Genomic DNA, 72,089 nt, shown 5'->3' on the forward strand with positions numbered 1-72,089 from the left:
ATCATATGGATTTTTAGGTTCAAAATTGAAAGAGTTAGTTTTTTATAGGTAAACGAAAATGCAAAAACTGAAAAACCCTGGGTCCTTAAGGGGTTAAGAAGAAGTTCTAGCTTAAATCTGCCCTTTTGCCAAGTACAATATTGAAGGGGAAAAAAAATGAAAAGCCCACAATAAAAATTAAAAGCACAAAATATGAAAATATTCAGCTATTTATCCTGCATAGTGACTACAAGTCACAATGCAGAAATTGTTTTTGTTTATATAATTGTAAAAAAACAGCACCCTTTTTTCAACCAGCTTTAATCTACCCTTCACCCTATGCAATGTCATATAAGTGCACTTACCAGAACTATAGGTCAGACCACCATATGTTGCTATGGAGAGAAGGCACGACTTAGCATTCCTCACCAGCTTCCATTTCTTTCATCCAGCTTAGCATACAGCCGAGCAGTGCACATACACTGCTCAAAAAAATAAAGGGAACACTTAAACAACACAATGTAACTCCATGTCAGTCACACTTCTGTGAAATCACACTGTACACTCAGGAAGCAACACTGATTGACAATCAATTTCACATGTTGTTGTGCAATTAAACAGACAACAGGTGGAAATTATAGGCAATTAGCAAGACACCCTCGATAAAGGAGTGGTTCTGCAGGTGGTGACCACAAACCACTTCTCAGTTCTTATGCTTCCTGGCTGATGTTTTGGTCACTTTTGAATGCTGGCGGTGCTTTCACTCTAGTGGTAGCATAAGATTATAAGATTGAGTCTACAACCCACACAAGTGGCTCAGGTAGTGCAGCTCATCCAGGATGGCACATCAATCTGTCAGCATAGTGTCCAAAGCATGGAGGCGCTACCAGGAGACAGACCAGTACATCAGGAGACCTGGAAGGGGTCGTAGGAGGGCAACAACCTAGCAGCAGGACCGCTACATCAACCTTTGGGCAAGGAGGAGCACTGCCAGAGCCCTGTAAAATAACCTCCAGCAGGCCACAAATGTGCATGTGTCCACTCAAATGGTCAGAAACAGACTCCTTGAGGGCCTGACGTCCTGCAGGACGTTTGGTATTTGCCAGCGAACACCGAAATTGGAAAATTCGCCACTGGCGCAGATGAAAGCCGGTTCACACTAAGCACAAGTGAGTGAGTCTGGAGACGCAGTGGAGAATGTTCTGCTGCCTGCAACATCCGCCAGCATGACCGGTTTGGCGGTGGGTAAGTAATCGTTTGGGGTGGCAAAATGGGGGGGGTCCGCAGCGATTAGATCACCTTTTATTAGACACTTATTCCCTATCCTGTGGATATTGGATAAGTTGTCTTTCACTGGACAACCTCTTCAAGAACTACAAATGTAGAAGTATAGTGAATACAGAAGAGATGCAATCTATGGCTGTCTGCTTACTATCATTCAGTACATTTCATTGTATACTTCTGTGTTGGATTAAATTGGTTGTCTTGTATTGGGCCTCAACTCTTAAAGGGGTACTCCAGTGAAAAACAAGTTTTTTTAAATCAACTGGTGCCAGAACGTGAAACAGATTTGTAAATCACTTCTATTTAAAAATCTTAACCTTTCCATTATTTATCAGCTGCTGTATGCTCCACAGGAAGTTCTTTTCTTTTTAAATGTATTTTCTGTCTGACCACGGAACCCCCAGGAACCCCCACGATCAGACATATTATCCCCTATACTTTGCACAAACAAATAAAAGCTTTCTGAATCCCAGAATGGTCCTGTAAGAGTCATCTCACCTCCTAAATCTTCTACCATAATCTTTGAGTGATATTATTGAGAATTTGAAGTGTTTAGGAGCCACAGCTACTCGGCCACAAGGTGAAGATCATGTAAAGTTACAAAGCGGGGTCACCGAATGCTGAGTTGCATAGTTCATTAGGTTGCCTATCTGCAGAGACCAAACCGAATGTGACATTAAAATACGCACACAATCTGTGCCCAGCTGGGAGCTTCATGGCATGCCTTTCCACTGCTGATCTGCTGCATACAAGCCTTATGTCACAATGCCTAGTGCCCGAATGGAATGGTTTAACCCCTTAAGGACCATGGATGTACCGGTACGTCCTTAGTCCTCTCCCTTACTATAACGCAGGGGCCACGGTGTGGCCCCGTGTCATAGAGGGTTGGGCCAGGCACCTAGCAATGGCCGGGACCCGTGGCTAATAGTGCACAGCACTGATCGCGGTGCCGCGTGCTATTAAACCTTTAGATGCACCGTTCAAAGTTGATTGCCGCATCTAAAGTGAAACTAAACTGCTGCCGGTTAACTCAGGGGGCTGTTTGGGATCGCTGCGGCAAAATCGCGGCATCCCGAACAGCTGTAGGACACGAGGAGGGTCCCCTTACCTGCCTCCTGGTGTCCGATCGCTGAATGACTGCTCAGTGCCTGAGATCCAGGCATGAGAAGTCAAGCGGCAGAATCATTGATCTATGTTATCCTATGGGATAATAAAGATCAATGTTAAGATCAGTGTGTGCAGTGTTATTGCCCCCTATGGAAGCTATAACACTGCAAAAACAAAAGTGAAAAAAAAAAGTTTGGGCATGCTGGGAGTTGTAGTTTTGCAACAGCTGGAGGTACCCTGGTTGGGAAACACTGCTGCAGAGGGAGAGCAGCATACAGGAAGACTGGCAGAAGCAGAGCCCCAGCCAGGCTTCATGTGACATCATGCCTCCTTCCACCCCTCAGAAAGACAGTGCTCCTGAGCTAATGAAGAGGGATTAAAAAAAAGGTATTTCCACAGCGTTTTAAACCTCAATAAGCACAGGGATAGGCATAGTTAGAGTAAGGGACAGATGGGGAGGGGGATCAGGGAAAGTTTAGTTTATGACAGGTACTCTTTAACTAACCCCCACTTATCTTTACCGGCTTTGCTGGCCACTATTAAAGAATATTCTTTCTATAGCAATTACAAACTCAATATATCAAAAAGTGAGGCCCTTGATGTGGGGTTATCGAAAGATGAAGTAGCTAGGATCTGCTCTAACTTTCACAAGTCCCTTCAACACTCTCAGACACTCTCTCAACTTCCCTCGTATAGCTCAAATCCGTATGGATCAACTCAAATGGGAAAAAAAAAAAACAGTGATCTTGCACGCCGCACCCCGTTTAAAATCAGTCCCAGAAGCGTGTTCGCTCCGGGTCTGATTACGGCCGATCACGGGGCCGGAGCATTTTGACGTCAAGGCTCCATCCCGTGTGACTTCACGCTCCGCCCCCTCAATGCAAGCCTATGGGAGGGGGCGTGGCAGCTTTATCTTAATTTCGGTAAGATCATGAGCCGCAATAAATAGGGACGCTAAATTGACATCTTTCCCCTCTAAGATATCGTTGTGTATATTGGCACGAATGAAATGAGTCGAGGCTATCCGGGGTGCCTCCAACATCCTACCTGCGGAGGAAGCTTGGGATGTCGATGCCACCGATACTACTTGTGTACTGAACACAGGCTGGGAGGCTACCAGAACCACACCTGAACTCTGCGCAGCCTGCCATTGCTCCTCTCCACTGCCTCCAACCTGGCCTGAAAACCCATCATAGAAGTCATCATCGAGTTCATCATATCATGTAATTGTCCCAATGACCTGGTGATAGAGATCATGGCACCCAATTCCTCACTGGTTTCGACATGAGTAGCTTATAAAGTGCCGCTTTACTGGCAGAGGCTGGATAAGGAACGCCCTTCTTATGCAACTCTTCCATCAGCTTGGGAATTGTCCATGTACGGTAGGATGGAACACCATCTCAGATCTCTAGCCAGAGTCTCAGGCAATGTCATCAACTCCTATATATCAAAACCATGCAACATGATTGCCCAACACCTGTCCTAGCCAAGGAAATGGGTGGTGGAACAAGAAAATTGTAATGAGAACTAAAACCATGGAATAACGGACATACTTTCTAAGAGATGCCTCTCTAAGAGAGGGGTTGCGGACAAGTTGGCTCTCTATACCACACCCTTTGGTCATGTCCGCTGCTATCCTCTTTCTGGTCAAATTGTGAACTATTAGTGGAAAGCATACTGCTCTCTCCCTTAGACTGGTCCCCTGCGTTAGCTCTTTTGTTTATAGGAGTAAATCACTTGCCTATAATATTTAGAGATCTCTTCTGTATCATTTGTACTATTGCCAAAATATCTATCACTAGTTGTTGGAAAACCTCAAACGTACTGACTCATGAAACTATTATTCATAAATTGAACAATACTTACTCCTATGAGAAGATTCTAGCTATGGACCTCTTCCCCCTACTGTAAAGAGATATAACACTTATGACCACCACATTCCATTCATATAAAGTCATTACACTAATTAATAGCGTCTTCAAGCCATAACACAAATAGTCACATGGTGACTTCACTCCTTGGTTATGTCCTTTCTTATTAGACACGCATAGGCAATGCTAATAATTTACATCCCTGTAATGTTACACGCAACCCTTTCCCTCTCCATTCAATCGCATTGATATGCTAACAGTTTACAGGTGGACTGTTGTTTTGTTAACTTTGATTTCTGTTTAATCTTCATAAAGACCGCTTAGTGACAGCTGCATCTATCAATACATTGCTTTTGTTATTTGTATGTTAAAACACAAAACTTCAATAAAAAACTATTGAACGTAAAAAAAAATGTAACTCCATATCGGCATGGCTTTATGAGGGATTGGTCCTGTCAAACTAACCTGATCAGCTTTTATGAGGAGGTGAGCTCCAGACTGGACCAGGGGGAATCGATGGATGTCGTATATCTGGATTTTTCCAAAGCATTTGATACGGTTCCACATAAAAGGTTGGTGCATAAAAGGAGAGGGATTGGGCTGGGGGAGAATGTGTGTAAGTGGGTAAGTAACTGGTTCAGTGATAGGAAACAGAGGGTGGTTATTAATAGTACTTGGTAATCTTGGGTCCTGTCCTATTTAATATATTCATTAATGACCTTGTAGAGGGGTTAAAAAGTAAAGTAGCAATCTTTGCAGATGATACTTGCAGATGTAAAGCGGTAAACACTATAGAGGACAGTGCACTGTTACAAATGGATCTGGAGAGGTTGGAGGTTTGGGCTGGGAAGTGGCATATGAGGTTCAACACTGATAAATGTAAGGTAGTGCACATGGGGAAGAAATATCCGGGCTGGGATTATGTGTTAAATGGGAGAACACTTGGGATGACTGATGTGGAAAAGGACTTGGGAGTCTTAGTCAACAGTAAATTTAGCTGTAGTGACCAGTGTCGGGCAGCTGCTGCCAAGGCAAATAAAATCATGGGGTGCATCAATAGGGGCATAGATGCCCACGACAAGGAAATAATTCTACCGCTGTACAAATCACTAGTCAGACCACACATAGAATACTGTGTTCAGTACTGAGCACCAGTGTACAAGAAAGATATAGTGGAGCTGGAGAGGGTTCTAAGACGGGCAACATAGTAATACAGAGAATGGGAGGACTACAGTACCCAGAAAGATTATCAGAATTGGGGTTATTTAGTTTAGAAAAAAGAAGGCTTAGGGGAGACCTAATAACTATGTATAAATATATCAGGGGACAGTACAGAGCTCTCTCCCATGATCTACTTATACCCAGGACTGTATCTATAAGAAGGGGGCATCCTCTACATCTTGAGGAAAGAAGGTTTCTACACCAGCACAGACGGGGGTTCTTTACTGTAAGAGCAGTAAGACTGTGGAATTCTCTGCCTGAAGAGGTGGTCATGGTGAATTCTGTAAAATAGTTCAAAAAGGGGCTGGATGGATTTATAGAGAACAATAACATCGTTGGTTATATATACTAGATTTATAGGGACAGAACGTTGATTTATTCTGACTGCTATATTTAGAGTCGGGAAGGAATTTTTACCTCTAGTATGAGGGTTTTTTGCCTTCCTCTGGATCAACTCAACTCAGTAGGGACTCATTAGGGTTATGGGTTTAACTTGATGGACTTTGGTCTTTTTTCAACCTTATGAACTATGTTACTATGCTACCGATACCCACCTGCTGCCGAAAATAATGCAGCTATCAACGAAGCTGCAGCAAACCCTTGTCCTGCGAGAACAACTCTAAATCAAGCGCAGAAGTGACGACAGCAGGCTACCACCGATAATGCCTACAACACGCGTAACTACATCGCTACAAGACATCTGGTGATAACTATACGTAACTCAAAGCCTGACTGAAGTTACTTAATATACCCGGGTGAACAGGACTATTGTACCATGGTACCCCCTAATCTTCTAATAATGAAACAGCTTAATATGAAGGTGAATCACTGTTATTGTACTGAAGGATGTGGCAGACACAATAACAATCACCCAGTGCACCCATCAAAAAATGTGCCAGGTACCGAGGGAACACCTATATTGCTTATCCGTAATATTGCTTTGAAGACGTGTCAGAAGCAATAATAACCCAACTGATATATGAGCTACAAACGTGACAGGCAATTAGAGTGCGAGAGGAAACTACTGAAGACATGTCAGTAACCACCTAACCCGTGAACGGCATAACCAAATTGCTCTGAAGCCGTGACAGTGACAATACCAATCAAACAATAAACACCTGATGTGTCAGGTATCAAAGGTACTGAAATAACATTAAACCGTAAGTTGCTCTGAAGACGTGTCAGTAACAATTATAAGACTATGTCCTGACACGTCTATAAAGACGTGTCAGGTATCAAGGTTACCGAATCAGCATGGGACCGCAAATTGCTCTAAAGACATGTCAGTAGCAATTTAGGAAACTTATTGCACCTAAAGACGTGTCAGGTATAGAGAGTTAAGGTTGGTACTGACACTGATGACAACAGTACTCACCTTGTTCCATTTCGAGGTGGGAATCTCCGGTAATCTTGGCCATTAGCTCCAGCTATGGGCACCCGACTTTGGGCATGGGCCGAGGTTAGTGACGTCACCGCTGCTGCGAGACCCAGCAGAATGCGGTTGGGGCATGTGTGGAACTTAGTGACATCACCGCTGCTGCTCCCTGCTGGGAGAACAGCAGCAGTAATGTCACTAAGCTCCGCCCATGCCCCAAGCCGGAGCTGGAGCTAATGGCCAAGATTACTGTAGATCCCCGCCACTGAATGGGACAAGGTGAGTACCGTTGTTATCAGTGTCACCTGCACTGTCTGTACTGACAGGTTAGTGCAGGTGACACTGGTGACAGATTTCCTTTAACATTACACCATAATTACTCTGAAGATGTGTCAGTAACAAACAAACAGCTATACCCACATGAAAATGTGTGTGGTATCAAGGGTACTGAAACAACATAGAACTGTAAATTGCTCTAAAGCCATGTTAGTAGCAAGTAGGAAACTGTCCCACCTGAAGACGTGTCAGGTACTGAAACACTGAAACTACAAAAACCGTAATTGTTCTGAAGATGTGTCAGTAAAATTAGAAAACTCAACGAGTATGGTGTCAAGGATATTGATACTTCATAAGAAGTGTCAGTACCCATAACCAACCCAACAACTGCAGATTATACTCACAGAAAATATCCATACCACAAAACGCAATAACCAACCAAATACACTATCACATCATCAGTATCTCCACACCCGAGTATTACTTGCCACTAATATCCCCCTGTATAAAGTAATTATATATTACACCACCAGCTCATATGTATATCCATTAAACAGAACAGAAATCAATCGAGTAAAAAAAGAAAACTTTCTTCAAGCGGAAAGGAATTCAGCGTCGGAATTCCGCTAGCAGAATTTCCGATGTGTGAACAGGACAGCAGAAAAAACATTAAAGTCAATGGGCAGAGAAGATGTGCATTAATTTGGAGCGGAGAATTCAAGAGGAATTAGTCGAGTAAATTCCTCTTGAATTACTCAGTGTGAACGCACCCTTATTCTACCAGCCCCGATGACTGTGGCCCGAGCCGGCACGACTTCCAGAACATGAACACTAACACAGATGCACGGAGAACCATGACAGAGTTGCGCCAGAAAACGGCACTAACCTACTCCAGATGCCTCCTCCAGATGCCAGAAATTAAACCGAAACTCCACACCTACACCAGCTGGGGATGTATGAGTTATCAGCAGTGTTTCTGCAAACAGAGAACACTGCTAAATGCACTCATGAGAAGACGTAGAAATGACTTTGCACTCACGAGAGTCTTGCAGCTTTGTTTCTTTAATGCTTTATGTTGCAAAACATCACAATCTAGATGCAGGTAAAGACAGACGGGACAGGGCAGTTGTGTGCAGGGTAAAGTCCTTAGGGCAAAGGACCATGTCGCTCACCTGAGCTTCATCAGGCCCCTGATGAAGCTCAAGCAAGCAACAAAGTTCATTGCCCTAAGGACTCCCCCCCCCCCCCCCCCCCGCATGCCACTGCCCTGTCCCGTCTGTCTTTACCTGCATCTAGAGTGTGATATTTTGCTACATAAAGCATTAAAGAAACAAAGCTGCAAGACTCTGGTGAGTGCAAAGGCTTTTCTACGTCTTTTCATGATTGCATTCGTGTAATGCTGGACAGTCACGCTCCATTGATATCAGCTTTACTTTTACCTGCAGACTAAGTCCTAGTGAATGATTATATGTTCTATTGAAATAGTCAGCAGTGCACCGCATTCTCCTTCTTCTTTCAATACTGATAGATGCACCATACATCCCGACCATATGCATAAGGGGGTTTTAATAGAGCCAATGTCCCTCCGACAAATACAGCTGGGCTTATCACTTTTGATCAAATGTAGAGTGCTACTGCAACCTTCTTTTGTGTGTATATATATATATATATATATATATATATATACACACACACACAGTGGGGGATATTTATCAAAGGATTTAGACATTTTTTTCCTGTCTAAATTTGTCGCACAGAAAGTTGCAGTCTAAATATGTGCGACTTTTTTGCGACTTTTGCTCTAGAGGATTTTTAGAACATGATGCATTCTAATCTATTTTAGACGGAAATGCATTGGTGCTGAAATTATCAAAAGCCACTTTTCAGCGACAAGTCACATCTGCTGAAAGTACGCTGAGATGTCAGACCATCTTGGAGCAGGTTTAAATACAGTCTAAAGCATAGATCTCGAAGTCTGTACGCAGAATTTATCAAGAGCCGCGCACCTTTTGATAAATTAGGCACACAATAGACCGGCCCAACCCTCTGTAGTTTGCTCTATATTGATGCGGGACATAGACAGCTTTGATAAATATCCCCCATTGTGTGTGTGTGTGTCTATGTTATTAAGGCTGATGTTTTAGTCTATTTGTGAAGGGGCAAATGCCACCTATATGCCATCACCTAAACGCCACAGGACTTCACTCACATGTGAGGTTGTTGCAGTGTGTGTGTGGGCTGAAAAGCTTCTGAGCTCCGGGCAATGCTGAGAACGAGTGGGACCTTTGAATTTCTCCCAGGCAAAGTGCTCCCTGTTGCCAGTCACTTTTTCATCTGTATGGCCACCTGGCCCTTGACTGTTTCGTCTCCCATACTGGCTTCTGAAAAATTGTCCTGGCTGCCCTTGTGGCTGATGCAGCAGTTCCTCCATGGCCCTAAAGGGAATGCTTTGTCTTAGTAGAGGAGAGTGTGGTGGTCGATATGTCGTGCCTGTGAGGCCTGGTATTGGAAAGTGAACCAGTTAGGTCTGGGGGGATTGTGATGTGCTGGAAGTTAGTGCAGGATTAAACATCAGCAGTTCTGGTAAAAAGAAGTCTGTGAGAGGTTGTGCTGGAGGCCAGAGACATACAAAACAACCCCTGGAATGGGTTAGGGTCAATCTAAATCAGTGGTCTCCAAACTGCGGCCCTCCAGATGTTGCAAAACTACAACTACCAGCATGCCCGGACAGCCAATGGCTGTCCGGGCATGCTGGGAGTTGTAGTTATGCAACATCTGGAGGGCCACAGTTTGGAGACCACTGATCTAAATCATGAATCCTTTGACCCTGGGTCACTAATACCCTTATTTTCTTTCCACCCTTAAAACTTAACTTTTATTATAGTATCCAAAAGTGCAAACATAAATGGTAAGTTAAAATCACAGGCCCTGAATATCGTATAACAGTTAACCCCTTAACAACCAAGGACGTACATTTACGTCCTGGTGTTGCAGTACTTAGCTCACCAGGATGTATATTTATGTCCTGTACATGACCACGAGCATCGGATCATGCTCTGATCGTGCGCGGTTGGTCCCAGCTGCTGATCGCAGACAGGGACCCGCCGGTAATGGCCGACATCCGCGATCACGCGGATGTCTGCCATTAACCCCTCAGATGCCGTGATCTGCGACAGTGCGGTCGGAAATATGGATGATCGGATCGCCCGCAACGCTGCCGCGGTGATCCGATCATCCAGAACGGCGCACAGTGCCCCTTACCTGCCTCCGCCACCTTCCACAGGTCTTCTGCTCTGGTCTGAGATCGAGCAGACAAGAGCAGAAGATGACCGATAACACTGATCAGTGCTATGCCCTATGCATAGCACTGAACAGTATTACCAAAGGATTGCTATAAACAGTCCCCTATGGGGGACTATTAAAGTGTAAAAATAAGAGTAAAAAAAAATTTTTTCATGTGAAAAATCCCCTCCCCAAATAACAATGTAAAATGTCCTTTTTTCCCATTTTACCCCATAAAGTGTAAAAGTAAATTTTTAATACACATATTTGGTATTGCCACGTGCGTAAATGTCCAAACTATTAACATAGGTTATTGATCCCGTACGGTGAAAGGCGAGAACGTGAAAAAAAAAAGGGCAAAATTGCTGCTTTTTTGTCACATTTTATTCCCAAAAAATGCATTCATAAAAGTTTTATATACACAAATGTGGTATCAATAAAAAGTACAGATCATGGCGCAAAAAATGAACCCTCATACCGCCGCTTATACGGAAAAATGAAAAAGTCATCAAAATAGAAGGATTACTAATTTGGTTAAAAAATTTGCGATTTTTTTTAACCCCTTAAGGACACAGCCCATTTTCACCTCTAGGACGCAGCCCTTTTTTGCACATCTGACCACTGTCACTTTAACCCCTTAACGACGCAGGACGTATATTTACGTCCTGCGCCGGCTCCCGCGATATGAAGCGGCCGGGACCCGCGGCTAATACCACACATTGCCGATCGCGGCGATGTGCGGTATTAACCCTTTAGAAGCGGCGGTCAAAGCTGACCGCCGCTTCTAAAGTGAAACTGAAAGTATCCCGGCTGCTCAGTCGGGCTGTTCGGGACCGCCGCGGTGAAATCGCGGCGTCCCGAACAGCTGATCGGACACCGGGAGGGCTCTTACCTGCCTCCTCGGTGTCCGATCGACGAATGACTGCTCCGTGCCTGAGATCCAGGCAGGAGCAGTCAAGCGTCGATAATGCTGATCACAGGCGTGTTAATACACGCCTGTGATCAGGATGAGAGATCAGTGTGTGCAGTGTTATAGGTCCCTATGGGACCTATAACACTGCAAAAAAAAAGTAAAAAAAAAGTGGTAATAAAGGTCATTTAACCCCTTCCCTAATAAAAGTTTGAATCACCCCCCTTTTCCCATAAGAAAAATAAAACAGTGTAAAAAAAAATAAAAATAAACATATGTGGTATCGCCGCGTGCGTAAATGTCCGAACTATAAAAATATATCATTAATTAAGCCGTACGGTCAATGGCGTACGCGCAAAAAAATTCCAAAGTCCAAAAAAGCATATTTTGGTAACTTTTTATAACATTAAAAAATGAATAAAAAGTGATCAAAAAGTCAGATCAAAACAAAAATCATACCAATAAAAACTTCAGATCACGGCGCAAAAAATGAGTCCTCATACCGCCCCGTACGTGGAAAAATAAAAAAGTTATAGGGGTCAGAAGATGACATTTTTAAACGTATAAATTTTCCTGCATGTAGTTATGATTTTTTCCAGAAGTGCGACAAAATCAAACCTATATAAGTAGGGTATCATTTTAACCGTATGGACCTACAGAATAATGATAAGGTGTAATTTTTACCGAAATATGCACTGCGTAGAAACGGAAGCCCCCAAAAGTTACAAAATGGCGTTTTTTTTTCGATTTTGTCGCACAATGATTTTTTTTTCCGTTTCGCCGTGCATTTTTGGGTAAAATGACTAATGTCACTGCAAAGTAGAAGTGGCGACGCAAAAAATAAGCCATAATATGGATTTTTAGGTGGAAAATTGAAAGGGTTATGATTTTTTAAAGGTAAGGAGGAAAAAACAAAAGTGCAAAAACGGAAAAACCCTGAGTCCTTAAGGGGTTAAACATTAATAACTCTGGAATGCTTTTACTTATCAATCTGATTCCGAGATTGTTTTTTTCGTGACATATTCTACTTTGACATAGTTGTACATTTTTGTGGTAACTTGCATCCTTTCTTGGTGAAAAATCCCCAAATTTGATGAAAAAATTTAAAATTTTGCATTTTTCTAACTTTGAAGCTCTCTGCTTGTAAGGAAAATGGATATTCCAAATATTTTTTGGGGGGATTCACATATACAATATGTCTACTTTATGTCTGCATCATGAAATTGACATTTTTTTTACTTTTGGAAGACATCAGAGGGCTTCAAAGTTCAGCAGCAATTTTACAATTTTTCACAAAATTTTCAAACTCGCTATTTTTCATGGACCAGTTCAGGTTTGAAGTGGATTTGAAGGGTCTTCATATTAGAAATACCCCATAAATGACCCCATTACAAAAACTGCACCCCCCAAAGTATTCAAAATAACATTCAGTAAGTGTTTTAACCCTTTAGGTGTTTCACAGGAAAAGCAGCAAAGTGAAGGAGAAAATTCAAAATCTTAATTTTTTACACTTGCATGTTCTTGTAGACCCAATTTTTGAATTTTTACAAGGGGTAAAAGGATAAAATTTATACTTGAATTTGTAGCCCAATTTCTCTCGAGAAAGCACATACCTCATATGTCTATGTAAATTGTTCGGCGGGCACAGTAGAGGGCTCAGAAGCGAAGGAGCGACACAGGGATTTTGGAGAGTACGTTTTTCTGAAATGGTTTTTGGGGGGCATGTTGCATTTAGGAAGCCCCTATGGTGCCAAAACAGCAAAAAAAAAAAACACATGGCATACCATTTTGGAAACTAGACCCCTTGGGGAACGTAACAAGGAATTAAGTGAGCCTTAATACCCCACAGGTGTTTCATGACTTTTGCATATGTAAAAAAAAAAAAAATGTTTCACTAAAATGTGTGTTTCCCCCCAAATTTCACATTTTTGCAAGGGTTAATAGGAGAAAATACCCCCCAAAATTCCCAAACAGGGTGCCTCCAGCTGTTGCTAAACTCCCAGCATGCTTGGACAGTCAATGGCTGTCCGGAAATGCTGGGAGTTTTTGTTTTGCAACAGCTGGAGGCTCCGTTTTGGAAACACTGCTGTAGGATACGTTTTTCATTTTTATTGGGGGGGGGGAAGGGGGTGGTGGTGGTGGTGGTGGGGGGGCAGTGTACGTGTGTATATGTAGTGTTTTACTCTTTATTTTATGTTAGTGTAGTGTACTGTTTTTAGGTTACATTCACACTGACGGCGGATTACACTGAGTCTCCCGCTAGGAGTTTGAGCTGCGGCTGCAGCTCAAACTTGAAGCAGGGAACTCACTGTAATCCGCCGCCAGTGTGAATGTAACCTGTACATTCACATGGGAGGGGGGGGCAAAACTACAACTCCCAGCTTGCACTGACAGAACGTGCATGCTGGGAGTTGTAGTTTTGCAACAGCTGGAGGCACACTGGTTGGAAAATACTGAGTTAGGTAATAGAACCTATTTCCCAACCTATTTCCCAACCAGTGTGCCTCCAGCTGTTGCAGAACTACAACTCTCAGCATGTACTGATTGCCAAAGGGAATGCTGGGAGATGTAGTTATGCAACAGCTGGAGGCACGCAAGTACAACTCCCAGCATGCCGAGACAGCCATTTGCTGTTCCTGAATGCTGGGAGTTGTAGTTTTGCAAGATTTAGAGGGGTTCAGGCTAGAGATCACTGACAGTGGTCTCTAAACTGTGGCCCTCCAGATGTTGCAAAACTACAAATCTCAGCATGCTAAGACAGCAAACTGCTGTCTGGGCATGCTGAGAGTTGTAGTTTTGTAACATCTGGAGGGCTACAGTTTAGAGACCACTGTCAGTGATCTCTAGCCTGAACCCCTCTAAATCTTGCAAAACTACAACTCCCAGCATGCCAACACAGCAAACAGCTGTCAAGGCATGGTGGGAGTTGTAGTTTTGCAACATCTGGAGGGCCACAGTTTAGAGACCACTCTCTAAACTGTCGCCCTGCAGATGTTGCTAGGCAACAGACTCCTGGACACGCGGCGCCAAACTCACCTCCACCGCCGCCATGATTATAGCCGCCGCCGGGTAAGTGACCGCCGCTGCCGCCGCCGCCGCTATTACACGGTTCCCCCCGCTGTGCCCGGACACCGATGGGTGGGCATAGCGGGGGGGGGAACCGAACTTTAACCCCCCCCCCCCCCCCCGCCTGCTATTGGTCGGCCGCTCCGCCGATCAATAGCAGGGATAGGAGGGGTGGCAACCCTGCCACCTCACTCCTATCTCTTCAAGGGGATCCAAGACACCCTCAATCCCCCTTATTTTATCGCGGCGTCGCCGTTGATGGGCAGGGGGAGAGCGCTCCCCCTGCAAACACCGTAGATGCCGTGATCAGAACTGATCACGGCATCTATGGGGTTAATGCTGCCGGGACCGGCGCGATCGGGGCCCTGGCAGCTGCGGTGGGACTCCGGCTGTGATTGACAGCTGAGTCCCACCCGCGATCTCCTGCGCTGCCCGCGGCAGAGCAGGAGATCGCTTGGACGTATGCATACGTCCATTTGCGCGAACGTGTAGTTCGCCTGGATGTATGCATACGTCCAATAGCGGGAAGGGGTTAAAACTCAACAATAATAGAAAAGTTTGTTATCATGGGTATCATTTTAATCGTATTGACCCACAGAATAAAGAACACCTAATTTTTACCGTAAATTGTACGGTGTGAAAATTAAACTATTTTCCCAACACAAATAGTATTTTTTTTTGTTGTGCCATACATTTTATGGTAAAATGAGTGATGTCATTATGCAGGACAACTGGTCACGCTAAAAAAAAGCCCTCACACTAGTCTGTGGATGAAAATATAAAAGAGTTACGATTTTTAGAAGACAAGGAGGAAAAAACGAAAATACTAAAAAAAAATTGGCCTGGTCCTTAAAGGGATACTCCGGCACTAAGACATCTTATCCCCTATCCAAAGGATAGGGGATAAGATGCTTGATCGGGGCCGGAGCATTGTGACGTCATGGCCCCGCCCCCGTGTGATGTCACGCTCCACCCATTCAATGCAAGCCTATGTGAGGGGGCGTGACAGTAGCGGGACCCCCTGCGATCAGACATCTTATCCCCTATCCTTTGGATAGGGGATAAGATGTCTTGGCGCCGGAGTACCCCTTTAAGGTCCACATGGGCTTGGTCCTTAAGGGGTTAATCAGAACAGTGTGAGGAGATACGGTCTATGACCAATAACAAGCAATTCTGATCTGCCTCCAGCTGTTGCAAAACTACAACTCCCAGCATGCCCGGACAGCCAACGGCTGATGCAAAATTCGGTAAGATGTTTGGTAGCATACCCCGTTTTACATATAAAAAAGGAAAATCATTAGCTAAAAGCCTGGTGAGGGCTGATGTTAAAAAGACTAAATTTTGTTGTTAATTTGTTTTCCCTTAGTCTCCTCAGCAGCACAAACGGGGTTTCCCGCCCCTTCGTGAGCCAATAGGACACAGGAATTTTTTAATGAAAAGTAATAAGGCACCTCCCCAAGTGCCTATATAATGTCCGTCTGCCTACAGGACAGTGAGTAAATTATAAAGTAGAGAAAGAAAAAAATAAAATAAGGGAGGGATGCTTGGACTGCTGAGGAGACTAAGGGAAAACAAATTAACAACAAAATGTAGTCTTCCCTGTCGTCCCTCAGCAGCACAAACGGGGACTTAGCAAGTATAACCCCTAGGGAGGACTCTCATGCCTTGCAGAACTAAGTACAGATCTAGCAAACGATGTATCGCTAGAGAGGAATGATGTTACTCTATAATGTTTAAGAAACGTAATAGGGGTGCTCCATGTTGCGGACTGGCAAATCTGCTCTAAGGGAACAGAACCTCGTTCTGCCCAAGAAGTAGAAACCGATCTAGTAGAGTGCGCCTTGGTAAACTGTGGAGCTGTTAACGCCTTGGAAGTGTAGCATAAGTGAATGCGATCACAAATCCATCGATGGTTTAGAAGCCTTAGACCCCTTCTTTGATCCATGGAACAGAACAAGAAGGTTCTCTACTGTGCGAAAAGTCCTAGTTCTTTCAATATAGATCTTAAGGCATCTTACCAGATCTAGGGTTGTTAGGTTTTCGTGTAACGAATCAGGCTCCGGAGAAAACTGAGGAAGAGAATCCATAAGAAAATCCACTCTGCTCTTCAAACACCACGTGAACACCTGCTGCTATACAGAGAGAAACAAACCTCATCACGCATACCACTGGTAACCACATACAATCCCACCCTTGAGGAAATACGCAAAATCATCAAGGACCTGCAGCCAATACTAGCAGAAGATGAGGTGTTAAAGCAAATCTTTCCTGAACCACCCATCTTGGCTTTCAGACAACCACCCAACTTAAAACAAAAGCTGGTCAATAGGAAACTACCCACAGACACATCAGATACAGACAATGGGACCAAACCCTGCACCAAACCGCGCTGTAAACTCTGTCAACACATCTGCACAAACTCTGAGGCCTCCCACAACAACAAGACATACAACTTCAAGGGACCACAGAGAATGTAGTCTACATGATACAATGCACCAAGTGTGACCTGGGATGTTACATTGGTGAGACCAGTCAGCCACTCAATACAAGGATGAACCTCCACAGATCGTCCATCAACAACCATAGAGAAAAGGACAATTGCACCCCAGTTGGACACCATTTCACCCAAACAGGTCACTCCCTACAGGACCTCAAAATCAAGATCCTGAAACGAAACTTCAAGGGACAATACTCCTGCACCACAGAGAATGTAGTCTACATGATACAATGCACCAAGTGTGACCTGGGATGTTACATTGGTGAGACCAGTCAGCCACTCAATACAAGGATGAACCTCCACAGATCGTCCATCAACAACCATAGAGAAAAGGACTATTGCACCCCAGTTGGACACCATTTCACCCAAACAGACTGTTGAGACCCAATTAGCTCCTAGCAGTCTATAACTACCCCTCCCCCTTTATACAATAATTAATTAAATAATAACTGACACAACAACAATTCAACTTTTTATGGGTGGGGATCGGCCACAGCTTTATTTATAAAATTACTTATATAAATAAAAATTTAACTGTAACAAAGACACCGATTGGCTTCTTGCCAACCCGAGAGGTGCTGCCACACTGTCCTGTGTGGAGGTCTACCCCGGGTTGACCCCGCTTTCACCGTCTTCTTACCGCCAAGCTGTGACTTACAATAAACAGAGATACAAAAAGGGAGGGAGGGAGGGCAAAACTCCAGGTCCTGGGCAGATTGAGGGGGGAAGGGAGGCACCACAGCTATAAATACCCAGGGGAGGGCCCCTGAAAGCCCGGGAAACTATTAAACCCCTGATTGGTGCACTCCTTCCCCCCCACCCATGGGACATACCACTATAGTTACCAACAAGTTTTTACAGATGGGGGAGGGGGCTAAAAACCTTGCCTGTATATTTCTTAACCCCTTAACTGCTCACCAGTCAGGGGGCAAGCTAGTTATGCACAGCTTGCCCCTCCAGGTCACTCCCTACAGGACCTCAAAATCAAGATCCTGAAAGGAAACTTCAAGAACACCCAGGAAAGAAAGACATTTGAAGCCAAAATGATAGTTCTTTATGACTCCAAGAACAGAGGACTTAATGTGGATTTAAGCTTCTTATCCCATTATAAAAATTTCCTATAACCCTTGCTTAACTGTCTTCCCTCTCCCTGCTCTAACACCATTACACCCCTGCTCCCCCACCCCGTCTAAGTCTTATCTTCAGTCTATGGTTCTGTAGTAATATTGAGGGGCATTTACTAATCTTTTACTATGTAGTCTGGTTTTTACCCTGTTTTTTTCTACTTCATTTTTGACTATGTGCGACAAATTTACTAAATTGTTGCACGGCATTAATAATTTTGGCACACATAGGCAAAAGTGGGAAATTTACTTCATGTAGTAGAAAAAATAGTCTGTTCCTTTTTCCTGCTGTCTGAATAGGTTTGGCTGCTAGGTTTCCTTCTGGATCTTTTGTTTTTGAGTTTTTTTTTAGCTTTTTCACCACATCTAAATAATTCAATAACTACAGTGGTCCCTCAAGTTACAATATTAATTGGTTCCAGGACAACCATTGTAAGTTGAAACCATTGTATGTTGAGACCATAACTCTATGGAAACGTGGTAATTGGTTATAAAGGCACCAAAATGTCATCCAAAATAGGAAAAAGTGACAAAGTAAAATAAGTAGATAACTAATATAGATAAAGCAAATCCTTACATATAAAAGTAATAAAGATCTGCTGGGAGCTGTAAATTACTGTCTATTTCAGTGTTTCCCAAGCAGGGAGCCTCCAGCTGTTGCAAAACTATAACTCCCAGCATGCCTGGACAGCCAAAGGCTGTCCGGGCATGCTGGGAGTTGTAGTTTTGCAAAAGATGGGGCAACCCTGCTTGGGAAACACTGGTCTATGTAGAGGACAGGAGCTTCTTCAGGGGTCCTGTACAGTACAGGCAATGTCCCAAACAAGTAATGGAGTCGCCCTCACCTGGTGTCCAAAAGAGCAGCTAACCCTGATACAGGTAAAGTGTACAGAACATGTAATACCAGACACTAATCAGTGCATACACTTCAGTAATACAGGGGTTTTACCAGTGAATGCCCATTTTGATTGGTTGGTTCTTCCAGCCATTGACATGTTTCACAGATCTGGACTGTCTGTACATTGTATGTTGAAACTATTGTATGTTGAGGCCATTGTAAGTTGAGGGATCACTGTAAATTGTAGTCATGGCTCAGAAGTGGTAAACGGCGTTTAGTGTGTGTGCGTGTGTTACATTTTTTTAACACAGTTTTTTTCTCCCTAAATGTACTTACACTTTTTTTTTTTGGTTACTTCTTCTACAGATCTGTGTATCCTGTGGACTCCTTCGGATTCGGTGGACTACTTCGACGACCAGCGTTTTTCTTTGCTTGATGTTAATAAAATGGTTAACGAGGGCTTGTGGGGGAGTGTTTTTTTGTAATAATTTTTTTTTTAAACCTGTTGTTTTTTTTTATTTTACTTTACTAGACAGGCTTAGTAGTGGAAGCTGTCTTATAGACTGAGTCCATTACTAAGCCGGGCTTAGCGTTAGCCACAAAAACAGCTAGCGCTAACCCCCAATTATTACCCCGGTACCCAACACCACAGGGGTGCCGGGAAGAGCCGGTACCAACAGGCCCGGAGCGTCAAAAATGGCGCTCCTGGGCCTAGGCGGTAACAGGCTGGCGTTATTTAGATTGGGGAGGGCCAGTAACAATGGTCCTCGCCCACCCTGGTAACGTCAGGCTGTTACGGTTTGGATGGTATTTGGCTGAGAATAAAAATAGGGGGACCCTATGCGGTTTTTTAATATATTTAATTATTTAAAAAAAAAAAACGCATAGGGTCCCCCCTATTTTCCTTCTCAGCCAAATACCAACCAAACAGTAACAGCCTGACGTTCCCACGGTGTGCGGAGACCATTGTTACTGGCCCTCCCCAGCCTAAATAATGCCAGCCTGTTACTGCCTAGGCCCAGGAGCTCGATTTTTGACGCTCCAGGCCTGTTGGCACCGGCTCTTCCCGGCACCCCTGTGGTGTTGGGTACCGGGGTAATAATAGGGGGTTAGCGCTAGCTGTTTTTGTGGCTAACGCTAAGCCCAGGTTAGTAATGGACTCTGTCTATAAGACAGCTTCCACTACTAAGCCTGTCTAGTAAAGTAAGAAAAAAACACGACAGGTTTTAAAAATTTTTTATTACAAAAAAACACTCCCCCACAAGCCCTCGTTAACCATTTTATTAAAATCAAACAAAGAAAAACGCTGGTCATCGAAGCAGTCCACCGAATCCGAAGGAGTCCACAGGATACACGGATCTGAAATGAGAAGAAAACAAAACAAATGGGTTAGTACATTTATTATCACCTGCTCACACATCTCCCGCCCCGCACGACTACAACTGCCAGCATGCCCTTACAGTAAGGACATGCTGGGAGTTGTAGTTGTGTGGTGCAGGAGATGTGTGGGCAAGTGACAAGCTTGTCCCCTGCCCCCAGCTGCAGGACTACAACTCCCAGCATGCCCTTACAGTAAGGTGGGGCGGAGGCCAGGCACAGTGTTTCCCAACCTGGGACTTGTAGTTTTGCAACATCTGGAGGCACCCTGGTTGGGAAACACTGTTTTAGGCCAGTGTTTCCCAACCAGGGTGCCTCCAGATGTTGCAAAACTACAAGTCCCAGCATGCCTGGACAGTCAAAGGCTGTCTAGGCATGCTGGGAGTTGTAGTCTTGCAACATCTGGAGGCAACCTGGTTGGGAAACACTGGCCTAAAACAGTGTTTCCCAACCAAGGTGCCTCCAGATGTTGCAAAACTACAAGTCCCAGCATGCCTGGACAGTCAAAGGCTGTCTAGGCATGCTGGGAGTTGTAATCTTGCAACATCTGGAGGCAACCTGGTTGGGAAACACTGGCCTAAAACAGTGTTTCCCAACCAGGGTGCCTCCAGATGTTGCAAGACTACAACTCCCAGCATGCCTAGACAGCCTTTGACTGTTCAGGCATGCTGGGACTTGTAGTTTTGCAACATCTGGAGGCAACCTGGCTGGGAAACACTGGCCTAAAACAGTGTTTCCTAACCAGGGTGCCTCCAGATGTTGCAAGACTACAACTCCCAGCATGCGTAGACAGCCTCTGGCTGTTCAGGCATGCTGGGAGTTGTAGTCTTGCAACATCTGGAGGCACCCTGGTTGGGAAACACTGGCCTAAAACAGTGTTTCCCAACCAGGGTGCCTCCAGATGTTGCAAGACTACAACTCCCAGCATGCCTAGACAGCCTTTGGCTGTCCAGGCATGCTGGGAGTTGTACTCTTGCAACATCTGGAGGCACCCTGGTTGGGAAACACTGGCCTAAAACAGTGTTTCCCAACCAGGGTGCCTCCAGATGTTGCAAAACTACAACTCCCAGCATGCCTGGACAGCCAAAGGCTGTCCAGGCATGCTGGGAGTTGTAGTCTTGCAACATCTGGAGGCACCCTGGTTGGGAAGCTTGGGCAACTTACCGGCTTCCGTAGGATCCAGCGCTGCACGACACTGCCGCGCGACGATCTCCGACAGCGATCGACGCTGGAGCCTCGGAAGGGTAAGTGAACGTCTTCGCCGGTCCCCTTCAGCTGTTTAGTTTTGCAACAGCTGGAGGACTACAGTTTACAGACCACAAACCAGTGGTCTGCAAACTGTGGGCCTCCAGCTGTTGCAAAACTACAACTCCCAGCATGCCTGGACAGCCAATGGCTGTCCAGGCATGCTGGGAGTTGTATTCTTGCAACATCTGGAGGCACCCTGGTTGGGAAACACTGTTTTAGGCCAGTGTTTCCCAACAAGGGTGCCTCCAGCTGTTGCAAAACTACAACTCCCAGCATGCCTGGACAGCCATAGGGTGTCCAGGCATGCTGGGAGTTGTAGTCTTGCAACATTTGGAGGCACCCTGGTTGGGAAGCTTGGGCAACTTACCGGCTTCCGTAGGATCCAGCGCTGCACGACACTGCCGCGCAACGATCTCCGTCAGCGATCCTCGCTGGAGCCTCGGAAGGGTAAGTGAACGTTTTTGCCGGTCCCCTTCAGCTGTTTAGTTTTGCAACAGCTGGGGGACTACAGTTTACAGACCACAAACCAGTGGTCTGCAAACTGTGGCCCTCCAGCTGTTGCAAAACTACAACACCCAGCATGCCCTGATAGCCAAAGCCTTTGGCTCTCAGGGCAGGAGCCCGGGCTGAGATTACAGAGCAGCCGTCCGGGCTCCTCATACGGCCTCCCCACTACCCCCCTTGTCTCCCGCCCGGGCTCCTCATACGGCCTCCTTGCTACCCCCCCCCCCCTTGTCTCCCGCCCGCGCCGCTCAGCTCCCGCTGCTACAAGACTACAACTCCCAGCGTGTCCTCACTGTAAGGGCATGCTGGGACTTGTAGTCTTGCAACAGCAGACAGATGGGAGTTGTGTGGCGCTGGCAGGTGAGAGGGGGGGATGTAAATCACTGTAGTGTCCCGGTAGCGAAGTGAGGGTAGCGGGGAGAAAGTATGTCAGAGCCCGGGCGGCAGTAGCTTTTCCTGCTCCATGTTGGAGCTGGAGTAAATTTAGTCAATTTTTACGGCCGTTGCGACAGTTTATTGCGCAACTGCGACTGTCTCAGTTAATAAATTCCTGACCACTGCAAGTAAAAACTGAAAACTTGCGTAAATTAGGCGGGGAAAAAAAATTGACTTTCTAGCTCTTGCTAGGGAAAGTCGCACAATTTATAGGGTAGGTGCAATTGCGACAATTTTGCGCCAAAAATAGTCAGAAAAAAATGACTAAACCCCTTAGTAAATGCCCTTCCTTGTCCTTTCTCCTCTGTCCAGCATAACCACTATTCTCACCTCTGCTCTCCAGCCCCCCCCCCCATCCTTATCTGTATCTATTGTCCTATAGCTATACAATTTATGGCCCAACTTAAGTCCATTCTCCACATATGTTGTTTTAACCCCTGCATATTTTGTGAGATAGTTTGTGTTTTCTCCTTGTGAGCTCAGAAATGCTTATGACTTGATAAAGGGAGGAATCCCGAAAGCTTGTCTCTACAACATCTTGTTAGTCCAATAAAAAAGGTTATTACAAGATACTGCAACTACAGATGATTTTGCTTTATATATATATATATATATATATATATATATATATATATATATATATATACAGGGCTCAAGTCAAGGGACAGGGACATAATACTCCCCCTTTATAAAGCATTGGTACGGCCTCACCTGGAATATGCTGTTCAGTTTTGGGCACCTGTCCATAAAAGGGACACTGCGGAGTTGGAAAGGGTGCAGAGACGTGCGACTAAACTAATATGGGGCATGGAACATCTTAGCTATGAGGAGCGATTAAAGGAGTTACAATTGTTTAGTCTTGAGAAGAGACGTTTAAGGGGGGATATGATAAACGTATATAAGTATATTAATGGCCCATACAAAAAATATGGAGAAAAACTGTTCCAGGTTAAACCCCCCCAAAGGACGAGGGGGCACTCCCTCCGTCTGGAGAAGAAAAGGTTTAGTCTAAAGGGGCGACACACCTTCTTTACCGTGAGGACTGTGAATTTATGGAACGGTCTACCTCAGGAACTGGTCACAGCAGGAACAATTAACAGCTTTAAAACAGGATTAGATACATTCATGGAACAAAATAACATTAATGCTTATGAAGAAATTTAAAATCCCATCCCTTCCCCAATATCGCGCCACACCCCTACCCCTTAATTCCCTGGTTGAACTTGATGGACATATGTCTTTTTTCGACCGTACTAACTATGTAACTATGTAAGTCCTGCAGGAACTCGTGGCAACGGAGTTCCTGCACTTTTTCCACAGCAGGAACACAGTTCCCATTAGCAGGAGTCCTGCAGGACCAGCCCTTAAAGGAGTACTCTGCCCCTAGACATCTTATCCCCTATCCAAAGTATAGGGGATAAGATGTCTGATCGCGGGGTTCTGCTGCTGGGGACCCCCGCGATCTCGGCTGCAGCACCCCAGACATCCGATGCAAGGAGCGAAGCCCGTGACGTCACAATAATGCTCCCTCAATACAAGTCTATGGGAGGGGGCATGACGGCTGTCACGCCCCCTCTCATAGACTTGCATTGAGGGGTCGTGACGTCAGGAGTCTCGGGCGCTGCACCCAACGCTCTAAACAAACACAGGGAGCACAAGGGAGAACAAGGGGGTCCTCAGTGGCGGGACCAGCGGGAACAGACATCTTATCCCCTATCCTTTGGATAGAGAATAAGATGTCTAGTACCCCTTTAAGTTGAAATCTTGGGTGAGTTCCCACACTTTTTTTCCCAGGACTTGACCCCTGTATGTATATATATATATATATATATATATATATATATATATATATATGTATGTATTATAATATACCGCCCGACCACAGTGCCTACAGTTGTGGGCCGCCTACCTGCGCTGTCTGCTGTTATAGAATGGTACTGACGTCATTGTGACGTCACTGCACCCGCCCCGAGCTGCTATAGGTCGTCTGAACTGCGCAACCTGCTAATCAGCTGGTCTCCGCCTCTCCGACCAATCAGAAAATGGTTGCTGTGCTGCCCTGACCGCCGTCAGCCAATCAGAGGCGCCGCACCTGACAAGGGCCGTCAATCAGCTGGGTATCCTTCAGGCAGTTTCGTGCCCAGCGCTGGCAGCGGCTCCTCGGATGCGCACAGTGGAGGGGACCTCGGGCCGGGGGTTGGCGGGCAGCTGAGCCCGGCGGCCTCGGGGGTGACGGTAGGATGTGACGGGACCCGCTCCTCCTGCTTCTAGAAGTTGTCGCCTCATGATAAAGGTGACACACGGCGGAGGGGGGCAGAGCCGCAGACACCGAGGAGGAAGTGTCACCAGCCGCCGTGTGTGAGGTGAGTGCCGGCCCCTCCACACTGACTGATCCTAGGGGAGCTGCGCCCGGTCACTGCCGCCTCATAGGGTCCCGTGATCTCTGCTGGGGATAGAAAGCCTCACATGGCAGGAAGATCCCACATGTCGGAAGACATTCTTTAAAGGGATCTTCAGAGTATTTAGCATTATTAGGCAGCATGAAGCCTTCATCACATTTACCTCAGGGCTTTAGTAAAGAATTTTGGGTCAGGGTCTTCCAAGAACCCCCCTTCCCCTTAACACAAGCTCAAGGCGACGTGATCATGTGACTGCATGACCATAACCTGGTTTGGTGGCTGTCAGACATGATTGATTGCCAGGATAGTTTAGTCATATGAGGGGGGGGGGGGGGGGACCTGGTCATGTGATCTCTTGACCTAGTTGGGTGGCAGTGTGATCTGGTTATTGGCAGGATGATTTGTTCATGTTACCATTTAACCTGGTTGGGTAGTGGGATTAGTTGGTCATGTGACTTTTTGACCTGACCATGTGGTTGCATGGTTTGATAACCAAAGTTAGGTGGTGGGATGACCTGGTCATGTGACATCTCGACCTGTATGGGTTTGGGAGGGGTCGACCACGTTTTTGCCTGCGGTCGGGAAACCGCATATGGCCGAAAAAGCAGCCGACCGGAGGCTGCGGTTCACTCCGGTCGGCTCATAGGCATGCATTAAATACGTTTCCCGAATACGGCTGAGTGTGGGCGCCGCAATTACCCCCCCTCCCAGTCGTATACGGGAACCGTAGTTACAAAACGTAGTGTGAACCTAGCCTAAGATAGCTTTTTGGGCAAAAGCTCCTTCAGCCAAGAGCTATCTACCCCAATAACCACTAGACACGGCAGGTGAGGACATGGTGCACACACAGGGGTTATTCATCAGAACTGGTGCTAAGACAAGGTATAGTAATTGTAACCAAAAAAGAGGTGAAAGCTGACTGGCTGTGGGTGTAATACTCCCCTCTTTAGCTACATTTACATCTCGTTTTTTACATACCTTTGCTGTATTCGGTTTTTGTTACCTTAACCAGGATACACAGGTGCTCAGTTGTGACCAATGGACGTCCACTCAGTACAATTATGTAAGAAAGTTGAAAGAACAATGGCACTCGCATACTGTCCAAATATATTTTCTTTATTAATACTTCAGGACGTCAGGAGTGGCGTAGATGGGACAGCGTCTGTTTCACAGCTCTCCGCTGCTTCTTAGGGACCAGTAGAAGCAGCGGAGAACTTCAAAACAGATGTTGTCCCGTCTACTCCGCTCCCTTGTTGTATGGCCTGACGTCTTGAAGTGTTAATAAAGAAACTGAATATTTTTGCACAGTACTGCTGTTGTTACATAATGATACTCTAATAAAGTACTGTATGATTCACAGTCATGTGAAGGCTCACTTTTTACATATGTATGTGGGTCTGAAGAGGTCAGTAATAATCTTGGTCTTCTAGAGGTGACTTATGTGATTAACTTCTAGTGGTATCAAGCAGTGCAATGAAAATATGTACCAGATATTAAATGGGTACTTCGGTGAAAACCTTTTTTCTTTTAAATCAACTGGTGGCAGAAAGTTAAACATATTTGTAAATTACCCTACCCTTCTGCTTCCCACCATGCATCTGATGAAAGGTCACATGACCTGAAACGCGTCATGCTTGGCGCTGATTCCTGGAATTTTAAATGTCTGTCTTACTGAAGTCTCTCCATGTCGATGATTTTATGTGGTTCTAATAATAAAGGTGAAGTTTCATAATCGCTGGCATCTACATGCTTTCTTCGTACCCTTGGAGGATTACTTTGCCGTGCGGTGGCCGGGTGAGCTGAGTACTCTTCCATTTTTGCTCCATATTTGTAAATTACTTCTATTAAAAAATCTTAATCCTTCCTGTACTTATTAGCTGCTGAATAGGAATAGGAAATTCTTTTCTCTTTGGAATTCTCTCTGATGACATCACGAGCACAGTTCTCTCTGCTGACGTTATTATAATAATAACACTTTATTTATTGTTGTCCTTAGTGGGATTTGAACCCAAGTCCCCAGCACTGCAAGGCAGCAGTGCTAACCACTGAGCCACCATGCTGCCCTTAGCATACATCTGCTATGCACGGTTGCTAAAATGGACAGAGATGTCAGCAGAGAGCACTGTGCTCGTGATGTCATCAGTGTTCCAAAAAGAAAGGAATTTCCTCTGTAGCATTCAGCAGCTAATAAGTACTGGAAGGATTAAGATTTTTTAATAGAAGTAATTTACAAATATGTTTAACTTTCTGGCACCAGTTGATTTAAAAGAAAAACGGTTTTCACCAGAGTACCCCTTTAATGTGGGTACAAGTTCTCCAACTTTTCTACCATGTCAATTTTATAACCTTTGTGCCGTGTGTTTTGTTTCCATTTACACATTCAGGAAGGCCTCTCTCAAAGCAAATAAGGCATGCCAACTGATCATGTTTCAATTGCATATTATGTTGCTTCTAAAGGTTTTTGTTTTTTTTCCACTTTGGGCACACTCTACTGGTTAGAATGGTCCCTTAACCTGTTAAGGACAAAGGACGTACGCAGGCACCCCGCTCAAATTTCATCAGACTTCTACACCCCCCCCCGGGCATGCTGGGAGTTGTAGTTTTGCAACAGCTTGGAGTGCCACAGTTTGGAGATCACTTTGCAGTGATCTCTATACTGTAACACTCCTAGATCTTGCAAAACTACAACTCCCAGCATGCCCACATAGCTGTTTGCTGTCTGGGCATGCTGGGATTTGTAGTTTTGCAACATCAGGAGGACCACAGTTTGGAGATCACTGTGCAGTGGTCTCTAAACTGTAGCCCTCCTAGATGTTGCAAAACTGCAAATCCCAGCATGCCCAAACAGCTGTCTCGGCATGCTGGAAGTTGTAGTTGCGTACCTCTAGCTGTTGCATAACTACATCTCCCAGCATGCCCTTCGGTGATCAGTACATGCTGGGAGTTGTAGTCTTGCAACAGCTGGAGGCACACTGGTTGGAAAATACTGAGTTAGGTAACAGAACCTAAACAGCACAAACTCCTAGTGGGATACTCACCGTAACCCATCAGTGCGAATGTACCCTAAAAACACTACACTACACGAACACATAATTAAGGGTAAAACACTACATATACACCCCCTTACACTGTCTCCCCCCCCCCCCCCCCCAATAAAAATGAAAAACGTATTGTATGGCAGTGTTTCCAAAACGGAGCCTCCAGCTGTTGCAAAACAACAACTCCCAGCATTTCCGGGCAGCCACTGACTGTCCAGGCATGCTGGGAGTTTAGAAACAGCTGGAGGCACCCTGTTTGGGAATCACTGGTGTAGAATACCCCTATGCAATCCCTAATTTAGTCCTCAAATGCGCATGGTGCTCTCTCACTTCGTATTTCAAGGAAACAGTTTAGTGTTTTTTTCTCCTTTTACCCCTTATGAAAAGGAAAAGTTGGGGTCTACACCAGCCTGTTAGTGTAAAAATGTTAAGTTTTTTATACTAACATGCTGATGTTGCCCCTCACTTTATATTTTCACAAGCGGTAAAAGCAAAAGAAAAATTAATAACGCAAGTTCTCCCGAATACGTAAATACCCCATATGTGGGCGTAAAATGCTCTTCGGACGCACAACAAGGCTCAGGAGTGAGAGCGCAACATGTACAGTTGAGGCCTAAATCGGGGATTTGCACAGGGGTGGCTGATTTTACAGCAGTTCTGACATAAATGCAAAAAAAATAAATACCCACGCGTGACCCCATTTTGGAAACTACACCCCTCACGGAATGTAACAAGGGGTATAGTGAGCCTGAACACCCCACAGGTGTTTGAAGAATTTTCATTAAAGGGTACCTTTCATCAAAAAAAACTTTTTTGATATATTATAGATTAATGTATGCAGAAAAACTTTCCAATAGCATGTTATTAAAAAATATGCTTCTTTCTATTTAATTTTCCACTTTGAAAAAATGACCACTAGGGGTCTCAAAAGTTTTTTTTTGATGAAAGGTACCCTTTAAAGTTGGATGGGAAAAAGTAAAAAAAAATTCTCACTAAAATGCTGGTGTAACCCTAAATTTTTCATTTTCACAAGGGAAAATAGGAAAAAAAGCCCCTCAAAATTTGTAACCTCTCTTCTGAGTAAGAACATGCCCCATATGTGGATGAACAGTGCTCTGCTGGCGAACTACAATGCTCCGAACAGAAAGAGCACCATTGGGATTTTGAAGAGAGAATGTGTCTGAAATTGAAGGCCATGTGTGTTTAAAAAGCCCCCATAGTGCCAGAACAATGGACCCCCCCCCACATGTGACCCCACTTTGTAAACTACACCCATCATGTAATGTAATAAGGGGTACAGTAAGCATTTATGCCCCACAGGTATCTGACAGATTTTTGGAACAGTCGTCTGTGAAAATGAAAAATGTAAATTTTCATTTGTACAGCCCACTACTCCAAAGATCTGTCAAACGCTAGTGGGGTGTAAATACTCACTGCACCCCTTATTAAATTCTGTGAGGGATGTTGTTTCCAAAATGGGGTCACATGTGGGGGTCCACTGTTCTGGCACCACGGGGGGCTTTGTAAACACACATGGCCCCCGACTTCCATTCCAAACAAATTCACTCTCCGAAAGCGCAATGGCGCTCCTTCTCTTCTGAGCATTGTAGTGCACCCACAGAGCACTTTACATCCACACATGGGGTATTTCCATACTCAGAAGAAATGGGGTTACAAATTTTGGGGGTCATTTACTCCTTTTACCCCTTGTAAAATTTGGAGGAAAAGCAGCATTTTAGTGAAAAAAATAATTCATTTACACATCCAACTTTAATGAGAAGTCGTCAAAAACCTGTGGGGTGTTAAGGCTCACTGGACACCTTGTTACGTTCCTTGAGGGGTGTAGTTTCCAAAATAGTATGCCATTTGGGTGTTTTTTATTATTTTTTTAATTTTTTTGCTGTCCTGGCACTATAGGGGCTTCCTAAATGTGACATGCCCCCCAAAAACCACTTCAGAAAAACTCACTCTCCAAAATCCCATTGTCTCTCCTTCCCTTCTGAACCCTCTACTGCGCCTGCCGAACACTTGACATACACATATGAGGTATTTCCTTACTCAAGAGAAATTGGGTTACAAACTTTAGGAAGATTTCTCTCCTTTTACCCCTTGTGAAAATTCAAAAACAGGGTCTACAAGAACATGCCAGTGTGAAAAATTAAGATTTTGAATTTTCTCCTTCACTTTGCTGCTATTCCTGTGAAACACCTAAAGGGTTAACACATTTACTGAATGTCATTTTGAATACTTTTAGGGGTGCAGTTTTTATAATGGGGTCATTTATTGGGTATTTCTGATATGATGACCCTTCAAATCCACTTCAAACCTGAACTGGTCCCTGAAAAATTCTGATTTTGAAAATTTTGTGAAAAATTGGAAAATTGCTGCTGAACTTTGAAGCCCTCTGATGTCTTCCAAAAGTAAAAACACGTCAACTTTATGATGTAGACATATTGGGGGAGATTTATCAAAACCTGTGCAAAGGAAAAGTTGCCCAGTTGCCCATAGCAACCAATCAGATCCCTTCTTTCATTTTGCAGAGGCCTTGTTGAAAATGAAAGAAGCGAGCTGATTGGTTGCTATGGGCAACTGGACAACTTTTCCTTTGCACAGGTTTTGATAAATCTCCCCCGTTGTACATGTGAATCAATATATAATTTATTTGGAATGTCTATTTTCCTTACAAGCAGAGAGAAATGCCAGAGAAAAAATAGGGCTTGCACCGTTTCCTTTCTCTCCGTTTTTTTCTCTACAAATAACGGCTGCTATTGAATACAATGGGGTCCATTGGGACTGTTATTTGCCGGTATGCTCGGGCAAAATTACGGCCGGCAAAATGCAAAAAAAATATAAAAAGAGGGAGTTTGACGGACAAATTTGCCGGAGCAGTGTGAAAGGCTGATTGTCTACTTGAAGAGGCCCCAATTAATCAGGTGTGATCTGTGGTGAAACCTTACAGTAAGCATTTTATTCCATCACCCCCAATACACAGTAGATGGTTAGTGAGTTTGACTGACACACGGCTAATGTGTATGTATGAGGCATGTCGGGCAAACCCATTAAAGGATATCTGAAGCCTAAATTCACTTATCCCCTATCCACGGCATAGGGGATAAGTGTTTGATCGCAGGGGGTCTGAATGCTGGGACGCCGCGATCGCCTCCATGTAGTTCTATGGCAGAGGCAGGGATGCAGTATTCGTGCCTCACAGCCTCTCCCATAGACCTGTATGTAACATAGTTAACCGCTTAAGGACCCAGCCCAAATATACCTTAACCCCTTCCCGCAGAATGTCATATATAAACGCCGGGTTGTGCAGTGCGTTCGCGCATCCCGGCGTTTATAAATGACATTCAGTTAACCCGGCGATGCGCAGCATCGCACGGGTTAACTGGCAGAAGTCCCGCTGTTTCCAGCAGGGGACAACTTCTGCTTCACCCCCAGGACCATCCATTGATGGTCCTGGTCAGCGATCACTGTGATTGGTCCCTGTGGACCAATCACAGTGATCTGGGGTGAAAGTTCAGATCCCCCGCACTGCCCGCCCCTGGAAGTCGGGCAGAACGGGGGACGATGGCTGCGAGGGCTCGCAGGGACCTGCAGCATAGGGGGGGGGGGGAACACGAGGGGACCGGCAGCCTTACCAGATCCAGCGGCGGTACCGAGGAGCAGCGTGGGACCGGCCACGTGGACGAGCAGCAACGGGTAAGTATGTGGTCCTCAGAGGCAGCAGTGAAGATCTTCACTGCTGCTTCTAGGAGTCTGAAAACTACAACTCCCAGCATGCCTAGACAGCCTTTGGCTGTCTGGGCATGCTGGGAGTTGTAGTTTTGCAACAACTGGGGAGACACTGGTTGGGAAACATTGTTTCTAACTCAGTGTTTCCTAACCTGTGTGCCTCCAGCTGTTGCAAAACTATAACTCCCAGCATGCACTAACAGACCATGCATGCTGGGAGTTGTAGTTTTGCAACATCTGGAGGGCCCCAGTTTGGAGACCATTGTATAATGGTCTCCAATCTGTGCTCTTCCAGCTGTTGCAAAACTACAACTCCCAGTATGCACTGACTGTCCAGGCATGCTGGGAGTTTTAGTTCAGCAACATCTGGCCCTTCAGATGTTGCCGAACTACAACTCCCAGCATGCCCTTCAGCTGTCTGGGCATGCTGGGAGTTGTAGTTTTGCAACAACTGGAGACACACTGGTTTGGAATCATTGTCTGTTTCTAACTCAGTGTTTCCTAACCTGTGTGCCTCCAGCTGTTGCAAAACTATAACTCCAAGCATGCACTAACAGACCATGCATGCTGGGAGTTGTGGTTTTGCAACAGCTGGTGCACCCGCCCCCCCCTGTGAATGTACAGGGTACATTCACATGGGCGAGGCTTTTACAGTGGGTTTCTCGCATCTTGAGATGCAGCAAATTTTGCGCTGGGAAACTCGATGTAATCCCCCGCCCATGTGACTGTACCCTAAAAACACTACACTACACTAACACAAAATAAAATAAAAAGTTAAAAACACTACATATACACATACCCCTACACAGCCCCCCTCCCCCAATAAGAACGTCCGGTACGCCACTGTTTCCAAAGCAGAGCCTCCAGCTGTTGAAAAACAACAACTCCCAGTATTGCCGGACAGCCGTTGACTGTCCACGCATGCTGGGAGTTTTGCAACAGCTGGAGGCACCCTGTTTGGGAATCACTGGCGTAGAATACCCCTATGTCCACCCCTATACAAATCCCTAATTTAGGCCTCAAATGCGCACGGCGCTCTCACTTTGGAGCCCTGTCGTATTTCAAGGCAACAGTTTAGGGCGACATATGGGGTATCGCCGTACTCGGGAGAAATTGCGTTACAAGGTTTTGGGGGCTTTTTCTTCTTTAACCCTTCATGAAAAGGAAATGTTGGGGTCTACACCAGAATGTTAGTGTAAAAAAATTTAATTTTTTACACTAACATGCTGCTGTTGCCCTATACTTTACATTTTCACAAGAGGTAAAAGGGGAAAAAAAGCCCCCCAAAATTTGTAACGCAATTTCTCCCGACTACAGAGATACCCCATATGTGAGCGCAAAGTGCTCTGGGGGCGCACAACAAGGCCCAGAAGGGAGAGTGCGCCATGTACATTTGAGGTGATTTGCACAGGGGTGGCTGATTGTTACAGCGGTTTTGACAAACGCAAAAAAAACAAAACCCCACATGTGACCCCATTTCGGAAACGACACCCCTCACGGAATGTAATGAGGGGTGCAGTGAGAATTTACCCCCCACAGGTGGCTGACGGATCTTTGGAACAGTGGTCCGTGAAAATGAAAACTTGTACAGCCCACTGTTCCAAAGATGTGTCAGACACCAGTGGGGGGCAAATGCTCACTGTATCCCTTGTTACCTTCCTCAAGGGGTCTAGTTTCCAAAATAGTATGCCATGTGTTTTTTTTTTTTTTTGCTGTTCTGGCACCATAGGGGCTTCCTAAATGCGATATGCCCCCCGAGCAAAATTTGCTCTCAAAAAGCCAAATATGACTCCTTCTCTTCTGAGCATTGTAGTTCGCCCATAGTGCACTTCAGGTCAACTTATGGGGTACCTCCATACTCAGAAGAGATGGGGTTACAAATATTGGGGGGTATTTCCTGCTATTAACCCTTGGAAAAATGTGAAATTTGGGGGGGAAACACACATTTTAGTGAAAAAAAATTTTTTTTTTTTTACATATGCAAAAGTCGTGAAACACCTGTGGGGTATTAAGGCTCACTTTATTCCTTGTTATGTTCCTCAAGGGGTCTAGTTTCCAAAATGGTATGCCATGTGAGGGTTTTTTGCTGTTCTGGCACCATAGGGGCTTCCTAAATGCAACATGCCCCCCAAAAACCATTTCAGAAAAAACGTACTCTCCAAAATCCCCTTGTCGCTCTTTCCCTTCTGAGCCCTCTACTGCGCCCGCCGAACAATTTACATAGACATATGAGGTATGTGCTTACTCGAGAGAAATTGGGCTACAAATATAAGTATACATTTTCTCCTTTTACCCCTTGTAAAAATTCAAAAATTGGGTCTACAAGAACATGCGAGTATAAAAAATGAAGATTGTGAATTTTCTCCTTCACTTTGCTTCTATTCCTGTGAAACACCTAAAGGGTTAAAATGATGACTGAATGTCATTTTGAATACTTTGGGGGGTGCAGTTTTTATAATGGGGTCTTTTGTGGGGTATTTCTAACCAGAAGACCCTTCAAATCCACTTCAAACCTGAACTGGTCCCTGAAAAATAGTGAGTTTGAAAATTTTGTGAAAAATTGGAAAATTGCTGCTGAACTTTGAAGCCCTCTGGTGTCTTCCAAAAGTAAAAACTCGTCACTTTTATGATGCAGACATAAAGTAGACATATTGTATATGTGAATACAAAATTTTTTTTATTTGTAATATCCATTTTCCTTACAAGCAGAGAGCTTCAAAGTTAGAAAAATGCTAAATTTTCTAATTTTTCATCAAATTTTAGGATTTTTCACAAGGAAAGGATGCAAGTTACCACAAAAATTTACCACCATGTTAAAGTAGAATATGTCACGAAAAAACAATCTCGGAATCAGAATGATAACTAAAAGCATTCCAGAGTTATTAATGTTTAAAGTGACAGTGGTCAGATGTGCAAAAAACGCTCTGGTACTTAAGGCCAAAATGGGCTTGGTCCTGAAGGGGTTAAGGACCCGGCCATTTTTTGAACATCTGACCACTGTCACTTCAAGCATTAATAACTCTGGGGTGCTTTTACCTTTCATTCTGATTCCGAAATAGTTTTTTTGTGACATATTCTACTTTATGTTAGTGGTAAAATTTTGTCGATACTTGCATCATTTCTTGGGGAAAAATTCCAAAATTTGATGAAAAAATTAAACATTTTGCTTTTTTTTTTTTTACTTTGAAGCTCTCTGCTTATAAGGAAAATGGATATTCCAAATAAATGATATATTGATTCACAAATACAATATGTCTACTTTATGTTTGCATCATAAAGTTTACATTCTTTTACTTTTGGAAGACATCAGGGGGCTTCAAAGTATAGCAGCAATTTTCAAATTTTTTCCAAAAATTTTCAAAATCTGAATTTTTCAGGGACAAGTTCAGTTTTGAAGGGCGTTCATATTAGAAATACCCCACAAATGACGCAATTATAAAAACTGCACCTCTCAAAGTATTCAAAATGACATTCGGTAAGTTTTGTTAACCCTTAGGTGTTTCACAGGAATAGCAGCAAAATGAAGGAGAAAATTCAAAATCTTCATTTTTTACACTCACATGTTCTTGTAGACCCAGTTTTTGAATTTTTACAAGTGGTAATAGGAGAAAAAGCCCCCAAAATTTGTAACCCAATTTCTCTCGAGTAAGGAAATACCTCATATGTGTATGTCAAGTGTTCGGCGGGCACAGTAGAGGGCTCAGAAGGGAAGGAGTGACAATGGGATTTTGGAGAGTGAATTTTTCTGAAATGGTTTTTGGGGGGCATGTCACATTTAGAGAGCCCCTATTGTGCCAGAACAGCAGAAAACCCCACATGGCATACCATTTTGGAAACTACACCCCTCAAGGCACGTTACAAGGGGTCCAGTTAGCCTTAACACCCCACAGGTGTTTGACAACTTTTCGTAAAAATCGGATGTGTAAATGGGAAAAAAAAAAATTCACACTAAAGTGCAGTTTTTACCCCAAATTTACCATTTTTACAAATGGTAATGGGAGAAAATGCCCCCCCCCAAATTTGTAACCCCATCTCTTCTGAGTATGGAAATACCCCATATTAGGACGTAAAATGCTTTGCGGGCGAACTACAATGCTCAGAAGAGAAGGAGTCACATTTGGCTTTTTGAAAGCAACTGTAGCATGTGGCATGTCGCATTTAGGAAGCCCCTGTGGTGCCAGAACAGCAAAAAATACCCACATGACATACTATTTTGGAAACTACACCCCTCAAGGAACGTAACAAGGGGTCCGCTGAGCCTTAACACCCCACAGGTGTTTGACGACTTTTCGTTAAAGTTGGATGTGTAAATGATTAAAAAAAAATTTCAAGGGGTAATGGGAGAAAATTACCCCCAAAATTTGTAACCCCATTTCTTTTGAGTATGGAAATACCCCATGTTAGGACGTAAAATGCTCTGCTGGCGAACTACAATGCTCAGAAGAGGAGGAGCGCCATTCAGCTTTTGGAAAGAGAATATGTTTGGAATGGTAGTCGGGGGCCATGTGCGTTTACAAAGCCCCCCCGTGGTGCCAGAACAGTGGACCCCCCCCCCCCCCACATGTGACCCCATTTTGGAAACTACACCCCTCACAGAATTTAATAAGGGGTGCAGTGAGTATTTACACCCCACTGGCGTTTGACAGATCTTTGGAACAGTGGGCTGTGCAAATGAAAAATTTAATTTTTCATTTTTACGGACCACTGTTCCAAAAATCTGCCAGACAACTGTGGGGTGTAAATGCTCACTGTACCCCTTATTACATTACGTGAGGGGTGTAGTTTCAAAAATGGGGTCACATGTGTCGGGGGTCCATTGTTCTAGCACTATGGGGGCTTTGTAAACACATGTGGCCTTCAATTCCGGACAAATTTTCTCTTCAAAATCCCAATGGCGCTCCTTCTCTTCTGAGCATTGTAGTTCGCCCGCAGAGTACTTTAAATTCACATATGGGGTATTTTCTTACTCAGAAGAGATGGGGTTACAAATCTGGGGGGGCTTTTTCCTATTTTCCCTTGTGAAAATGAAAAATTTAGGGCAACACCAGCATTTTAGTTAGAATTATATATTTTTTTCATTTTCCCATCCAACTTTAATGAAGAGTCGTCAAACACATATGGGGGGGGGGGGGGGTGTTAAGGCTCACTATACCCCTTGTCACGTTCCGTGAGGGGTGTAGTTTCCAAAATGGGGTCACATGTGGGTATTTTTTTTTTTTTTTTGCGTTTGTCAGAACCGCCGTAAAATCAGCCACCCCTGTGCAAATCACCAATTTAGTCCTCAAATGTACATTGTGCGCTCTCACTCCTGAGCCTTGTTGTGCGTCCGCATTACGTTTGCATATGGGGTATTTCCATACTCAGGAGTAATTGCGTTACAAATTTTGGGGGTCTTTTTTTCCTTTTACCACTTGTGAAAATAAAAAGTATGGGGCAACACCAGCATGTTAGTGTAAAAATTATAATTTTTTTACACTAACAGGCTGGTGTAGCCCCCAACTTTTCCTTTTCACAAGCGGTAAAAGAAAAAAAGACCCCCAAAATTTGTAGTGCAATTTCTCCGGAGTATGGAAATACCCCATATGTGGCCCTAAACTGTTTCCTTGAAATACGACAGGGCTCCGAAGTGAGAGAGCGCCATGCACATTTGAGGACTAAATTAGGGATTGCATAGGGGTATTCTACGCCAGTGATTCCCAAACAGGGTGTCTCCAGCTGTTGCTAAACTCCCAGCATGCCTGCACAGTCAGTGGCTGTCCAGTAATGCTGGGAGTTGTTGTTTTGCAACAGCTGGAGGCTCAGTTTTGGAAACACTGCCGTACAAGAAGTTTTAAATTTTTATTGGGGGGGGGGGGGGGGGGCAGACAGTGTAAGGGGGTGTATATGTAGTGTTTTTTTTCCCTTTATTATATATTACTCTAGTGTTTTTTAGGGTACATTCGCACTGTCGGGTTACGGTGAGTTTCCCGCTAGGAGTTTGCGCTGCGGCGAAAAATTTGCCGCAGCCCAAACTTGAAGCAGGAAATTTACTGTAAACCTGTCCGTGTGAATGTACATTCACATTGGGGGGGGGGGGGGGGGGGGCAAACCTCCAGCTGTTTCAAAACTACAACTCCCAGCATGTACTGACAGACCGTGCATGCTGGTAGTTGTACTTTTGCAACAGCTGGAGGCACACTGGTTGGAGAACCTTCAGTTAGGTTCTGATAATTTTTCTGGGTACTGTAGTCCTCCCATTCCCCGTTTTACTCTGGTTGCCCATCTTTGAACCCTCTCCAGCTCAACTATTTCTTTCTTATACACTGGTGCCCAGTACTGTACACAGTATTCTATGTGTGGTCTGACTAGTGATTTGTACAGCGGTAGAATTATTTCCCTGTCATGGGCATCTATGCCCCTATTGATGCACCCCATGATTTTATTTGCCTTGGCAGCAGCTGCCCGACACTGGTCACTACAGCTAAATTTACTGTTAAAGGGGTTATTCAGGAAAAAACTTTTTTTTTATATATCAACTGGCTCCAGAAAGTTAACTAGATTTGTAAATTACTTCTGTTAAAAAAAAATATTAATCCTTTCAGTACTTTTGAGCTTCTGAAGTTAAGGTTGTTCTTTTCTGTCTAAGTGCTCTCTGATGACACGCGTCTCGAAACGCCCAGTTTAGAAGCAAACCTCTGAAAGTACTGAAAGGATTAAGATTTTTTTAATAGAAGTAATTTACAAATCTGTTTAACTTTCTGGATATATATATATATTTTTATATTATATTTTAATTATATTTTATTTATATTTTATTTATATTTATTCCTGGAATACCCCTTTAACTAAGACCCCGAAGTCCTTTGCCATGTCAGTCGTCCCAAGTGTTCTCCCATTTAAAGGGGTTTTGCGCTGCTCTGACTTTCGGAGCTCCGCTCATAGCGTCCGGAAGTTCATTATTCCGAATGCTGTGTGCGGGCTTCCGTGTTTGCGGCCACCGGGCGTGACGTCTCGCCCTCCCCCCTCGTGACGTGACAGCGTGCCCTGACTTTCGGAGCTCCGCTCACAGCGTCAGGAAGTTCATTACTCCGAACGATGTGTGCGGGCTTCCGTGTTCGCGGCCGTGAATGAACTTCCTGACTCTGTGAGCGGAGCTCCGAAAGTCAGGGCAGCGCACAACCCCTTTAATACATAATCCCAGCCCAGATTTTTCTTCCCCATGTGCATTACCTTACATTTATCAGTGTTGAACCTCATCTGCCACTTCCCAGCCCAAACCTTCAACCTATCCAGATCCATTTGTAACAGTGCACTGTCCTCTATAGTGTTTACCACTTTACAGAGTTTAGTATCATCTGCAAAGATTGTTACTTTACTATTCAACCCCTCTACAAGGTCATTAATATATTAAATAGGACAGGACCCAAGACTGACCCCTGTGGTACCCCACTAGTAACAGTCACCCAATATGAATAAGTACCATCAATAACCACCCTCTGTTTCCTATCACTGAGCCAGTTACTTACCCACTTACACACATTCTCCCCCAGCCCAATCCCTCTCATTTTATGCACCAACCTTTTATGTGGCACAGTATTAAATGCTTTGGAAAAATCCAGATAAACGACATCCAGCAATTGCCCTTGGTCCAGTCTGGAGCTCGCCTCCTCATAAAAGCTGATCAGGTTAGTTTGACAAGACCGATCCCTCATAAAGCCATGCTGATATGGAGTCATACATTTATTTTTATCAAGATACTCCAAAATAGCATCCCCTAGAAAACCCTCAAACAACTTGCATACAATGGAGGTTAAACAGGCCTATACCGTAATTCCTGGGGTCACCTTTTGACTTTTTTTTTATTTTTATTTTTTTATATTTGCACTACATTTGCCATGCGCCAGTCCTGGGGGACAGTCCCTGTTACTATAGAGTCCCTGAATATTAAAAATAGGGGTCTGTCTGTTACATTACTTAATTCCTTTAGAACACTGGGGTGAATGCCACCTGGACCTGGTGATTAATCCGTTTAGATTTTTTGTAGGCAGCACTGTACTTCTTCCTGGGTTAGACAGGTGACCTGTACTGGGTAGTTTAACTTATCATTCTGTATTTCACCTGGCATTTCATTTTCCTCAGTGAATATAGTGGGGAAGAATTTGTTTAATAGATTAGCTTTTTCCTGATCCCCCGTTTATAATTTCTTTATAGTTTTTTAAAGGGCCAACACTTTCATTTTTTTAACGTTTTTGCTATTTATATAGTTAAAGAACATTTTGCGGTTAGTTTTTACTTTCTTTGGCTTTGTCTTTCTGTCTCTATTTTTGCGGCTTTTATCTGTTTTTTACATATTTTACATTTTTCTCTATAGCTTTTTAATGCTTCTTCGTCCTGTTTTAATGGTTTAAATATGTTGTTTTTGTCATTTATTGCCCCCTTAACTTTTTTTATGCATCCATATTGGTTTTCTTTTATTCCTGACCCTTTTCCCATAAGGTATATACATCTTACAGTGAGACTTTAAGATATTTCTAAAAGTCTCCCATTTAGTGTCAGTATTCTTGTTTTTCGAGGACATTATCCCAATTTATATTGTTAAGGGCTTCTCTGAGTTGATCAAACTTTGTCTTACTAAAGTTCATTGCTTTTGTGGCCCCTCAAGAGATTCCCTTATTGAAGAAAAACTTATAATTTTTTTTATTATGATCATTATTCCCGAGGTGTCCTTCTACTTGCACATTAGTAACTCTGTCAGGTCTGTTGGTTAATATTACCGTATTTATCGGGGTATACCACGCACCAGCCTATAACAGGCACCCTCATTTTTCCAAGGAAATTTGGGTAAAGTTTTATTTTTTTATTTTTACCCAAATATCCTTGTTAAAATGAGGGTGCGTGTGTGAGTGGGCATACCTCAATAAAACAGTTTCTGGCCCTGCAGAAGCCACTTTAGTTCAATGATTTAAAGCGGGCATGTCACGATCACACCCTATTGGTCCAGCCAAGACATTAGAGAGAGTGTGATGGTGCAAGGGTTAAAGCCGCCAGACCTCTGGGTATCCACTACTAGTCCCAGCAAGTCACCAAATGAGCCCTTAGATAAACGTGTTTTACCAGAGCTGCCTTCAGAAAGGTGAACTCATATATTTAGAGATCAAAGACCAGAGCTGATTAATAAAACATTTAATCTGATAAAAGGTATCACAGTGCTAAATATATATAAATACAGGAACGAATGACATACAGGTACAAAAATATCTAAAAGTGTTTTGCAAGGCAAGTTCAGAAAACAAAAGATGAAGTTCTTACAGCATGATGATATAGCAGTCCATGAGTGAGAGTCCAGCTGTTCTTAGGATGGTCTTGTCAGCTTGTTGCACAGCATTGAACACACAGTCTAGCATTGTTAAATATTATATACCGTATTTATCGGCGTATAACACGCACTTTTTAGGCAAATTTTTTTAGCCTAAAGTCTATGTGCATGTTATACGCCGATACACCCCCAGGAAAGGCAGGGGGAGAGAGGCCGTCGCTGCCCGCTTCTCTCCCCCTGCCTTTCCTGGGGTCTAGAGCCCTGCTGCCGGCCCTTCTCTCCCCCTGGCTATCGGTGCCGCTGCCCGTTCTGTCCCCCTGACTATCGGTGCCGGCGCCCCATTGCCGGCGCCGATAGCCAGGGGGAGAGAAGCGGCGCCGACAGCCAGGGGGAGAGAAAGGGCAGCGGCACCCATTGCCGGCGTCGCTGCCCTGTTGCCTCCCCCCATCCCCGGTGGCATAATTACCTGGGTCGGGTCGCATGACGTCAGTGCGCCGCGCCGTGCATAGCAATGACGCAGGGGACGCGCGCCGATAGTCTTATTGACAATTTTTGCATTTTTGAGAAAATACTGTATCCACTATTAGAAAAATCCGATTTAAAGGGGTACTCCGGTGGAAAATATTTCTTTTTTTAGGTCTTTATAAGTCACCGATAGTCAGGGGGACAGAACGGGCAGCGGCGCCGATAGCTAGGGGGAGAGAAGGGCCGGCAGCAGCGCTCTAGACCCCCGGGAAGGCAGGGGGAGAGAAGCGGGCAGCGACGACCTCTCTCCCCCTGCCTTTCCTGGGGCAAAAAACTTTTTTTACCCAAATATCCTTGGTAAAATGAGGGTGCGTGTTATAGGCCGGTGCGTGGTATACCCCGATAAATACGGTATCTGCCTTTTTGGAAGGGAGACTACATTCCCCCCTCCCCTTTGATCTTCTCTCTTCCTGGCCCCTTATCTGTTTGATTATATGATGGGACCAGAGTGCATGACTTCAAAAAAGCCTTTGACTTCAAAGGAGATGTAAACAAACAGCCAGACCCCCAATAAAATGCAATACACAAACCCACAGTCTGAATGACCTCTCACCCCTGGCTTGGATAATACATCACACAGTTATAATTATAATACACATATAGGATTTTAATAATCAGGCCTTGGGCCTGACAGGGCACTTTAAATCATTGAACTGAGGTGGCTTCTGTGGGGCCATAGTCCTGCCGCCGCCTGATTCCGTCACAGTGACAGATAAGGATGCTGTAGGACCATAAAGAGCGTGGTCACCAGGATGGAATCGGGCATCGGCAGGACATGCAACCTGAGGACGGTGAGGGATTCGGGCAGCGATTGGGACAGTGACATGTAACTATAAAACGGGGGGATAGGTGACGGAATCGGGTGGCGGCAGCAGGACTTTGGCCCCACAGTTCAATGATTTAAAGTGCCCGCTTTAAATCCTTGAACTAAAGTGGCTTCTGCGGGGCCAGAAACAGTGTTATAGGCCGATTAAATACGGTAAGTCTAGCAAGGGTGGCGTACAGTCGACCTCAGTGAGGTCGACGCTACGCGCATTAGCCACAGCACGGCAATGCCGGGGGCCCCATTCTGGAGATTTCGGGGTTCCCAGTGGTCAGATCCTCTGCGATCAAACACTTATCCCCTGTGGATAGGGGATAAGTGTATTTAGGCTGAAGATGTGAATGGAGTAGGGGACCATAACTCTCCCCTGACGGATATTAGGGGGAGAGGAGAATGTGTGGGCATGTTGCTCTTCAGCTCCCCAATCCTGTTATTTTCTGAAGGATAAACAACCTCCAGAGCAGTCTGACAGCAACTTGCCTCCCCTTTCTACATTCAGAACATATGACCACACTGCTGAGCTAAACATGTATGTGAAAGGAGGAATCAGAAGAGACAGCTGCTGGCCAACAGCTATGATATGTGAATGGCTAGTGCAAAGCAAATGTATGAAATACAGTATTATAAACAATATAGTTGGCACTATAGGACTTTTAATCTATAGTGATTGATCCAGAGAATGTACTCTTATTATACAGCATATCTTACTATGTTGTTTCTGTACCTGTACAATCCGATCTGTTCCCGACTGTAACTTTCCAATTGATGTACAATCATTTCTTGCAGAAGAGGTGCTCTGAAAAGTCCCGGGGGTAACAGGAGATTACCTTGGCCGGTGGTGTCGCAACCGTATGCCTCCCAGCTTTGTGTGCTGCTGATGGTATTTGGCGGCCTGCAGTGACATCACTACGGATGCCGGTATGCCCTGAAATTCCTTCCAATGCGTTTCTGAAACTAATGCTGTTTCCTTCGTCTGGGGTAGAATAGGTACGGACTTGCCTCCTTTTTGTGTCCTCGAGTGGGGCATTCATGAGACTTATGGAGAGGGTGCTTCCACCTCCTATATAGTATTTTTGCATTGGATGGTTTGTTACAGGAAACCAAATAGTTCAAATTCGGTATTTAAACCGTGCGGAATCAGTGTGTAAATGGATATTTAAAGGGGTTCTCCGGTGCTTACACATCTTTTCCCCTATCCAAAAGATAGGGGATAAGATGCCTGATCGCGGGACCCCCGGGATCATGCACGCGGCACCCCGTTTGTAATCAGTCCCCGAAGCGTGTTCGCGTCACGCTGTCACTCCCCCCTCCCGTAGGCTTGCATTGAGGGGCAAAGCGTGATGTCACACGGGGGCGGAGGCATGACGTTGCATGCCGCCGGCCCGGTGGTCGCCTGCAATCGGTCACGGAGCGAACACGCTCTGGGGAATGATTATAAACGGGGTGCTGCGTGCATGATCCCGGGGGTCCCGCGATCAGGCATCTTATCCCCAATGCTTTGGATAGGGGAAAAGATGTGTAAGCACCGGAGAACTCCTTTTAAATATCCATTTTGATTCCGCTTGTGATAGTTGGCCAATATAATTACACCCTCTCCATGTGGAGTAATTTTTTCCAATCCAAAAACATTTGAGCCTTGGATGGCTTTATGCTTTTAACCCCTTAACGATTTTGGATGTAAATGTATGTCCTGGTGCGGGGGTACTTAACGCACCAGGATGTACATTTACGTCTTATACATGATGCGAGCACCGGATCGGTGCTCGCATCGTGCACAGTAAGTTGCAGCTGCTTTCAGCAGCCAGGGGCCCACCGGTAATGGTGGACATCAGCGATGCCGTGATTGATACTGATCACGGCATCTGCAGCAGTGCGGCACTTTGATCGAATGATCGGATCGCCCACAGCGCTGCAGCGGGGATCCGATCACCCAAGATTGTGGGCAGAGATCTCCGCACCTGCGTCCCTCCGTCATCCTGGGGTCTTCTGCTCTGGTCTGCAGTTGAGCAAACGAGAACAGTAGATAGCTGATAATGCTGTTCAGTGCTATGCCCTAGGCATAGCACTGAACAGTATTGGCAATCAAGTAATTGCTATAAATAGTCCCCCTATGGGGACTATAGAAGTGTAATAAAAGTTAAAAAAAAATAATAAGTGAACATATCTGGTATCGCCGTATGCGTAAATGTCCGAACTATTAGAATATAATATTAACCCCTTAAGGACCAAGGACGTCCTGGCACCCTGGGCTCCAAGGACGTCCCCGGACGTCCTGGCGTTTTCCGGCAGAGATCGGAAGCGGATGCCTGCTGAAATGCTTCAGCAGGCATCCAGGGCAAATGCCGAGGGGGGCCATGTCGGCCCCCCATGTCGACGATCGTCGCAAATCGTGAGGGAAATCTCCCCTGCGATCTGCGGCGTTACCAGGCTGATCGGGTCTCTGGGACCCAACCGCCTGGTAATTTTGCATGATCCCGGTTGTCACAGACAGCCAGGACCATGCTGAAGTATAGGAGCGAGGTGGCAAGCCTGCCACCTCCTCCTATCCCCTGCGATTGGTCGGTTAGAACTAACCGACCAATCGCAGGGGGGGGGGGGGGGGGGCGTCGGTTACTTCATCTGGCTCTAAAGATGTTGCCGAACTACTACTTCCAGCATGCCTGAGAATGCTTGGAGTTGTAGTTTTGCAACATCTGGAGGGCTACAGCTTGGACACCACTACACAGTGGTCCCCAAACTGTTTTCCTCCAGCTGTTGCGGAACTACTACTCCCAATATGCCCTTCGGCTGTCTGGGCATGCTGGGAGATGTGGTTTTTGCAACAACTGGAGGCACCCTGGTTGGGAAACATTGTCTGTTTCCCAACTCAGTGTTTCCCAACCCGTGTGCCTCCAGCTGTTGCAAAACTAGAACTACCAGCATGCACTGATAGACCGTGCATGCTGGCATGCTGGGAGTTGTAGTTTTGTAACAGCTGGAGGTTCCCCAAAACCCCCCCCCCCCCCCCAGTGAATGTACAGGGTACATTCACATGGGCAGGGGGGTTACAGCGAGTATCAGGCTGCAAGTTTGCTAGCAGCAAATTTTGTGCTGCAGCTCAAACTCGCTGTAATCCCCCGCCCGTGTGACTGTACCCTTAAAAACTCTACACTACACTAACACACAATAAAATAAAAAGTAAAAAACACTACATATACACATGCCCCCCTACCCTCCCCAATAAAAATGAAAAACGTCTGGTACGCCACGGTTTCCAAAATGGAGCTTCCAGCTGTTGCAAAACAACAACTCCCAGTATTGCCGGACAGCCGTTGACTGTCAAGCATGCTGGGAGTTTTGCAACAGCTGGAGGCACCCTGTTAGGGGTATTCTACGCCAGTGATTCCCAATGTCCACCCCTATCCAAATCCCAAATTCAGCCCTCAAATGCACATGGTGCTCTCACTTTGGAGCCCTGTCGTATTTCAAGGCAACAGTTTAGGGCCACATATGGGGTATTTCCGTACTTGGGAGAAATTGCCTAACAAATTTTGTGGGTCTTTTTCTCCTTTCACCCCTTATGAAAAGGTGAAGTTGGGGGTCTCCACCAGCATGTTAGTGTAAAAAAATAAATTTTTTACACTAACATGCTGGTGTTGCCCTATACTTTTCATTTTGACAAGAGGTAAAAGAGGGGAAAGAAGCCCCCCAAAATTTGTAATGCAATTTCTCGACTACGGAGATACCCCATATGTGGGTGCAAAGTGCTCTGGGGCGCACAACAAGGCCCAGACGGGAGAGTGCACCATGTACATTTGAGGTGATTTGCACAGGGGTGGCTGATTGTTACAGCGGTTTTGACAAACGCAAAAAAAAAAAAAAAAAAACACATGTGACCCCATTTCGGAAACTACACCCCTCACGGAATGTAATGAGGGTGCAGTGAGAATTTACACCCCACTGGTGTCTGACAGATCTTTGGAACAGTGGGCTGTGCAAATTAAAAATTTTGTACAGCCCACTGTTCCAAAGATCTGACAGACACCAGTGGGGGGGGGGGGGGGGGGGGGTAAATGCTCACTGTACCCCTTGTTACGTTCCCCAAGGGGTCTAGTTTCCAAAATGGTATGCCATGTGGGAGTTGTTTTGCTGTCCTGTCACCATAGGGGCTTCCTAAATGCGACATGCCCCCGAGCAAAATTTGCTCTCAAAAAGCCAAATATGACTGACTCCTTCTCTTCTGAGCATTGTAGTTTGCCCGTAGTGCACTTCAGGTCAACTTATGGGGTACCTCCATACTCAGAAGAGATGGGGTTACAAATTTTAGGGGGTATTTTCTGCTATTAACCCTTGCAAAAATGTGAAATTTGGGGGGAAACACACGTTCAAGTGAATTTTTTTTTATTTTTATTTATTTTATTTTATTTTTTACATATGCAAAAGTCGTGAAACACCTGTGGGGTATTAAGGCTCACTTTATTACTTATGTTCTTCAAGGGGTCTAGTTTCCAAAATGGTATGCCATGTGTGTGTTTTTTTTTTTTGTAATTTTTTTTTTTTTTTTTGCTGTTCTGGCATCAAAGGGGCTTCCTAAATGCAGAAAAAACTTACTCTCCAAAATCCCCTTGTTGCTCCTTCGCTTCTGAGCCCTCTACTGCGCCTGCCGAACACTTTACATAGACATATGAGGTATGTGCTTACTCGAGAGAAATTGGGCTACAAATAGAAGTATAAATTTTCTCCTTTTACCACTTGTAAAAATAAAGAAAGTTAGAAAAATGCAAGTTACCACAAAAATTTACCACTATTAAAGTAGAATATGTCACGAAAAAATTATCTCGGAATCAGAATGATAACTAAAAGCATTCCAGAGTTATTAATGTTTAAAGTGACAGTGGTCAGATGTGCAAAAAAACGCTCTGGTCCTAAGGTGTAAAATGGCTAGGTCCTTAAGGGGTTAATGATCCCGTAAGCGTAAATGTAAAAAAAAAAAATTCAAAATGTAAAATTGTTGCATTTTGGTTACATCACATCCCAGAAAAAAATTAATATAAAGTGATCAAAAAGAAAAAACGAAAATGCAAAAATGAAGCTGGCTGAGTCCTTAACCCCTTAAGGACGCAGGACGTAAATGTACGTCCTGGTGCGGTGGTACTTAACGCACCAGGACGTACATTTACGTCCTAAGCATAACCGCGGGCATCGGAGCGATTCCCGTGTCATGCGTGGCTGATCCCGCTGCTGATCGCAGCCAGGGACCCGCCGGCAATGGCCGACGCCCGCGATCTCGCGGGCGTCCGCCATTAACCCCTCAGGTGCCGGATTCAATACAGATCCCGGCATCTGCGGCAGTGCGCGATTTGAATGAATGAATGATCGGATCGTCCGCAGATCTTTAAAAATTTTGTACAGCCCACTGTTCCAAAGATCTGACAGACACCAGTGGGGGGGGGGGGGGGGGGGGGGGGTAAATGCTCACTGTACCCCTTGTTACGTTCCCCAAGGGGTCTAGTTTCCAAAATGGTATGCCATGTGGGAGTTGTTTTGCTGTCCTGTCACCATAGGGGCTTCCTAAATGCGACATGCCCCCGAGCAAAATTTGCTCTCAAAAAGCCAAATATGACTGACTCCTTCTCTTCTGAGCATTGTAGTTTGCCCGTAGTGCACTTCAGGTCAACTTATGGGGTACCTCCATACTCAGAAGAGATGGGGTTACAAATTTTAGGGGGTATTTTCTGCTATTAACCCTTGCAAAAATGTGAAATTTGGGGGGAAACACACGTTCAAGTGAATTTTTTTTTATTTTTATTTATTTTATTTTATTTTTTACATATGCAAAAGTCGTGAAACACCTGTGGGGTATTAAGGCTCACTTTATTACTTATGTTCTTCAAGGGGTCTAGTTTCCAAAATGGTATGCCGTGTGTGTTTTTTTTTTTTGTAATTTTTTTTTTTTTTTTTGCTGTTCTGGCATCAAAGGGGCTTCCTAAATGCAGAAAAAACTTACTCTCCAAAATCCCCTTGTTGCTCCTTCGCTTCTGAGCCCTCTACTGCGCCTGCCGAACACTTTACATAGACATATGAGGTATGTGCTTACTCGAGAGAAATTGGGCTACAAATAGAAGTATAAATTTTCTCCTTTTACCACTTGTAAAAATAAAGAAAGTTAGAAAAATGCAAGTTACCACAAAAATTTACCACTATTAAAGTAGAATATGTCACGAAAAAATTATCTCGGAATCAGAATGATAACTAAAAGCATTCCAGAGTTATTAATGTTTAAAGTGACAGTGGTCAGATGTGCAAAAAAACGCTCTGGTCCTAAGGTGTAAAATGGCTAGGTCCTTAAGGGGTTAATGATCCCGTAAGCGTAAATGTAAAAAAAAAAAAATTCAAAATGTAAAATTGTTGCATTTTGGTTACATCACATCCCAGAAAAAAATTAATATAAAGTGATCAAAAAGAAAAAACGAAAATGCAAAAATGAAGCTGGCTGAGTCCTTAACCCCTTAAGGACGCAGGACGTAAATGTACGTCCTGGTGCGGTGGTACTTAACGCACCAGGACGTACATTTACGTCCTAAGCATAACCGCGGGCATCGGAGCGATTCCCGTGTCATGCGTGGCTGATCCCGCTGCTGATCGCAGCCAGGGACCCGCCGGCAATGGCCGACGCCCGCGATCTCGCGGGCGTCCGCCATTAACCCCTCAGGTGCCGGATTCAATACAGATCCCGGCATCTGCGGCAGTGCGCGATTTGAATGAATGAATGATCGGATCGTCCGCAGCGCTGCTGCGGGGATCCGATCATTCATAACGCCGCACGGAGGTCCCCTCTCCTTCCTCCGTGCGGCTCCCGGCGTCTCCTGCTCTGGTCTGTGATCGAGCAGACCAGAGCAGAAGATGACCGAAAACACTGATCTGTTCTATGTCCTATACATAGAACAGATCAGTATTAGCAATCATGGTATTGCTATGAATAGTCCCCTATGGGGACTATTCAAGTGTAAAAAAAAAAAAATGTAAAAAAATGTAAAAGTAAAAAAAAAGTGAAAAATCCCCTCCCCCAATAAAAAAGTAAAACGTCAGTTTTTTCCTATTTTATCCGCGGTATCGCCGCGTGTGTAAATGTCTGAACTATTAAAATAAAATGTTAATGATCCCGTACGGTTAACGGCGTGAACGGAAAAAAAAAGTCCAAAATTCCTACTTTTTTAATACATTTTATTAAAAAAAAAGTTTTTTATATGCAAATGTGGTATCAAAAAAAAGGAAAGATCATGGCGCAAAAAATGAGCCCCCATACCGCCGCTTATACGGAAAAATAAAAAAGTTATAGGTCATCAAAATAAAGGGATTATAAACGTACTAATTTGGTTAAAAAGTTTGTGATTTTTTTTAAGCGCAACAATAATATAAAAGTAGGTAATAATGGGTATCATTTTAATCGTATTGACCCTCAGAATAAAGAACACACGTCATTTTTACCATAAATTGTACGGCGTGAAAACGAAACCTTCCAAAATTAGCAAAATTGCGTTTTTCGTTTTAATTTCCCCACAAAAATAGTGTTTTTTGGTTGCGCCATACATTTTATGATATAATGAGTTATATCATTACAAAGGACAACTGGTCGCGCAAAAAACAAGCCCTCATACTAGTCTGTGGATGAAAATATAAGAGTTATGATTTTTAGAAGGCGAGGAGGAAAAAATGAAAACTTAAAAATTTAATTGTCTGAGTCCTTAAGGCTAAAATGGGCTGAGTCCTTAAGGGGTTAAAGGGGTACTCCGCCCCTAGACATCTTATCTCCTATTCAAAGGATAGGCGCTGGGGACCCCCGCGATCTCTCCTGCAGCACCCGTCATCTGGTGCATGGAGCGATGACTGGCGATGCAGGGGCCGGAAGATTAGAACAACTACAGAGAGTACAGAAGAAGGTGCTAGAAATGGAGAGAGGAGACCTGATCATTATAAAAAAAAAAAAAAAACACAAACAGAATATGGAAAAAAGGAAAAGAACAGAACAAAGTGCAAGTGCCGATCAGAACAATGTAAAATATAGTTTTTTTTTATTTGAGTATTGTACAAAAATATTGGAAGATCTTAAAAAACGATAAAGTATTAGGGGAACACCTACCAACGGCCCCATCATTTGTTTTTCGTAAGACCCCAAATAAGGAAAACATATAGCACCTACAATAAAAAAAAGCACATAAAAAATACAGGAGCAACATCTATGAATAATTTCTTAAAGAGTGGTTTCTTTCCCTGCAAATGTTGCAAAGAAACAAGGAACCAGACTAACATTTTCAGTCACTCAAAATGGATAGAACATAAAAAAACACAAACTGTAAGACAGAAGGTGTCACTTACGGGTTAAAATGCCCATGTGATAAAATATATGTTGGCCGAACAAAAAGATAGCTTAAAGGGGTTCTCCGGCGCCAAAGACATCTTACCCCCTATCCAAAGGATAAGGGGATAAGATGCCTGATTGCGGGGGCCCCTTACATAGGCTTGCATTCAGGGGGCAGAGTGTGATGTCACACGGGGGCGGGGCCGTGACATCACAATGCTCCGGCCCCCGTGATCGCCAGTAATCGGACCCGGAGAGAACGTGCTCCGGGGGACTGATTCTAATGGGGGGGGGGGGGGGGGGGGGGGGGGTGTGCAAGATCACGGGGGTCCCCTTTGGATAGGGGATAAGATGTCTTAGCGCTATCCTTTAATGTTCGTATAGGAGAACACCTGTATAACATACAATTTTAAAGAAAAGCGTAGCAAATCCAACCAAGGCTTGAATTTTTTGGATTGGAAAAACCCCACATTGGAGAGGGGGTAATTATATTGCCATCTATCACAAGCTGACTCACATGGATTTTTAACTTAAAGCATACCCGTCAGATCCAACAAAATTATATATATATTTTTTAAATATATCACTCCGTACCGAATCCTGATCACGTATATCTAGCACCTTTTATTTTATTTATTACACTTATAATTTAGCTCACTAGTCTGAATTACTCTCAATGGGAGGGGTGTGGTCTCACTGTGCAGGTCTCCGCCCACTCCCTCAGTATGCTGTCTGCTCACATTTCCCCTAGCATTAGCAAAGCTACAACTCCCAGCTTGTCCTCACTGACAGTAGTGGGACACAAGCTGACAGTGGGCGGATTTTTCCTCCAGCTCTGAGCCCTGCACTCACAGCTGTCAATCAAGGAAGTGTGTCCATGACATAGGTGATGATGCATGGACACAGCAGGACAAGTATTTGTCCAAGCCGGCGGCGGGGGGGCAGTTGTTTGACTTGGCTTTTTCAGTATGAAATACTGAAAACTTTCTAATGAAAAAAATTGCAAAACCTATCAAAAGTTTTTGCATCTGACAGTGCCCATTTAAACACACTGATTCTGCATGGTTTGAATACTGAATTTGAACTATTTGATTTCCTATAACAAATCATCCAATGCAAATACTATACTAGGAGGCGGAAGCACACTCTCCATAAGTCTCATGAATGCCCCACTCGAGGACACATAAAGGAGGTAAGACGTACCTATTCTATCCCAGACGAAACACGTTGGAAGGAATTTGGGGCTTACCGGCATCCGTAGTGACATCTCTGTAGGCTGCAAAATACCATCAGCAGCACCACAAGCTGGGAGGCATATGGTTGAGATACCACTGGCCGGGGCAGTCTCCTGTTACCCCCGGGACTTCTCAGAGCACCTCTTCAGCAAGAACTGACTGTACATCAATTGAAAAGCTACAGTCGGGAACAGATCGGATTGTACAGGTACAGAAACAACATTATAGTAAGATATGCTGTATAATAAGAGTACCTGTTCTGGATCAATCACTATAGATTAAAAGTCCTATAGTGCCAACTATATTGTTTATAATACTGGAGTGCTAACAGGGTATGGGAATCGGGGGTCCATATGTATGGTAAGGCAGCAGTAGGCACATCTTCTCCATATCCATACAAAAGCATTAGGGTAGTTTGCTTTATCTTTAATTGTATGAAATAGCTTTTATTTATTTTTCATTGAAATGAGTCAAATACGTGTTCGTGTGTGGTTTTTTTTTTTTTTTTTTTTATTATAGTGATTCTTTTTTCTATATGTAATTTAAAATTTAACAGCATTTAGATAGATGCTTTGCAGCAAGCCTCAAAGAAATGGCAGCAAGTGACAGGAGCTGTCTCACTGACATAAGTGGGAAAGGTTTCTGAATTTGCTTTGTGACCTTTGTAGATGTCCTTCCACAGGGAGGCTGAGTTGTTAGAATAATCTATTGTCTTACACTATTTTATATATATATATATATATATATATATATATATATATATATATATATATATATATATATATTTCACACACAGACACACGTGTCACTTTTTAGGTTTGGTAATCAGTTCTAAAACTGCAAGATTTCAGGATTATTTCAAAATATAGAGTAAATGGAATATAAAAGGGGAAAAAAAAACATTTAAGTATAGTTTTATGTTCAACATAAAAACTTGACTTAGAGGAGTACTGCAGCCTAATACAACTTATCCCTTATCCGCAGGATAGGTGTTGTGTCTGATTGCACCCCCCCCCCGCAATCTCCTGTACAGGGCTGCGGCTCTCCCTGTGGAGGAGGCTTGTTTGACACAGAGCTAAATGGAGAGGGCGTTTCTGTCAACCTCTTAGGTTGACAGCATGAGCATTAGCCTCGCAGAGCTGCGGCAGTGCTGAGTCTCCGTACGGGAGATTGCGGGGGGAATCTGTGTCCCAGCAGTCGGACCCCTCCACGATTAGACACTTATCCCCTATCCTGCGGATAGGAGAAGTTGTTTATAGCTGCAGTAGTTCTTTAAATAGGTCATTTTCTGATGACACATTCCCTTTTATTTAGCTTACCTACTGCTTACGGTTTTCTGACTGCTCAGTCTCTGCTGTTGTCCTCTTCTTCAGAACATCCACCCAACATGCCATGAAGACAAGAAAATGCCCACTTAGCATAGTCCGCATAGATTTCTATCCTGTCCATGCCAATTAGGCATTTCCAGTCCGCACGTCAGCAGAAGTTTTTGAAGAGGATGGCGGCAGAGACTGGACAGTCGGGGAAACCAGCAGTAGGTACACGTCTAGTTTCTATATAGCAACCAATCAGATGGCTTCTTTCATTTTACAGAGGCCTTCATAAAAATGAAAGCAGCAAGCTGATTGGTTGCTATGGGCAACTTTTCCTCTGGACAGGTTTTGATAAATCTCCCCCAATGTAACTATATTGCTAAGAAGCTTTCTACAGATCAGAACCTGTCGTTCTAAGAATACCAGCTTGATGGAGTTATTGCTGTAAAGCAGGGGTAAACCCCTCTGTACACTACTATATTACTGTACTGTCATAGGCTGCCTTCACAGCACATTTGGAACATATGGCATACAGTGGAAGAATTTGAAAACCAGTTGCTGCCGTATCCCTGCTAGTTACTCCAGTCACTCATCATTTTTTTTTTTTTTTTTTCTTTTAACTGTCCAACTTTTGCGGTTGGCTGCGCTTTTCAGTATAGTAAAAGGAAACCTAATACTGGCCGAAAATTACCTGACCGGACCCATGTCTAGTTTTTAAATTGTCCTACTGTATCTGGCTGCTGTGTGCTACAAATATGGTGTGAATACAGCCTTAGATTTGTCTATCACAATGTTTCAGGACACAGATTGCCATTACTCCAACAAAGGCAGCATCAAAGCAATAACACTAATTGGTTGCTGTATGTTGTATTCCAGTTATACATTGAGATACATATATTTTACTGTATGGAGTGCAGTAAGTATTACAATACCATTATTTTGCTCAAAGCTATCTAAATTTTTTATGACCTTAGCCTTCTAAAGATGCTGCCTAACATAAGTCTTGCATCCATTTTATTTTAACAGACCCATGCTTGGTAGAGGACTTAAACGCAAACTGAATGATTGTGAAGAGACCATGACCGACTTTCCTTGTGCCTACGATTACAACCGAACCATGCCATACAGTCATCAAAGGCAACTGGTGCTCAACATGTGCCTCAACAAACTGCAAAGCTATAAAATGCTGGCTGAACCTAACCTGCATCGATCTGTTCTAATAGCCAATACAGTACGTCAAATTCAGGAGGAGACGAGGCAGGAGGCCAACCAGCTGCCAGGAGTTATTGGAAGTGACATCCCCACCAATAGCTTAATGTACACAGCAAGTGATTCCTTAGATAGCTCACTAAATTTACCCTTTGGAATCAACACAGACTTTTCAAGAGATTCCTGGCCCAGCGAGAATTCGTTGGAAAGCCTGATGGAAGTCACAGACGATGACATGTCTTCTGCCATTTCATCAATTCTCAAGGATCTCGATTTTGTTGAGGACATCAGCCCAGCTCCGGCCCAGGGCCCTGCCATGGAAGACCCACCAAAGCCAATGGAAGGCGGATATAAAGTAGAAAAGCAGGATATAAGGGGAACAGAATGTGTATTTGGTTCTTTTGAATTGACCAGCTCCACCAGTTACTTAAAGGATTTGTCGGTGGATGACATTTTTGATGACATTGATACTTCTATGTATGACTCTGATTTTAGTTTTTCCTCCTTAATGTCACCAAGAATGCAGCCTACGGTTGAAGAACCCCTCAAGCTGTATACTATGTGCAATAATTCCTCAAACAGTAACATGCAGGTCTGCAGGACAGATTTGAATGATCTGGACCACATCATGGAGATTCTAGTTGGGTCCTGACGTCATGCTAGCTACTAAAGCAAGGCCATGTGGCCTTAAAGGGGAAATGTATTTTAGACTAAACTTGGAAAAACAAAGGGCGATTTTACTTTTACAGATGCACAAATGATTAGGCTATAAATGTCTATGGAATCCCAAACTGCCTAGTTACAGTCATTCAGTATTATGCATATTCTTATAATTGGAGATCTGAAGAAAAACACAACACGAACTCTCTGCAGAAAACCAATATTTTTGTAATAAGAACAATATTTGTAAACCTTTTTCGGATAGTAGAATACCCTACAAGAGCCAACTTGAGATGTCACTTCTTGTATATAGTGGACACTACCTCTTTAAGATGACGTGCAAAAACTTATCTGTGTGCTTAGTTTGTGTGTGGGTTTTTTTGCGTACATTTTTTTTTTACATTTTATTTTGTTTTAATGTTTTCTATCAATCTTTCTGTATTGGTATTGTGCATTTCAGATTATTATTGTGTTAATTTATTAATTGTAATCAAATTTATTAGTTGATGTGATTCTACTGGTGATGAAGTGTACCGAGGTCTGTGCTCGGCATGCGAGCCATTTTCTAATCTATGATCAAAACAAATGTCTGCATCATCGTCCCGTTGAATCACTTGGAACTAATTATGTTAATAAGGAATTACAGGAACTGTCTTTTATATTGGAAAGCAGAAATCGCACCACTCTTGTCCATGGTCTGCATCTGGCATTGCAGTTCAGCGCCATTGAGTTTAATGTGAGCTGCAGTACCTAAAAGAGCCAATGGACAAGATTGGTGCTGTTTCTGAGGGGGCGGGGGAAGCAGATGTTTTTTTTTTTCTAATCCTGGACGATCCCTTTTAAGCACAAATTGACGCATTGTTGTCAATGGTTCCTAAAGCTGGTGTAGAATACGTATATGTATGAATACCCCAAAGATCGCCCCATATTAGCTGAGTATAGGCTGCAGGTATATGCTCTCGGCATGCTGGCACTTTACTTCTGGGGCAGTCCTTGGCTTCTCTTAGATCTGATCTCTTCACTTCTTTTCTACCTCATAGATGTTCCTTTGTGGCGATTTTTCAAAACTTGTGATTCAATCTAGAAAAAGAAGCCTGCAGACTTTTCTTGTGAATATTTATTGTGCTTTTTTAAATATTTTTCTGAGCTATGCATTTGTAGATGTTCCAAACGTGCAGTGAGCATGTACGCAAGTAGCGCAGCATTTTAGCTCCTTGGAAAGCACTTATTTCTTGATCATCTTTCTATAAAATATATATTATAATTTTTTTTTTTTTTTTTTTGTTGGGGGCAAGAATTGAAAAGTTTATAACAGAGGCTGAGACTTTTCTGTGTAGTGTTTTTGTGTGGGTCTCATTAGCTTTCTGACTTGTATTTTAGATCTGTTTTTGTTTAGGTTAGTTTTTGTTCCTTTTTATTTTATTTTTTATTTTTTTCTCTACAAAAGTAAATGGTCTGTTACTCCTGAGATCAGGATTTATGCAATTACCCTGAAAGAAGTGTAGTTGCTGGTCCTTTGTTGGATCCACTGCACTACTTAAATGTTAGTTCTTCTTTTTTTATTTTTGCGGGGGGGGGGGGGGGGGGGGTTGCAGTTACATGTGCATGAATATAATGTTTAGATATGACACACTGTATATTGGGGTCACAATTATATTGTGCAATCGTTCAGAGATCTATATATAGCAGTGCACAGACTGCAGTATGGGTTCCTAAAACAGACCTGTGGACTTTTGGTGTGCCAAAATGTGGTGCCTCTTTTAAACTCCATATAAAATAGCATGCAGTGCTGCATAACTTACCACACAGAAGTACAGTGATGCCCAGAGATCTTTATGGATATCCTATTCAGGATCAGTATGTCACAGATATGACATTTGTTCAAGAGATTTAAAGGGGTACTTCGGTGAAAAACTTTTTTATTTTATTTTTTATTTTTATTTTTTTAAATCAACTGGTGCCAGAAAGTTAAACAGATTTGTAAATTACTTCTATTAAAAAATCGTAATCCTTCCTGTACTTATTAGCTGCTGAATACTAGTGGAAATTATTTTCCGTTTGAAACAGAGCTATCTGCTGACATCATTAGCACAGTGCTCTCTGCTGACATCTCTGTGCATTTTAAGAACTGTCCTCCAGGATAAAAGGAAATCCCCATAGCAAACATGTGCTGTTCTGTACAATTCTTAAAATGAACAGATGACTGCTGTAGTATTCAGCAGCTAATAAGTACAGGAAGGATTAAGATTTTTTTAATAGAAGTAATTTACAAACCTGTTTAACTTTCTGGTACCAGTTGACTTAAAAAAAAAAAAAAAAAAAAAAAAAAAATTCACCGGAGTACCCCTTTAAGGCTAGGAAGGTGGATAGAAGGAATCCCTGGCAAGGGAGGAAGATAAAGCTTCTATTTTTTTTTCCTTAACGGGGATTCAGTCTATACACCAAACGCAAGAAAAAAAATCATGCATTTTCTCCTCTACACAGATCTGTGTATGTAGAAACTGCTTGCAGTCTCTCGGGATCCGTACTATCGAACTGTAGGTATTCTGCGTGACACTGAATCATTCTCTGTATGGTGTAGAACTGTTCATCATCAAGAGGAGAAAGTACTGCATTAATTTATTTCCTTAGAGCAGCATAGGCTCTTATTAGAGAATAATGTATGCCTTGTGCTTACCTGAACACATGCCCCAGTTACAGTAATGAAACGTATCGATGTAGCTGTGCTGAAATGAAACAGATGGCACTATAGGACTTCTGATCCTAAGTGTGCATGATATGACTAGAGATGAGCAAACTTGCAGTAAATTCGATTCGTCACAAACTTCTCGGCTTGGCAGTTGATGACTTATCCTGCGTAAATTAGTTCAGCCTTCAGGTGCTCCGGTGGGCTGGAAAAGGTGGATACAGTCCTAGGAAAGAGTCTCCTAGGACTGTATCCACCTTTTCCAGCCCATCAAAGCACCTGAAAGCTGAACTAATTTATGCAGGAAAAGTAATCAACCGCCAAGCCGAGAAGTTCGTGACGAATCAAATTTACTGTAAGTTCGAAATCAGAAGTCTATGGTACAGCTCTGTACAATTGTTAGATTGTATGGGCTGTATGGGTTATTTGTTTTATTCCCATTTGATGCTTCCATTTGGAGCATTGGTGATTATTGCTTTCTTGTCTCCAGCCTCCTTATTTTTGTATTTGTTTTCAGTATGTCCAGAAAGATACAAACAGTTCTCACTTACCCAGACGATAGTTACCATCTTCAGATTTTAAAAGCTACTGTATCAAAGAGAAATGTTCATTACTGCACTAGACTGGAATGGCTAATGTTGGTGCCTTTTTTATAAATCACTTTTTTTTTTTTTTTGCTCTAATGGATGCACTTAGACTTCTGAAATGCATTTTCTTGAGAGTAAATCTTCACACAAGATGCTGAGTCAGTATCTGATGGCTTCTTTTTAATGTTTCAGGGTAGTAATACTAATAGTACTTCAGTTTGTGCCAGCTGCTCTTTATGTTAAGGAGCTGTTGGCTGGTTATCTTCCTCTGCGCTGTAAGATCACTGTATTTACTGCAGTCATGAACTATTTGGTTTGCATTCAGTGATGTACCGTATATACTCGAGTATAAGCAGAGACCCCCAATTTCAACCCAAAATCCCAGGAAAAGTTATTGACTCGAGTATAAGCCTAGGGTGGGAAATACATCATCCCCCCCCCCCTTGTCATCATCCAGACCCGTCATTAACATCCTCATCATCATCACCGCCTGTCATCACCTGTCATCATCACCTGTCGTCATCATCCCCTTGTCATCATCCCACACCCCCCCCCCCCCTTCATCCACTTCTCATCATCCGCCCTCAGTGGTCTTCAACCTGCGGACCTCCAGAGGTTTCAAAACTACAACTCCCAGCAAGCTCGGGCAGCCATCGGCTGTCCGGTCTTGCTGGGAGTTATAGTTTCGAAACCTCCGGAGGTCCGCAGGTTGAAGACCACTGCGGCCTTCGACATCATCCAGCCCCCTCTCACCCCCCTTTAGTTCTGTACAGTACTCACCTCCGCTCGGCGCTGGTCCGGTCCTGCAGGGCTGTCCGGAGAGGAGGTGGTCCGGTGGGATAGTGGTTCCGGGCTGCTATCTTCACCGGGGGTGCCTCTTCTCCACGCTTCCGGCCCGGAATAGAGGCGTTGCCTTGACAATGACGCAGAAGTACGTTGGCAATGAACGTACCTCTGCGTCGTTGTCAAGGCAACGTGACTATTCTGAGGCCGGGCCCGAAGCGCTTAGAGGCCACCCCGGTGAAGATAGCAGCCCGGAACCACTATCCCACCGGACCACCTCCTCTCCGGACAGTCCTGCAGCACCGGACCAGCGCCGAGCGGAGGTGAGTACTGTACAGAACTAAAGGGGGGTGAGAGGGGGCTGGATGATGTCGAAGGCCGCAGTGGTCTTCAACCTGCGGACCTCCGGAGGTTTCAAAACTACAACTCCCAGCAAGCCCGGACAGCCGATGGCTGCCCGGGCTTGCTGGGAGTTGTAGTTTTGAAACCTCTGGAGGTCCGCAGGTTGAAGACCACTGCGGGTGGAGAGTTCACTCGAGTATAAGCCGAGGGGGGTGTTTTCAGCACGAAAAATCGTGCTGAAAAACTCGGCTTATACTCGAGTATATACGGTAAGACTCCTTTACAGCCTGGTTCACATATGTATAAATAGTGGCAATAAGAGTGCAGCATGTTTACTTTTAACATAACTGCTCTAGGAAATGTACCTAGAATTGTTGCTAAAGAAAAGTGCACAGTGCATCCCCCTCTCCCCATGTGGAAGTTACTGGGGCAAAAGATCACACCTAGAGGATGCATAATAAGAACACAATACAGTATGCTGTAGTGGAAAAATATGAGCTTTGTGAATAGAAAAGTAATAGATTATCACTAAAGCACTAAAAAGTGATAACCATGAGGCCAGCCTTGACCCCTTTTTGACAATCAGCTGGCTGCATGCAGCCATAATAGGGCTGCAATTTATGGTCCACATCACAGCTGTAAAGTCTGGACAATCAATGTTTCTACTGACCTGAGTGTAGATCTCCACTAAAACCTATGGCGTTCCAAGTCTGATTCAGTAGATCTGTTGGAGCATGGATGTTTCAGCTGTACTGTCACAACAGCCTTAGAAGCTAGTGAAGCTACCCCAATAGCCAATACAGCAGGTGGAAAAAAGGTTCTCAGTAAATATATTTCCAAAAGGTGTAATTGACCTGAAATTTTCACCAGATGTTGGTTACAACCCAAGTAATCCATACATTCAAAGAAACCTAAACAAGTAAGCTCAGAAATTAAAGGGGTACTCTGCCCCTAGACATCTTATCCCCTATCCAAAGGAGATATATCAAAAGTTTTGATCAGTGAGGGTCTGGGTATTGAGACCCCAACTGATCTATAGCGAATAAGAAGAATCGCTCAGGTAAGTGATTTCTTTACTGCATCCTTGTTGCAGGAGACACATTCTATAGAAAGTCTATGGAGCCAGTCTCCTCCAGGGGGAAGAGAAACTGGGAGAAACCGCACCCTTCTCCCAATTTGTTCTAATGATTGGTGGGGATCTCTGCCCTTAGAACCCCAGCGATTTAAGCTTTTAAAGTGTCTGACAAAAGATTATTTTAATGACCGTAACACTTTTTAAAGGGTTTTTTCAAGTTACAACTTATTACCTGCCCACGGGATAGGTAACAAGTATCTAATCAGTGGCCCTCTGACCTCTGAGACCCCCATTGATTATAACAAGGGTCCTATGTTCATAGAGTGGTGGAGGAGCATGCAGCTAGAGAGTGAATGTAAATTGGACTTTCTGGATAAACCTCTTTTAGAGAACTGTCTGGTGCTGGTTTGCTTTTCATTTAAATGGGTAATCCAGCCTGTAAAAATTGATATCTTATTCTCTGCATAACCATCAATGTTAGATCATTGTAGGACTGACTTCGGGCACCCCTGCGGGCAGAGGATAGGCACACTTTAATACAGACTGAGTAACCCCTTTAACAATCTGCAGATCGACAACTACTCTGTTTTGTGAGAACACTGTACTAGTGACAACTATTCTTTTATTAAATGATCAAAATAAATTATCTACTTTTTTCTGACAGATTCATAACTTAACATAACAGGTCACTCAATAGTTGTCGCATGTAATTCAATAGAAGCGAATATGCTGGACTATGGGATCACTTCTGTCTAATGGGGAACATTTATCAATTTCTTTTCTGTAGTAGTTCAGTTGTGTCTATTAGTACTCGATGTTAATTTCACTTTGTATATTATTGCGTTTAATAATGATGACCACACGTTATGTCACTACCCACATGTCTAATGCACTCTGGTTTGGAAGGGTCTTACTGTGTGGACCAGTGGACCAGCCTAACTTTTGGACACTGATGGAATGTAGACGTTAAGCCTGAAGCACTTTTATACTGGTTCTAAAGTCGAGAAATTAGCAGTAGCCATAATGTTCTTTGGCACTTTTTGGATATTTGTATCAACAGTATGAATGAATCCCTTGCCCTGCTTTGTGGCCGGCTGCTTTAACTTAATAGTAGTATATGCTCCTATTTTTTTTTTTTTTGTGATATGGACTATAAATGTGACTGCACCATAAAAGAGCAACTATTGTTAAAGAGCAACTCCAGTCATGTATAAGGCTTTACCCATCTGTTTTTATTATTCATGTATATAGTGTTAATACAGTTTGTGGGTATGCTATGTACCTCTGATCTTCTGTCACTGATTCTGTATTGCTTCTTAGGAAAAAACATGATGCCTCATGGTGGCAACATACGATTCAAGGCATGTCTGCAAATTTGTAACCGGAGTTCTAAATGGGTTAATTCTGTGAAAACCACTACATTTTCACTGTTTACCGTTTTTTTTTCCTATTCTACTTGGCAGCTTATCAGGAGTATATTACTCTGCAGGGGGAGCCAAACACAGGAGAAAGAATAACCCCAAGGTAAAAATATTTAATCTGTTCTTCACCCTGGTTCATACATGTAATTACAATATAATAACCTAATATTATGTGACTGGAATTGCTCTTTATCATCAACGTTCCTTTTAGACTATTTAGTCACTTGTTTGGGGAGGTTGCATTATTATTATTTTATTTTATTTTTTTTTTTTTGTACAAATGATACGATTTTTGTTTTGTAGTGAAATGTTACCATTGAGTCACTGTGTATATTTTTGACCTTACTTTAAAGTTGCTATTTTGCTTTTGCTATCAAGCCATAAGTGATATTGTATAATTGATTTTTATGCTTTTTATTTTTTTGCTGTAGAAACAAATAATTGTACGTGTGTATATAGTACTGGTATGCCGCTTATTTTTAGGATATCTGACTAGCTAGTGGTGCTGTTGCAATAGTAACTATCAAAACTATTAAAGCAAATTTATAAAAAATAATGGTGTAGAAGGAAAGTGAAGTAGTTTCCTATAGCAATCATTGTAGAGGCTCTTGGGAAAGGAAAAACTAAACTCGGACAGGTTGTGTTGGACAACTACTCCCCTTTTTTTTCCCTTTGCACTACTTTTCATAAATCTCCCCTGTGTCTTTTTTTTGGGTAGTTTGTTTTGTATGTCAGTGTACCAACACACCATGGAGGCATCTTTTTATTTAATTTTTTATAGGTTTATACTTACAGTATTTAGGAACTAGTGGTCTCACCTTTTTGTCCATGGGTATTCTGTGCATTATTGTCTCGTCTGCCACTTGCGTGTTTATCGGGCACCGGTCATCACTTTTATGCTGCCTGAACAAGTCATCTGGTTCTCTCTGTTTGGTTATAGGGAGAGAGCTATCCATCAAGGCCCATGGGGTGGGGAGAAGCCCCAGGGACAACCCAGATGACACATGGTTTAGGCATCATGAAAGTGATGACCTGATCCCTTTTTTAAAGCTCCACTGTCATGAGGTTTGGGGCATATAAACTAAACCACAGTGGGGAGATTTATCAAAACTTGTGCAAAGGAAAAGCTGCTGAGTTGCCCATAGCAACCAATCAGATCGCTTCTTTCATTTTGCAGAGGCCTTGTTAAAAATGAAAGCAGTGATCTGATTGGTTGCTATGGGCAACTCAGCAGCTTTTCCTCTGGACAGGTCTTGATAAATCTCCCCCAGTGTGTGTATGGTGTGTAAAATGTCTGAAGCCTTACTTTTATCCCTCTTATTACGGCTTTTATTAGCTCAATGCTATGCCCCGTGGCCGCCATGCCTATCCCCTGTACACCAGCGCTGGGAACGCTGTTTGATTGACACACAGGTCCCAGCGCATGCGCGCCTTATCTTTCATATGAAAGCGCTCACTTCAACTGTCTGACACCTCTGTGCTGGGCTCTTCTGGATTCATTAGAGGTAGAGGGCGCTCACTCTCTACCTCCAGTATTGCCCGGGCGTACGATGGTGTCAGAGCGCTCGCTCTGTAAAGAAATGTCTGTCAGTGCCCATATATGAAAGATAAGGGGCGCATGTGCTGAGACCTGTGTGGAAATCACACAATGGTCCCAGTGCTGGTGTACAGGGGAGATGAGATAAGCGAACCCCAGCCCACGCCTATCCGACTGACAGTGGCTGCATATAAGTGTTTTTTTGAGCTAATAAAAGCCGTAATAAGAGGGATAAAAGTGAGGCTGCAGACATATTTTACACACAATATACACACTGTGGTTAGGTAATATGCCCCAAACCTCATGACATTTGCGCTTTAAACATAGTGCAGACTGCTCTGGCTTGTTCAGAGTAAAATCAATCAGACCTGCCCGACCACTGACCCTACATGCCTGTTCTAATTTATAGTGTCTGCTGGTTTGGGCCTTTATTACATAGTGCATATGACCATCTTTGGGTCATACTGCTAAAATCATACACATAACACTATCTTTAGGGTGTATCTGTATATGATTGTTTTGCGTGAAAACACAAAGCCTTTTGCCTCCATTGTGTGTATTGGACGTGTACATGCTGGAGAGTCGCCTGCATATAAGCCATTGCCACTATTGTTTCTATGACTGCGCTTTCTTAGAGCATGCATGTACAGACTGTGTGAAAAGAAGCAAAAGTACAATGCAGGAATTCATATAATGCTAACTATTACCAGTGTCTGGAATTTGCTAAACTCTTTGTTGTCTTCTCTCTGCACTACTCTATGTACAGTTTTGTAGACTCTGATATATAAAGATCTTGGTGTATAGCCTGCACAGTCCAAAGTATGGAAGGAAGCCCAGAAACCTGGGGCCCTCTAGATGCATCTTCACTAACTATATATCTACCTAATTCTGACAGCTTTGTATAGGTTGCTTTTTGTTATCAGTATAGCGTTTAGATGGCAACTTCAGCAGAAATTCTGTGTTTTTTTTTATTTGTGCAGAATTCCGGAACATTTCTATATATGCGCTGGTAATGACATTTGTAAATCACAGGTTTCCTATGGAAATATGCTGCTAAAGGACAGAATTACAACAGATTGTTGCTGACTGTTAATTCAATAAAGTTATATGATTAAAAACCTATAGAGCCATGTCTAGTTTGTGGATTTCACGAATATCATTTGCTCTTTTGATTTGTAATACAGAATTATGGATAATCTTAACTTTTTTTTTCCCTTTTGTGTTTTTCCTTCTCTAGCTTTATTAAATGGTAAAAGAAATAGAATACTGCACCTGCCAAATACCACACATAATGCACAAAGATATTGCAAATCCACATTAACATAAGGTAATGGTGTCACATGGTGATGAATGATTAGTCGCAAAGAAGGTGTGATAACTTGGTGCCCCTAGACCAGGGACTGTAAATTCAGGACAGGTGCAGTGCTGTATAAAGCCCTATATGCATTACATTTTACAACAGAACAACATAGAAGTGCTGATTCAGTCAGCCATTTTCTCCTACAATAATCCTCTAACCTTAGATACTTTTATGCCTTTAGACTTGTTCACTGCATGTGGACATGGCTTAGTATTTTAATTGAGATGCAATATGTTGCATTATGTTATGAACCATAATGCCTTAAGGTGGCGATTAGAGAAGAGCGAAGTTCGTGATTCGATTCGTCACGAACTTCTTGGCTCAGCAGTTGCTGTTTTAGCCTGCATAAATTTAGTTCAGCTTTCAGGTGCTCCGGTGGGTTGGAGACTCTCTCCTAGGACTGTATTCACCTTTTCCAGCCCACCGGAGTACCTGAAAGCTGAACTAATTTATGCAGGCTAAAGTCAGCAACCGCCGAGCCGAGAAGTTCTTGACGAATCTAATTACTGAAAGTTTGCTCATCTCTAGTGGCGATACACCTTTTTTCATTCTGAAATACAACATTGCTTATCTTCTGACATCTGCTGTCGAGAGAGTTGTGACACCCCATACATATTATGCAATGGTCAGTCTGATTTTATTCATTGGTATTTTCATTATACATCGGATAAACGCAAACATCAGAGTTGAAAAAGCAGAAAATGGCTGTAGTGCTGAACCCTGCACCTTGAAGGATTGAAGCCCTCCCTACATTCTTATAAACAGTCATGTCCTCTTTTGTCTTGCTTGGGCAATTTTCATTTAAATGGTTTTTATTGTGTTTTAACATTACAAACAGACTGGGTGTACCCAGATATACAGAACAGTGTAGTACAATACAGAGAAATATACGTGTAAAGGAACCTAACAAAATACTCAGAGCAATAGCCAGCAACTATTGGCAAATGTAGAGTTAACACTGAATATATGTGTGTGTGTATATGTAAAAGACCAACGAAGGATACAGAATCTATGAATGTGGGAATAACTAACACAGAGGCTGTAATGTCCGTTTATTTGTTTTGCATTTTTCCGTTTTAGGCCCTGTTCAGACCTTTATTTTCATGCATTATCTCAGGGATCTCAACCTGGTTGCAAAACTTCAACTCCCAGCATGCCCAGACATCCATTAGCTGCAGCCAACTGTTGTCTGGGCATGCTGGCAGTTGAAGTTTTTCAACATCTGGAGGGCCACCAGTTTGAGACCCCTGCATTATCTGTTTTCTCTGCTTTTCTTCCAGGCGTGGAAAAGTTAAGCTTTTCACCCAATTGCAATGCACGTGTATATAACTCCAGCTCAGTCTATATTCTAGTTTCTGGTTATTTTAGTGCAATACTGTTTTGTACAATAATGCTACTATGATGTTTTTAGCCATGGTTAAATAGTCTTTTACTGTAGATTTTAGTCTGTGTTTAAATTGGTCTGTTTTAGGATTGGTATGTCCGTTTTGTTATGTCGCTGTCCACACTGTGACTCGTCTTGTATCTGTTCTTGTTTTTGTAACAGGACATTCCTGTGACCTTTTTTGGGACTCTGGGGAATTGAGTTTTAGTAACAAGGTATCTCCATGCTACATGGTGGACTCTGAAAGATTTAGTTCTAGTATCAAGATATTCCTGTGTTTTCTGGGGGATTGAGTTTTTATTCCTGTTTGTTCCTGGAGTCGATGCTGACTCATCCATTTCCCAGTCTTGTGTTCTGGACCTAATCTGTTTTTGTTAGTTATGTCTTCAGTGTTAACAGTGTTCTATATTTATATCCTGTTTTGGTTGATCTGATTGTTGTCCTTTTGTACTTGTATCTGTTTGTAAACAGTGTCCTATGTTCCTGATCAGTTTGCCTTTTTATATTCTGTCCTAATAGTATTTATCCTGTCTGGTATATTTGGTTGGCTGGTAGTTTTCAGTTTCTGGCCTGTGACCGACTATGTATAAAACACATATCATTTGGAGGCTAATAATGTCAGTGTACTTTAACCCCTTAAGGACCAGGCCATTTTACACCTTAGGACCAGAGCGTTTTTTGAACATTTGACCACTGTCACTTTAAACATTAAAGGAGTAGTCCGGCGCGCACTTTTTTCCTTTTATCCCGTCCGGGCTGCAAAATAAAAGAAAACACACTTTCTTTTACCTGCCAACGAGCCTCCGGAGCTCCGGTACAGGTGTTCGGTCCCCGGGCTGTATTCTTCTTACTTCCTGTTAGCCCGGCACGTCACACGGAGCTTCAGCCTATCACCGGCCGCAGCGATGTCCCGCCTCGGCCGGTGATAGCCCGGCACGTCACACGGAGCTTCAGCCTAACAGGAAGTAAGAAGAATACAGCCCAGGGACCGAACACCTGTACCGGAGCTCTGGGGGCTAGTTGGCAGGTAAGAGAAAGTGTGTGTTCTTTTATTTTGCAGCCCGGACTGGATAAAAGGAAAAAAGTGTGCGCCGGAGTACTCCTTTAATAACTCTGGAATGCTTTTTAGTTATCATTCTGATTCCGAGATTTGTTTTTCCGTGACATATTCTGCTTTAACATGGTGGAATTTTTTTGTGGTAACTTGCATCCTTTCTTGGTGAAAAATCCCAAAATTTTATGAGAAAATTGAAAATTTTGCATTTTTCTAACTTTGAAGCTCTCTGCTTGTAAGGAAAATGGATATTCCAAATACATTTTTTTTTTATTCACATATACAATATGTCTACTTTGTTTGCATCATAAAATTGACAAGTTTTTACTTTTGGAAGACCTCAGAGGGCTTCAAAGTTCAGCAGCAATTTTCCACAAAATTTTCAAACTCACTATTTTTCAGGGACCAGTTCAGGTTTGAAGTGGATTTGAAGGGTCTTCATATTAGAAATACCCCATAAATGACCCCATTATAAAAACTGCACCTCCCAAAGTACTCAAAATGACATTCAGTCAGCGTTTTAACCCTTTAGGTGTTTCACAGGAATAGCAGCAAAGTGAAGGAGAAAATTCACAATCTTAATTTTTTACACTTGCATGTTCTTGTAGACCCAGTTTTTTTGAATTTTTACAAGGGGTAAAAGGAGAAAATTTATACTTGTATTTGTATCCCAATTTCCCTCGAGTAAGCACATACCTCATATGTCTATTTATTTAAAGTGTTCGGCGGGCGCAGTAGAAGGCTCAGAAGCGAAGGAGCGACAAGGGGATTTTGGAGAGTACGTTTTTCTGAAATGGTTTTTGGGGGGCATGTTGCATTTAGGAAGCCCCTATGGTGCAAGAACAGCAAAAAAAAAACACATGGCATACCATTTTGGAAACTAGACCCCTTGAGAAACATAACAAGGAATAAAGTGAGCCTTAATACCCCACAGGGGTTTCACAACTTTTGCATATGTAAAAAAAAAAAAAAAAAAAAAAATTCACTAAAATGTGTTTCCCCCCCCCCCCCCCCCAAATTTCACATTTTTGCAAGGGTTAATAGCTGAAAATACCCCCCAAAATTTGCAACCCCATTTCTTCTGAGTATGGAAATTCCCCATGTGTGGACATCATGTGCCCTGTGGTCGAACTACAATGCTCAGAAGAGGAGGAGCGCCATTGAGCTTTTGAAGAGTGAATTTGTTTACAATGGTAGTCAGGGGCCATGTGCTTTTACAAAGCCCCCTGTGGTGCCAGAACAGTGGACCCCCCCCCCCCACATGTGACCCAATTTTGGAAACTACACCCCTCACAGAATTTAATAAGGGGTGCAGTGAGTATTTACACCCCACTGGCATTTGACAGATCTTTGGAACAGTGGGCTGAGCAAATGAAAAATTAAATTTTTTTCATTTTCACGGACCACTGTTCCAAAAATCGGTCATACACCTGTGGGGCGTAAATGCTCACTGCACCCCTTATTACATTACGTGAGGGGTGTAGTTTCCAAAATGGGGTCACATGTTGGGGGGGGGGTCCATTGTTCTGGCACTATGGGGGCTTTGTAAACACACGTGGCCTTCAATTCCGGACACATTTTCTCTTCTGTTCTGAACATTGTAGTTCGCCCGCCGAGCACTTTACATTAACATTTGGGGTATTTTCTTACTCAGAAGAAATGGGGTTACAAATTTTGGGGGGCTTTTTTTTTTTCCTATTCCCTTGTGAAAATGAAAAATTTAGGCTAACACCAGCATTTTAGTGAAAAAAAATAATTTTGTTTTTCATTTTTCCATCCAACTTTAAGGAAAATTTGTCAAACACCTGTGGGGTGTTTATGCTCACTATACCCCTTGTTACATTCCGTGAAGAGTGTAGTTTCCAAAATGGGGTCACATGGGGTTATTTTTTTGCGTTTATGTCAGAACCGCTGTAAAATTAGCCACCCCTGTGCAAATCACCAATTTAGGCTTCAAATGTACATAGTGCGCTCTCACTCCTGAGCCTTGTTGTGTGTCTGCAGAGCATTTTACGCCCACATATGGGGTATTTCCGTACTCGGGAGACAAAATTACACATTTTGGGGGTCTTTTTTTCCTTTTACTTATTGTGAAAATAAAAAGTAAAGTTTAACACCAGCATGTTAGTGTAAAAAAAAAAAATGTTTTTTTTTTTTTTTTTTTTTACACTAACAGGCTGGTGTAGACCCCAACTTTTCCTTTTCATAAGGGGTAAAAGGAGAAAAAGTCTCCCAAAATGTGTACTGTCATTTCTCCCGAGTACGGAGATACCCCATATGTGACCCTAAACTGTTTCCTTGAAATACGACAGGGCTCCAAAGTGACAGAGCGCCATGTGCATTTGACGACTACATTAGTTATTGCATAGGGGTATTCTACGCCAGTGATTCCCAAACAGGATGCCTCCAGCTGTTGCTAAATTCCCAGCATGCCTGGACAGTCGGTCCACAAATGCAGGGAGTTGTTCTTTTGCAACAGCTGGAGGCTTCGTTTTGGAATCACTGTGTTAGTGTAGTGTTTTTAGGGTACATTCGCACTGGCGGGTTACGGTAAGTTTCCCGCTAGGAGTTTGCGCTGCGGCGAAAAATTTACCGCAGCCCAAACTTGAAGCAGGAAATTTACTGTAAACCTGCCTGTGTGAATGTACCCTGTATGTTCACATGGGGGGGGGGGGGGGCAAACCTCCAGCTGTTTCAAAACTGCAACTCCCAGCATGTACTGACTGAGGAGTTGTAGTTTTGCAACAGCTGGAGGCACACTGGTTGGAAAACATTCAGTTAGGTTTTGTTACCTAACTCAGTATATTCCATCCAGTGTGCCTCCAGCTGTTGCAAAACTACAACTCCCAGCATGTACTGATATCGCCAAAGGGTATGCTGGAAGATGTAGTTATGCAATAACTGTGGTACGCATCTACAACTCCCAGCATGCCAAGACAGCTGTTTGAGCATGCTGGGATTTGCAGTTTTACTGCCCAGTGATCTCCAAACTGTGACCCTCCAGATGTTGCAAAACTACAAATCCCAGCGTGCCCAGACAGCAAAGAGCTGTTTGGGCATGCTAGGAGTTGTAGTTTTGCAAGATCTGGAGGGGTACAGTTTAGAGACCAATGTATAGTGGTCTCAAACTGCAGTCCTCCATCTGTTGCAAAACTACATCTTCCAGCATGCCCAAACAGCTGTCTGGGCATGCTGGGAGTTGTAGTTTTGCAACATCTGGCGGGCTACAGGTTAGAGACCACTGTATAATGGTCTCAGACTGTAGCCCCCCAGATGTTGCTAGGCAACTTACAGGCTTCCGTCGTCCTCTCTTCAGGGGGGGATTGTGGGTGTCTTAGACAACCGCGATCCCCCTTATCTTCCGGGTCACCATAGACGCGTAATGACCCGGAATCGACGCAAATCGCAAGTGTGAATTCACTTGCGATATGCGCCGATCGCCGACGGGGGGTCTGATGACCCCCCCCCCCCCCCCCCCCCCCCCCTAGGCATTTGCGCGGGGTGCCTGCTGATTGATAGCAGTCACCCTGGTCTTGTCCCCGCCCGGCGGGGACCGAAATTCCCACGGGCGTATGGATACGCCCTTCGTCCCCAACAGGTTAATAAAATGTTTAACGAGGGCTTGTGGGGGAGTGTTTTTTTGGAATTAGTTTTTTAGGGTACGTTCCCACACGGCGTATTTTGCTGCGTATTTGCTGCGTATTTTCCTACCCATTGACTTCAACAGAGAAAATAAAATATGCAGCAGCAAATACGCAGCAAATACGCCGTGTGGGAATGTACCCTAAAACATGCTGTGTTTTAAAAAAATAAATTACTCTACAGGCTTAGTAGTGGAAGCCGTCTTAGACGGTCCATTACTAAACCGGGGGGTAGCATTAGGCCCAAAACAGTGCTAACCCCCAAATATTACCCCGGTATCTACCGCCACAGGAGTGCCAGGAAGAGCCAGTACCAGCAGGCCTGGAGTGTCAAAAATGGCACACCTCTGCCTAGGTGGTAATAGGCTGGCATTATTTAGGCTGTGGAGGCCCAGTAACAATGGTCCTCGCCCATTCATTGGTATCTGGCTGATACTGAACATACAGGGAATCCTATACTTTTTTTTTTTTTTTATCTATCTTCCTCCACTTATCTTTCCTCTGCCGCTTGTCAGCTTCATCTTGCCGCCTGTACATCTCCCACTTCACCACTTGCTGTTACAGGACACTAACTCCCAGTATGCCCTTTCAGTGAGGACATGCTGGGAGTTTTATTTGCAGCGGCGAGTGGGCCGGTGGTAGATGCTGGACGGCTCCACGGAATATGAAACCAGTGTAATCTCATACTTCCCGGTCTGAGCTGTGATTGGCTGGTCGGGCTTAGCCAATCCCAGCTCAGACCGGCAAGTATGAGATTACACTGTAGTTTAATATTCCGGGAACCCGGACGGCCTGTATCTACCAGTTTCCCTCTAGGTCCCTTCAGTTAGAGATTTTAGATCAGTGGAATGGGTCCCAGGGAGGTTTGGAGAAGGTTATCCTTTTAACCCAGTCAGTGATTTTTTTTTTTCCCCCTAGGATGGTGGTTGGTGGAAGTGAACCTGAATAGAGATCTAGATTGGAACGTCCATTTGCCCATGATGATCACTACTGACTCTAGTCCCTGGGGGTGGGGTGCCCATGCAGGGGATAGAGACCTTCAGGGTTCCTTGGATATGGAGGTTAAGCATATTTCCGCTAACCATAAGGAGTGGTTCGCTATTCTTTGTGCCTTGCAAGCATTAGGTCCTGCTATTAAAAATCAGGATGTTTCGGATACTTTCAGATTACACTACTGCTGTATCCATAATCAGTAGGCAGGGTACGACTAGAAGTGCTAATCTAATGATGTTATCTTTTCTGATTTTTTTAA

The 72,089-nt window shown here is 43.6% G+C and overlaps 1 protein-coding gene across 1 annotated transcript; it reads left to right on the forward strand.

Annotated features, from left to right (window-relative positions):
* The first annotated feature begins 24,385 nt into the window (after nucleotides 1-24,385).
* LOC130295656 (SERTA domain-containing protein 2-like) lies at nucleotides 24,386-56,452 on the forward strand. The gene is made up of 2 exons (XM_056546625.1): nucleotides 24,386-24,757; nucleotides 54,125-56,452. Exon 2 carries the CDS (start codon nucleotides 54,129-54,131, stop codon nucleotides 54,957-54,959), a length of 831 nt encoding a protein of 276 aa, XP_056402600.1. The 5' UTR covers nucleotides 24,386-24,757; nucleotides 54,125-54,128; the 3' UTR covers nucleotides 54,960-56,452.
* Nucleotides 56,453-72,089: the final 15,637 nt, after the last annotated feature.

Source organism: Hyla sarda, chromosome 11 (genome assembly GCF_029499605.1).
Source record: "Hyla sarda isolate aHylSar1 chromosome 11, aHylSar1.hap1, whole genome shotgun sequence".
Taxonomy (NCBI): domain Eukaryota; kingdom Metazoa; phylum Chordata; class Amphibia; order Anura; family Hylidae; genus Hyla; species Hyla sarda.

Bases quoted from the DNA above. Each gene is read 5' to 3' on its own strand.
- LOC130295656 (XM_056546625.1), top strand. From the start codon at position 54,129: ATGCTTGGTAGAGGACTTAAACGCAAACTGAATGATTGTGAAGAGACC.